The sequence below is a fragment of the Bos taurus genome, chromosome 29 (assembly GCF_002263795.3).
Source record: "Bos taurus isolate L1 Dominette 01449 registration number 42190680 breed Hereford chromosome 29, ARS-UCD2.0, whole genome shotgun sequence".
Classification (NCBI taxonomy): Eukaryota; Metazoa; Chordata; class Mammalia; order Artiodactyla; family Bovidae; genus Bos; species Bos taurus.
The window spans coordinates 42,967,631-43,021,898 of record NC_037356.1 but is presented as its reverse complement, the minus strand read 5'-3'; the positions used below and the strand labels follow the sequence as shown (position 1 = coordinate 43,021,898).

Below are 54,268 nucleotides of genomic sequence, written 5' to 3'. Positions count from 1 at the left end.
AAAAGTCAAAGTCAAGTCGCTCAGTCGTGTCCAACTCTTAGCAACCCCATGGACTGCAGCCCACTAGGCTCCTCCATCCATGGGATTTTCCAGGCAAGAGTACTGGAGTGGGGTGCCATTGCCTTCTCCGTGTACATAGCTATCTTGCTATTATTTCTAATTTGTACCCAACTCACAAATTCCAATACCTATCAACCCCTTGTTCAAATTAATACCTTTAATAGGAAGGTGTAAATGTACATGGTTTTCCAGGAAAAAATTATGAAAAGTATTTGGTGCATCACATGTGCTCACTCACTGGTAGACAGTCCTAATCCGGGCAATGAAATCACGTGTGAGCTCTCCAAAGGCTGGACATGGGGAAGGGTGGGTCAGAAACATCCGTGGATTTGCTCCCTCCAGGCTCAACTAGCTCCACGATACTACCTCTCAACCTTGCCAGGGGCTTGGAGTTTCTGAACTATCAAATTAGAATGAAACGATGGAAAACGCCAGGGATTCATAGGGTGTCAAAACTTCTTTTTGGCCACACTGCGTCATTTGCAGGATCTTAGACCCCTGACTAGGAGTCAAACCCGTGCCCCCTGCAGTGGAAATGCAGAGCCTTAACCACTGGGCCCCCAGAGAAGTCCTAAAACTTATTCTTTACGTCCTGACACCAATTCTCTGACAACTCGATGTTCCATAGTTCAGTTCAGACATGAACTACCCTGAGTTGGTGAAGATCCCACAGGTTAAGGGGTTCAACTACAAGACCTGGGCCTCCAGGCTACCCACACCTCTGACCAGCTTTGCTACAAATTTGGTAGTTCCCACAGCCCACTTCAGGTTCAATAAGTTGCTAGAATGACATAAAGAACTCCGGAAAGTGCAGTATATGGCTGCTGCGTTATTTTAAAGGCCACATTTAAATGAAGAGCGAGATGCATTGGGCAGCAAGGTCTGGACGAGTCCTGAGGTCAGGAGCCTCACCCTGGTGCATGCAATCGGTGCATCACCCTCCTGTTACATTGGTATGTTCACCAACCTGGAAGTTCTCCAAACTTCGTTGTTTAGTTTTTATTAAGGCTTTATTACATAGGTGTGATTGAATGAACACTGGTCATATGATTGAGTGCAATCTCCAGCCTCTCTCCCCCACCCAGAGGTGGAGGGTAAGGCTGAAACTTGGTTGGTTTTTCTGGTGACCAGCCACCATCCTGAAGCTCACTCAGGGACCTCAGAGCTGCCAGTGAGTCTCCCTGTTAGCATAAATCCGGTGACCAGTCCAAAGGCCCTCATTATGAATAATGAAAGACACTCCCAGCACTCAGGAAATCCCAAGGGTTTCTGAAGCTCTTTACCAGAATCTGGGGACAAAGACCAGATAGATGTGTTGCTGTTTTCATTATACTTCACCCTGGCTTAAAATCAGGAGGCATCTGTGTATAATTCTTGACCCCACAGCTCAGGAGATAGTCCATTAAAACCAACCACGTCCCCTGATCTCATTCAATCAGTGCAGTGCCCTGTACAGTAGCATTAATGTCCATATGCTACAGACAAAGAAGCTGAGATGCATAGACATTAAATGACTTCCCTAGTTGCCAGCTGGCGGGTGGCTGGCCTGGCTCTGTAGGACTCCAAGTTGCCTCAAAACTGGGAAGTCTGTTCCATGGTCCTCAGCCAGAAAGCGGCATGGCCAACATTCTAATCCTGTTCTGCCAAATAGGAGTCTTGGACCAACAGACTACACTGGTAAGTTGTGTGACATTGGGGTAGTGACTTAACCTCACTGTGCCTGGATTTCTCATCTATAAGTAACAGATAATACCCATCTCTGAAGGTGGTTGTGAAGATGAAATTAGCTACTGCAAGGGCTAAAAGAAGTCAGAACAGATCAGGGAGTAGCCAACGTCCAAACTCTTTTAACTATTCATCTGTCCTTAGAACACTTAAAAAAATTGATCATACACTTGACCAAAAGGAAATTGTATTTTTTAATTAAAGATTAGAGATTTTAAGACCATATTCTGAAGAATCTAAATAAATATAAATTAGTAAAAGGACAACCAAAATATTTTAACTTGGTAATTTTTTAAAAAACACAAAAATCCTAAAGGAAATGACTAGAAAGCAGTGACAGTCACTACCCCATGAGAGTCACAGCTGTAGCCTTTACCATTACTAGTACGGTAATATCATCATTAACAGTAATAGTACATTTTTATTTGTGCGTTAGCCTCTCTCCTTTGCTAGACCATGATTTTCTGGAAGCAGGGGCTGAATTTCATTCAGGGTCATATCTGTCAATCTGTTTTACATCTAGTAGTTGCTCAAACAGCGAATGATTCTTTTCTCCCCTCCTCCCTAGAATCTGTTGTACTTACTGATAATGTTTCCTTATTTTTCAGATGATTTAAATGTTTTTATTTTTCCTTTTATGTCCACAATATTAACTTCATTTTTATTAGTTACACTTGCTTAGTATAAAAAGTTAAAGATAATACATAGAAATAGGAGAAAAAGTAAAAATTACCTGCTGCTGCTGCCAAGTTGCTTCAGTCGTGTCCGACTCTCTGCGACCCCATAGACGGCAGCCCACCAGGCTCCCCCGTTCCTGGGATTCTCCAGGCAAGAATACTGGAGTGGGTTGCATTTCCTTCTCCAATGCATGAAAGTGAAAAGTAAAAGTGAAGTCGCTCAGTCATGTCTGACTCTTAGCGACCCCATGGACTGCTCCAGCCATGGGATTTTTTCCAGGCGAGAGGACTGGAGTCAGGTGCCATTGCCCTCTCCAAAAATTACCCACTACAGTGGAAATTTGGTGATTGTTCTGTCAATGCATTTTTTTTTGTCTCCCAGCATGGCTTATGAGATTTTAGTTCCCTGACCAGTGATCAAACTCGGGCCCCTGGCAGTGAAAGCAGCAAGTCCTAACCACTGGGCCACAGGGAACTTCCTCAATGCATTTCTTTATACAGTTGTATAATGTTATGTAAATGTCCTTGGACTGCAAGATCAAACTCGTCAATCCTAAAGGAAATCAGTCCTGAATATTCATTGGAAGGACTGATGCTGAAGCTGAAGCTCCGATACTTTGGTCACCTGATGTGAAAAACTGAGTAAAAGACCCTGATGCAGGGAAAGATTGAAGGCAGGAGGAGAAGGGGACAACAAGAGAATGAGATAGTTGGATGGCATCACCAGCTTGGACATGAGCTTCAGCAAGCTCTGGGAGTTGGGGATGGCCAGGCAAGACTGGCGTGTTGCTTGGGGTCACAGTCAGACACGGCTAAGTGACTGAACTGAAATGGGATCACATCATACATTTTTTTAAAATATGAAAAATATTTTAAAAACATGCTGGGTTCTTAAAATGTATTGGATAACTTCCAAGCACCTATTTCCCTCTTCAACGTCTTCACTGATGACTTGTGTATCCTCCGTGGCTTTCTCCATACTCATATAATCATACGCATACACACGTATGGACTTTGTTTTACAAAAACAAGATCATGTAATAGCTATTTCTCTGCTTCTTTTCTTATTCAACAATATAGCACAGAAGTCCCTCCAGGTCAGTAGGTATGGATTATCTCCTTTTCAAGGCTGCCTACTAATCCAAGTTATGGATAATCTACTTCATTTAACCAATCACATATTGATGGTAGTTTTCTGTTTCTAGGTTTCTGCAGTTACAAACAAGACCGCAGTAAACGCAATAGAAGACTTTGAACACATTGCATTATGTAATCACATGCCTTGTTTAGGGGCAGATTCCCAGGAGTGGGATTACCACATTGAACATGTTTTTTATTTTTCCCTGAAAGGGGTACAAAAAGTTTTTTAAGCCACACCATGCAGGATTTTAGTTCCCCAACCAGTGCCCCCATGCGTTGGGAGTGCAGTCTTACCCACTGGACCACCAAAGAAGTCTTGAGAGGTACAATTTTAATAGATAATAGAATGCTTTTCAAAAAACAATTCAAAGTAGTAACTTAGCTTTTTTTTTTTTTTTTCCCCTGATTGTTGAAGATGTCTCATATCACCTTTGCATTCATGCTTAGGAGGTTGGTACTTTTCATGTTTTTTTTGGCTATTTGGATTTGCTCTTCTCAGACTTGTCTATTCAGTCTTTGCTTCTTTTCTGTTTTCTTTTAAAATTACTTTTTAAGACTTCTTTGCATATTACAGATATTAGCCCTTTATCATATGTATGGCAAGTATACTTTCCTAATGTATTATTGTCTGTTGACTTTTATCATAGGTTCCTTTGGTAATTAACTTTGTTTCCTGTCTTCATAAAGTCTCTACCCCTAGATGACTCCGACAATCTCCTAAATTGTATCTGTTTTATTGTTTAAATTTAGGACTCTATATACCATTTACTAGCTAAATCTTTTCCTTACTGAATTGAAATACTTTTTTGGTTAGACTCTATCTTGTACTAATCCGTCTTTCCTACAGCAATACCATATTGTTTCATTAGTGTGTCTTTTGTATTGTATTATTTGGAAAGGCAAGCTCCTCAACCTAGTTTACAAATTTCTCCACTATTTTCAGTTATTTTATGACTTAAAAAATGATATAATAAATCCCAACTTCGCTGGGATTCTAATGAAAACGCACGGTATATGCAAACTAATTTTTGATAACTTCATATTGCTTTCCACCTAAGATATGTGTACCTCCATTGGCTCGGACACCGTTTTTAATCCTTCAATAATACTATTTTATAGATCTTCTTCCTCCCTCTTTTTGTTTTTTTCAAAAACAGGAAGTCCCCTTTACCTGTGTTGTCGACGGATCCGGTTTACCGGTCCGCGCCAGCCCCTCCCCCACCCCTCGGTTCCGGGTTACCATGGGACTCGAGGACTGACGTCACCAAGGGCTTCCGCGTCGGACCCGAGGGTCGACGGGGAAGCCAGGGACAGAGACATGGCTTTGCCCCATCTATGCATGCGCGCTCCTGTTCCGCTCCTCCCCGACCCCAATTCTTGTTCCGCCAATGCTTTTCCGCCGCGACCTCTAGCTTAAACCCAGCGAAATTACTCCCCGGGGAAAGGGAGCAAGGGTGGTGGGGGGGAAACAGAGACAGCCAATCCCAGGACATTACGACGCAACGGAGATTGATTGACTCCACCAGCTCAGCCAATGGGAGAGCTCTTGGCCCCATAAGTCACAGAGTTTGCCCCACCCTATCCCTCCTTTCTGGACTCCGAGCTCCGTTCGCGCAGTAACAAATGAAGTGCGCGCTGCGACACCTCCCAGCTCTTCAGGCTCGGCCGCCATTTCCTCGCCAGGCCTAACGGTCCGGCCAATCCCAGCGCGCATCGAGAAAGGCTAAGGCTCCACCAATCGGAGGCCGCCGATTCCGACCCTTTGCCTCCGCTCGGCCCAATCCAGGCCCCGGCCCCGTCGCCCCCGGTCCGCCCCCGCGGCGCGCTCTCTCCTCCCTCTTTGTGCGTCTCGCGCCGCCGCCGCCCGCCGCGTGAGAGGACGGGTTCCGCGCGCTCCGCGGCAGCGCAGTCGGGTCCCCTCCCCCCAGAAGATTCGCGAAGAAGAAGCCGCCGCCGAAAAGGAGCCGCCGGTGCCGGTCCCTGGGGGCGCCATGGCGACCGGAGCGAACGCTACGCCGCTGGGTAAGCTGGGCCCCCCAGGCCTCCCTCCCCTCCCTGGCCCCAAAGGGGGCTTCGAGCCGGGACCACCGACTGCCCCCGGGCCTGGGCCGCTGCCGCCCCCGCCCGTGGGCTCGGTGGGGGCCCTGACCGCGGCCTTCCCCTTTGCGGCGCTACCGCCGCCGCCGCCGCCGCCGCCCCCCCCGCCTCCCCAGCAGCCGCCGCCGCCACCGCCCCCCTCCTCGGGCTCCTCGTACTCGCCGCCACAGCCGCCCCCTCCGCCGCTCTACCAGCGCGTGTCGCCACCACAGCCACCGCCACCCCAGCCGCCGCGTCAGGACCAGCAGCCGGGCCCGGCCGGCGGCGGAGGAGGTGAGTCGGGCCGAGAGAGCGCGCGAGGCGCTGCGCGGATGGGCCCGGCCGGCTGAGGGCCGCGCGGCGGCGGCGACGGCGGCTGCACGCGGCGGGTGCGCGCGCGCGCGCACGGGGAGGCCCGGGCGGCGAAGCCACGGGGCGCGCGGCCTGGTTCTCGGGCCTCGAGTGCGCACGCGCCTCAGGGGTGGGGGCCCGGCGGGAGGAAGTTTGTTGCGCGCAGGCGCAGTTTGGCGGCCGGGCTTTGTGCCCAACCTAAAAGCCGGCATTGGGGAGACCCCTTGTTGCTCTCCGCCCCTGGTGTTCAGGAGGAGTGTGGAGAGGGGATCGAGTGGGTGGTTGGGATGCCTCATGTGCAAGTCTGGAGGGCGGGAAAGGGTCAACTGATGACGTGGAGCGTCCTCTTCCTGGTTGTAGTAGAGTCCTAAAGGAAGAAAGTACCAAGAGAAGCTCCTTAAAACTTCTTTAATAAGACAAGGCTTTCACTTAAGAACCAAAATGGATGAAAGTCTTCAGAGGGTGTTTGGGTCCGATTTTTTGTGGCCCTTTTGGGGGAAGGAGTTTTCCGTTCGTTTCCTCATTTCATTGTATCTACCTAAGAAGTATGACACGCCTCCTCTTGAGGCTTTTCCTCTGGGTCTGGCCCCTCAGAAGGCACCTTTTTGTATCAAACGGCAGAAATTTCTGCTTGTGTACTGGGGAAGAAAGATTTGGCTCCTGTTGTATAGCTTGTTCTTTATTGAACTTAACGATACATTTTTTAGACCCTAAGTGTCCAACTGGCCAGGAAAATGATGACCTTAGCCAAACCTCTGAGGAGAAAAGTGATGTTGCTGGAAAATCTGGGTTTTTCAGTTGATAACCATAGGTTTAGTTGCGGTTTGTCTCAGGTGACTGTTGGGGAGGTGGGAGGAGCCAGAAGTTACCAATATTGCTTTATAGCCTTGAATATTCAGTCTGCTCTTACGTCCTGGGGCTGTTAAGAGGTTTATGGACAACCATGAGGTATATTATTATCTCAATACTTTGATTTCACTACTTGAAACTTTATGCACTGAGATTTCTTGTTTACATATTTCACAGCATTTCTGTGGACAAAAATTATAAATGTGCAATGTTAATTTTTCAGACCCAGGTCCCCTCCTAGTGGCCATGTCTTTTGACTTCCGAGGTTTGTCTTCCATTCTTTGCTGTTTCTTTTTAGGTCAAGTTCTCAGTTTAACAGTCTACTGAGGTTGTGTGTAGTATCATAAGTATCCAGAACTGCCTGTTGGTAGTTCTGCTGGTTTATGTTTGCATCTGATGAATCTTATCTCTTTTAGACTTCCCCAGTAAGAAGCGGAAGAGGAGCCGCTGGAACCAAGACACAATGGAACAGAAGACGGTGATTCCAGGAATGCCTACAGTCATCCCCCCTGGACTTACTCGGGAACAAGAAAGAGCTTATATAGGTAAATACACGTTCTGCACTCAAATGCATTTTCAGATTGTTACTGAACATTTTATTTGTTGAAAGTTTGGGACTTTACAGTTTTCTCTTTGAGAGGAGCTATGGTCAGATGACTTTGATATAATCCATCAGTTTTTGCTCTGTGAGTCCTGCATTTGTAGCTCCTTGTTTTGGTCTGTTGGTAACAGCAGTGTTCTCCATGAGTGCCAGAAGGGTAGAGGGGCCCGCTTAGGAATGAGAATAGTTCCCAGCCCAGCACCCCACCCCACCCTTTTCAGCTGCTGTTCATTACCAGTTGATGAGGTGAGTGTTACATGCCTCTCTGGACTTGGCCCCAGTGGAGAACACTGCAGGTATTGTAAACCAAGTACCTTTTTCACAGCCTGGCCTTTCACCATAATTTCATATTCCTCCTTTCCCTAAAATGTGGTCTTTTATTTTTTTATAGGTACTTTCTGAAAGGGGAAAAAACTCTCAGTTTAATCAAAAAATGGTTCTGAAAGTGTGTTTACCCCCCTTTTACCATTTTGTTGAATTTAACCTTTGCTTCAGCATCTTTTCTGGTTTGGTCTTTGGAGAGCTGTCTTAAAATGAGGGCTCTTGTGTTTACTCCTAAGGAACTCTGCAGGGAAAGGGGTACTGCTTGGATCTGGAATAATGAGGTGGTTAGGATAAAAGATCTTAACTGTTGGGAAATTTTGAGAATTACGAATGTCCACAGTAGAAATGAAACTAACTTCAAAATTACCTTTTTTAAAAAAAAAAAGGTTTTTAATGCAAGTTTTACATTTATTTATGTACCTGTACAGCTGTCTCAAAAAAGTTTACTTGATACACATTTCCTACTAACCAAATAAACATTGGAGTAAATTAGGGCAGAAGCCTCGTAAACCCATGAGGTTGTGTCCTTCACGAGTAAAAAACCTCTAGGCCATTGTTCTTGAGGGTCTTCATCTCTTTTCTAGACTGCTGAGAATTTTGAGGTGTTGAAATTGTCTTGTCTCATTTTTACAATACTAATAATTCTTCTTTCCCTACTGTTGAGTCTACTCCCACCCATCCTTTTATGTCTTATATTTGACTAGTCTGGGTCTTGATAACCTTATGAAAATGTCCCTAGTGGAGTGATAGCCCAAGAACACAAGCAGATGCAGAAAATGGGAAAAACAGATTCATTCTTTACATTTCCAACTCTCTTCCTTTGGAGGAAGTTACTGCTTGGGTCCTAAGCGCGTTTAAAGGTGTAATCAAAGCCTGGGCTAGTGTAGGTCTCTTCTCCAAGGAAGATGGCAACCTTTAGATTCAGGTGCCGGTGGTCTCAATCAGCCCACATCCCTGCTGTCCAGTTACAAGAACTGCCTGCCTCCACGAAGGTGACTTTCACCTTGAGCAGTTGAGCTTAACGCTTGGCTGCCAAGTCAGAACTTTTGTAGCATAAAACAACTTGGGGGCCCACATGTGTCTTCGTGTTCTTTTATCTCTCTTACACAGGATGTCCCCAATATCCTCTTTTGATATTAATGTAGATTTTCATTTTTTCCGAGTTGGAGTGGATGTGGTGTTGGGGTATAGCCCTGTGGGGTGTGTTTAAAATTAGAAGGGTGTCTGGGGTTAGACATGTGTTAATTCTTGGAGTCGCCTCAACTTGAACCCAACCCATTAAGACTTGCCCTTGTTAGAGATACCTGCTTAGGACACTTAGATGCTACAAAGGTAAGAAACAGGTGATCATTCAGCATGCGAAGAAAGTGATCTGGCTTCACACTTCCCATTATCTTGAGAAAATCAACTGGGTAATACTTCCCTGGAGTCACTAAACTTTTGTGAAACCATCATCCTTTTCATATACAGCCTCATTTGGTCATTTGTCAAGGTCTGAGGGCCCCACATAACTCTCCTTGACCCACACGTTCATTCTCTGCACCCCTACTGTTATTCCCATGTAAGGAGTGAGTCTAAACTTCTTGCCTTGTTACTGGTGTATTAAGGTATACTGATTGTCATAACATTTGAATGAAAACAACAGGTATTGGGAGATCCTTACTAGTACGGATCTGGTTTTACAGAAAGAATATGCACAAACTTAAATATGAGACTGTTGAATTGGTTATTAAATGTTTTGTTTAAGGAATTTTAATCCTGGTATCAATGAAAATGATCTTTGCTTAACTGGTGTTTTTCCTTGTCCCATGTTAATTGAATCTCATTTTGGGTTATGTTTAAGTTTTGATGAAGGAAAAATAAAATCTAAGAGTCTAGCACTCAAGAGTGTAATTTGGTGGGAACAGGGTATTGGTGATAACATACATGGTTTAGTTCTGGGTGCCAATTGTATAGCAAGCCTTGGTGGAGAGGAAGAGGTAAAACGCCTCCTAATAATTGTTTTGATGTTAGCCTTAGTGAACAGTCTATACTGCTAACCCCTCTTCCAACAAACTGTTTGCTTCCTTAAGTGATAACCATTTTGAAGTGAAAGATACTTAGAGATGTAAGTGGACTCCTGCCAGTAGATGGTTGGGGGTTTTTGCCTCAATGTGTTCACTGATCACGTCCCTTTCAAAGTCTCCGAGTTCTTCATGCTTGTTGTTGAGATTTGAGATGTTTTTTGGTAACATTGTCTTTTTTCCATCCTTTTTTTTCTTTCCTAACCTGGTTTCTTCCAGTGCAACTGCAGATAGAAGACCTGACTCGTAAACTGCGCACAGGAGACCTGGGCATCCCCCCTAACCCTGAGGACAGGTTGGGAAACAGTTTTAACCAGCTGACAGTAACGCTTTTACCTTTTTCTCAATACGTTTTACTGGTGGCAACATGTTGTGTCAGTTCAATAAAATCCTAGTAAGAAGACTGGTACTGTGACCATTCTGGGAACTAGAGTGTAAATTAGCAGTTAAATGGTCAGTCATCAGTTAGCAGAATGGAATGAAATTTAATTACTAGCAGAATCAAAAGTTACAGGAAAACGGACAACTGGTTTTCAATTGAAAAGTATGTAGATTTTAACCTGATTTACCCACTAGTAGGGACAGTGAGGTGGCCCATTAACCAGCAATTTCAGTACCTCCTTTGGCTGAAAGCCCAGGTGTAGCGTGTCCTCACAGGTACTACACATTGTAGGGAATAAGAATATTTTTGAGCATCACTGAATTTGAGCAGGCCAGAAACTCTGTCTGGTCAGCTTATGCTGCAGTCTCCTGCTCATGGTTTTGAAATAGACAAGATTCTAACCAACTTCCTTCATCACTGCCAGTTAATTTTCAGCCTTGGCCATTGCCTGGGGTGTTGGGAGGGGCCAGAATATTTTCACCTGTTTTGGGAAGGCAAGCAACCAACCAATTACTTTTTTTTTTTTTAAAGGGAGTGTGGTCCTCAAACAGCTGTGGTCATGTCATTTCAGTTTGTAATTTCTCACCTCTAAAAAATAAAAAGTCTACAAAGTTTGAGGGAAATGAACTTTTTTTTAACAGGAATTTTATTGGCAGGCCAATATTTGAACAGCTAAAATCTGGTCCATTTAATAGAAAGGCAATGTGCCTCCTCCGTGAAGTGTCTCTTAGTGCATGCAGCATAGTTGAAAACACTTTGCTTTAAAAAGTAGTGTTTTTGGCTTGCTACCCATTTTAATAACTTGTTAAATCAGGAAGATGATGTAATGGTTTTAGAAGCCACTCATTTAAATAAGCACCTTTCTGGTGTCCTGTGTTAAGAAGCAAAGTAACATATATTGATGCTTTTCATTTGAGTTAATTAAATTTTTTTTATTTTTTCACCTGTAAATTTTGGTTGGAGGGTTGTTATGTTTTATATTTTGATTTTTTTTTTTTAGATTTGCTTTATAGATTATAGACCACAACTGTTTAGTGCCTTTTTGGCCTTTTTTCCTGTAATAACATGTCCACAGGTTACCAGGCAGTTCCTTAAAAAGTTGAATTTTTAACAAACCTTCGTTTCCTGGAGAATTTGGATTAGAAATTAGATGACCTCTAATACTATTCTTACTCAAAGTGAAGAAGTTGGGCCAGTCTGACCTCTAGAATATTGGTTTTTGCCTTTCACTTCCACAATTTGGAAAGAGGTTACACTGTTGTGGGGCCTTTAAATGACCAATTTGGTACTGGTAAAGCTTCTTTTGGTGATTAGCCAGAAGTGCTTAATTCTAGACAGCTATGAATGAGGTGGGAATTAGAAATGTCAAGCATGTTAGAAATAAAATCAGAGGAGAGTTTTTTTTTCCTCCCTTGAATTCAGTTTGAAAGAGGCCCTAATTAATGCCTGATGGTTTTGCTTTGAAAGAGCCCAGGTTGGAGGGAAATGCATGAGTTTCTCACTTAAGGTTATTTCTTAAGAAGGTGTATTCTCAGTATGAAGCCACTTTATGCCATTTTGATGTTGCTTAAGTTGCACAGTTAAAAATGTTTTAAAATCTTGTGTAGATTTAAATGTATAAGATGGTAGTCTAATGAGCTGGGGTATGTTTGTCTTTGTTCACTATTACTGGATTGTGCTAACAGTTTATACAGATGCTAGAAACGGAGGTGTCATTTAGCCGTCATTAGTCATGAACAAACCTGACCTTTTATTCCATCGTGTGTGTAACGTGGTATGACATGGTTCCCTTTAGGCTGAAGACAGTGGGAGCAGCCGAGTTCAGTCCTTGCTCTCCAACTAGGCAAGGTTCTCTCAACTAAACAAAGGGTATAGGAATCTTGACTACTTTCAGGATGTTTTTAAAATAACCTGATCCACATGGTCTCTTCCCTTCTTGCAGCTGCTACTAAATTTTCATTCAGAATATCAAGCTATGGTCCTTTTTGTAATCTTAACTCAGAATTCTAGGAGTGTAACTTCTCTTTTTTTTTTTATTACCGCAAAATCCAGCTGTGGTAAACTGATCATTTTATCATTGCTATTTTTTACTTGTAGCAACAGCATTTTACTCCTTTAAAAAAAAAGAGAAAATCTGCTTTCTGGACTTGTAAACTCTGGTGGAGAATCATAGGTTTTCCCCTTGCTGTTTGCAGGTTCAGACCCTAGACAAATACATGACCAAATCTGCATTTGCAGCCTCTCAGAGAAGCTGCTTTAGCAATTTAACGGTTTTCTCTACCCAGACTCCCTAACCTCGAACAGCCAGAAAACAGGTTGACTCCTGGGCCTTGGACACTGCCAGCCAGGCCATTGAAGGAAAAGCAGAGACGAAGCCTTGAACCATCTCTCTCCATTGTGGGGGCCAAGTAGCTGCAGTAGCCTTGAGTCCCAGTTGTATTGGGTTAAAGAGCTCATACTTACTACATGGTAGGGGTACAGCCTCTCTTCCAGTTAGGGCATGAGCTCTGCAAGAGTCATTTAACATTTTACCTAAACTTGGGGTTTCCGTGGTTCATAAAGTTGTAATATGGTTTTTTTTTTTTTCCAACAAAAGAAAATTCATATTTGGCAAGAAGACTCCAGAGGATGAGACAGTCCTTGCCATTTACAGTCTAGAGATTTTCCCTTAGAAGAACAGACTTTTTTTCCTCTCATCACTTTTAGAACAAAACCACTTTTTTCCTTTCTCACACACACCCCAGTCCCCCTGATGCTAAGCCAGTTTCTACCTCCCTATTCCACACGATTTTGAATAGCACACGTTATGGTCGGTTCCTCCGAAGAGTGTTGTGTTAGGGTCTTGAGAGGCAGAGGGGCTGGGGAAGACTTATTTTAGCCCGTGTGGGAATGAGAGTAAAGTGAAGGCAGAGGGGTGACGGTGGTCTGTTTCCCACAGGTCCCCTTCCCCTGAGCCCATCTACAATAGTGAGGGGAAGAGGCTTAACACTCGCGAGTTCCGCACCCGCAAGAAACTGGAGGAGGAACGGCATAATCTCATCACGGAAATGGTTGCCCTCAACCCCGATTTCAAGCCTCCTGCAGATTACAAGTAAGCCAGGGGACTGGGTGGTCCGGGATAAAGACCCCAGCGAATTAGGTGTGGTCTGCTAGAGCATTGTAGATACTAACCTCTCACTCCTTACCCTGTCATCTATAACAAAACGTGGTATAGAAGGTTAGTTCTAGAAGAGCTGTTGAGGTCACCTCAGAAGTGTGCAGAGTCTATGAGTCTTTTCTTTCTTAGACCTCCAGCAACACGTGTGAGCGATAAAGTAATGATCCCACAAGATGAGTATCCGGAAATCAATTTTGTGGGGCTGCTGATTGGGCCAAGGTGAGTACCTGCTGTTCTGTGGAATACAGAATTCCCAAGGATCTGGGAGGAGCTCCCTGGGTGGCTTGGTGTTAAAGAATCTGCCTGCTGATGTAACAAACATGGTTCAATCCCCGGGTTGGGAAGATCCCCTGAAGGAGGAAACAGCAATGCACTCCAGTGTTCTTGCTTGGAAAATCCCATGGATAGAGGAGCCTGGTGGGCTACAGTCCATGGGGGTCACAAAAGAGTCAGACGCAACTTAGTAACTGAGCACTCATGCAAAGACCTGGGAGATGAGTCTGTCTTGTACTTTCTGGGTACCATCTTCCTGCTTTTGGTAGGATGTTCACTTTGGCTGAGTGAGTGCCTTTTGGTGAGAAAATTTTCCGTTTCACCGCAGAGAAGTCAAATCTTGAGGATTGCTGTGACCTTAACTTAAAGATCGTGGAGCTGTTGGTGGGAAAATCTCAGTCTATACACTCATGGTTTCTTATCACTGCCCAGTGAGCCACTCTGAATTTCCATGTTGGGTATTAAAGCCATCTTTTCTGCCTCTGATAGAGGGAACACCTTGAAGAACATAGAGAAGGAGTGTAATGCCAAGATCATGATCCGGGGGAAAGGTTCTGTGAAAGAAGGGAAAGTTGGGCGCAAAGATGGCCAGATGCTGCCAGGAGAAGATGAGCCGCTTCACGCCCTGGTCACTGCCAATACCATGGAGAATGTGAAGAAAGCAGTAGAACAGGTGAGGAGTCAGGAAGGAATCCTCCAACCAGAAATCTAGGTGGCAGTCCCAGGACTTACATAACTGTGCCCGTTGCGTCTCCACCAGATAAGAAACATTCTGAAGCAGGGTATCGAGACCCCTGAGGACCAGAATGACCTACGGAAGATGCAACTTCGAGAGTTGGCTCGCTTGAATGGGACCCTTCGGGAAGATGATAACAGGTACGTATGTGATTGGTTTCGAGGGACAGGCACAAAAACCAGAACCTACGGAAGAAGGGTGATGGGCCACAGCCATTGAGGTGACCTTTTTCTTTCAACAGGATCTTAAGACCCTGGCAGAGCTCTGAGACCCGCAGCATTACCAATACCACAGTCTGTACCAAGTGTGGCGGGGCTGGCCACATTGCTTCTGATTGCAAGTTCCAAAGGTGAGGGCTTCCTGGTAGCTTCTGGTGTATAGGACAGCTCGTGTTAATCTGCAGACCCAAGAGCTTCCTTTCAGTGAGTTTGGTCTGTTAACAGTGTGATGCAAAGCCCAGAATGATTAGAAACAGTCGATGGTGAACATCCCTACTTTATTATCTTGAGCCCAGGGAACCTGAAAACTTCCCTTCTGGGTATAGGTATTTTCATGTGGCTCATTGCTAACTGCTGTTGGTTGCTTATGGTTGGTGTTGCAAGACAGCTTGTAGTTTTGACCAGTTGCAATCCAGCATTTGATAGCAATGTTCTTCTACTTCAAGTGATGAATATAAAAAGCCTTGTTAAGGAAGTTTTGGCAGCTCCTCTGGTCTTGCATAGATTTTCCTTCCCTCATACCTGCAATGTGGAAATTGATGAAACTTACTGTTTTGGGAAAACCTGAACTTCTCCTGGCTTCCTTTCACCTCTGTTCTTGCCCAGGGGTCTCTGCTGTGGCAGAGGTCCATGTGCTTTTCCCAGATGCAGAGCTGGGCACAGAGCTGACGAGCTGATGGGACTGTTTCAAGGAAGGGGTTAGAAAGGGTGACTGAATTCCTCTAAACTTCCTTTGTGTAAATTCTTCAAAGTAAAGGTTTCCATTTTAATGAGTCTTCCCCACCCCTTTTCTCTTTGTGTCTCTACCCCACCTTTAGGCCTGGTGACCCCCAGTCAGCTCAGGATAAAGCACGGATGGATAAAGAATACTTGTCCCTTATGGCTGAACTGGGGGAGGCACCTGTGCCCGCATCTGTGGGCTCCACCTCTGGGCCTGCCACCACACCACTGGCCAGTGCACCTCGGCCTGCTGCTCCTGCCAACAACCCACCTCCGCCGGTGAGTTTCGGGAGGGGGTTTTCACAACCTGGCCCCCTCTTCTCTTCCCAAGAGATGGGAGTACGTGGCCAGGTGCTTGGGGTAGGACAGGTGGACATGGCCGGCAACATTGTTCTTTCGGGCCATCAGGAATGTTTGGGGACCTCTCAGTTTGGGAAGGTCTTGGCCTTTTGTGTCCTGGTCCTGTGGCACAGCCGAAAGAACAGTGTTGCCGCCAGAGGGAGCAGGCAGGGACACTGACGGGAATGCTCTCACGTAGTCTCTCATGTCCACTACCCAGAGCCGCCCACCCTGGATGAACTCCGGCCCGTCAGAGAGTCGGCCCTACCATGGCATGCATGGAGGTGGCCCCGGTGGGCCCGGAGGTGGCCCCCACAGCTTCCCACACCCGCTGCCCAGCCTCACAGGTGGACATGGTGGACATCCCATGCAGCACAACCCTAATGGACCTCCACCCCCCTGGATGCAGCCGCCACCACCACCGATGAACCAGGGCCCCCACCCACCTGGGCACCACGGCCCTCCTCCAATGGGTAAGTAAGTGTCAGACCAGAAACCTTGGGGCTTTGGGGTAAGCAGGGCTTTACATGGCTGGGAGCAGGTCTCAGAGGGGTTGAGTGTCGGTGCTGAGTCTCTTGCTGAGGCTTGGTCTCCAGGTCAGGAGGAAGTCTCCCTTATGGTTCAGGAAGGGATTTCTACGTGGGGTATACACGTGGGGCCTGCCTCGTAGAGACGGCATTCAGAACAGCTCTTGTAAGTGGCCATCACTGCCACTTGACTGAGCTATTGTGGGGGTGTATCTTCCCTGGTCAGTTCCAATGTCCTGCTAAGTCCCTGCTCTTTCCTTCCATCAAGATCAGTACCTGGGAAGTACGCCTGTGGGCTCTGGGGTCTATCGCCTGCATCAAGGAAAAGGTAACAGCCTGGTTGGTGCTTCCTGAGGGGTGCTGCCTGCCTAGGCTGGGGAGGCAGTGGGAGCCCTGTGGCGAACCCGCCGCCTCTCCTGAGGCTTCATTCTCTCCGCCTTTCTGCAGGTATGATGCCGCCGCCACCTATGGGCATGATGCCACCGCCGCCGCCGCCTCCCAGTGGGCAGCCTCCGCCCCCTCCCTCTGGTCCTCTTCCCCCATGGCAACAGCAGCAGCAGCAGCCTCCGCCACCCCCTCCGCCCAGCAGCAGTATGGCTTCCAGTACCCCCTTGCCATGGCAGCAAAGTGAGTGGAATATTTTGGGCTGGTGGGGGTGGGTGGGATTGGGGGGGTGGGGCTGAGAGGAATGAGAGACCCTCACAGCTCAGACAGGCAGGCAGACACCTTGGGATGAGACTCTGGTCTCTGCTGTGGGGTAAAAAGAAAGGGCCTTGTGGCCCCTGGGGGTCTGGGGGAGGAGAGCTGATGTCTGGCGAGGCTGTGTCTGGAGAGAGGTTTGTGGGGGCTGGAGGGGAGCCCACCATCGTAGGCTGGGAGCCGCTGGCTGGCCCACGCCTGCGCCTTAGGCCCGGGGTTGGGGGGGTGCATGCATGCTCTGGAGAGGGATGTGACTGGGGCCTGAGAGACTGCAGGGATGGGACCGGGAGTAGCTGTGGCCTTGAGGTTGAATGTGCCGTTCGGTGGTGGCGGCGGATGGGCGGAGGGATGTCAGAGCCGGTTCTTGTGTCTGGTACCTTCCCCTCGGCCCTTCCAGGGGCACTGGTGACAAAAGGGCTTACTCCGCTAAGCCCAGAGACCTTGAGGCTGACCCCAGGGTAGTCCTGCCCGCCCCTCCACCCCCATTGCCAGGACCACCCCGCCCGCCCGCCCCCCACCACCGTACCGCATGCCAAGCAAGGAGCAGGCATCCCTTGCCTCCCCATCCCAAGGCAGCAGCCGCAGAGAGCCGCGGTGTGCCCCCGCGCGTGTGACCTTGGGCTTCTTTACCACCCCAGATACGACGACTACCACCACGAGCGCTGGCACAGGGTCCATCCCGCCATGGCAACAGCAGCAGGCGGCTGCCGCAGCTTCTCCAGGAGCCCCTCAGATGCAAGGCAACCCCACTATGGTGCCCCTGCCCCCAGGGGTCCAGCCGCCTCTGCCGCCCGGGGCCCCTCCCCCTCCGCCGCCTCCGCCGCCTGGTTCCGCCGGCATGATGTATGCCCCGCCCCCTCCTCCTCCGCCTCCCATGGACCCTTCTAACTTTGTCACCATGATGGGCATGGGGGTGGCGGGCATGCCACCCTTTGGGATGCCTCCAGCTCCCCCACCGCCTCCACCACAGAACTAGACTTGGTTTTTTAAGAAAATATATATTATATATAGAGAGAATTGGTCTCGTTTAAACACACGCCGAACCTCACCATATGGAGCCAGACATTGGGACGCACGCATGTGATTGTGTGCACGCATGTGTGTGTGTGCACGCACCGGGCTGGGCCAAGCGACTGAGGACTCGCTTGGGAATGGGCAGGTGGTAATGGGGTGCCAGCTTGGGCTCTCCTGGCGCCCCGTAGCATCGAGTGTCTTCTTTGTCTTCTTTCTCTCCTCACCCAAATCCCTTTGCCTCTCCCCAAACTGGGCCGCCAGGATCCCTCCCCGCGGCGGCGATGGCCCGAGCCATGAGAGTGAGGACTTTCCGCGCCCATTGGTGACCCTTCCAGGCAGACAGCCTCAGCAGCGCCCCTGGTGGACAGGATGGTTCGGCAAAGCAGCCTGAATTATTTTTATGGACGGAATCGGAACACGCTGGCTCCATATTGTGAAATTTTTATTAATTTTTTCTTTTTTCTTTGTTACTTCCTTATCTCTTCCTTTCTTCAGACTCCGTCCAAGGAGATGCTCTCCCCGGTCTTCTGCTGCAATTAGATTCCTTTCCCTTTTCTCATTCCTGGTTCTTTAAGGAGAGAGGAACAAGTGGTTTTTAGGCAAACAATTTGGGCCATCAGTATGGCGGGGCGGGGTGGGGTGGGTGTTTTCTTTGGTTCCAAGATTTTCAAACTGCCATATTTTTTTTCAAGCTGAGATACTTTTTCCCCTTAATTTTAAGTGTAGGGTTTTGTCTCTGCCACTCTCGTAGGGTAGTGGGTTAGTCCCCAGGTTGAGGGTCCATAACCAAACTGGCACCCCTGCCCGTGGTAGGTGGAGCCATGTAAGCTGCCTGGGGCTTGTCTGCAACCTTCAGAGCCCTTTCAGCGCTCCCTGAGCTGCCTCAGATTCCGTTTGTTCCTCTCCTTCCTGGAAAGGCTAGCTTTTACAATTTATTTTAATCCCAAACGTCTGAATGTTCTGCAGTGTTGAGGGGTTTGAGCCCCTTGTTTTCTTTGTTCTGCTTCCTTTCCTCCTCCCCTCTTCATGGAGTGATTATGTTGACAATAATGTATGATGCGCGTTCTCTTCACTGGTTTATCAGCAGACGTTTCTCTGGGCTTTTTGGTGTATGATTCAACACTGCGTTAAAGGGGGGTGTTCCATTGAATAAAAGAGCAGTGTGGTTTTCTGGGTCTGTTGTTTTTCTTTCTCTTAACACTTGTGCCACTGTCGGTGCCACCACCAGTTACGGAAGCTGTGTTCAGCACCTGGCCTCACTGCCCCTTGCCCAGGGGAGCCTCTCGAACCTTCATTAAGGAAGTCCGCCCCCCACCCCTTGGTTCCCGTTCTCCCTCCCTGTGCAGGTCTGCTGGGGAAGCTGGTGTGTGGGCGGCCCCACCTTCTGCTAGTTTACTGATTACTGGCTGAAGACCAGGTTCCCCCTTCCTGGTCTCTGTCCTTTTGAAGGCCTTTCCCTGGGGCTTGGACCCCCACATTCGATGAGCTCCAGTTGTGATTCGTGCCTGGAAGCTGCCACCTGACTGAGGCCCTGGGCCTGGGGAGGCCTCAGCACGAAAGGTCAAGCCAACTAATCCTGCCTGTCAGGCTCCAAGCTGCTAAAATTAAAACCGCCAAGTGGCCTTTTCTTTCTCTGCTGGTGACTTGCAGCCTGCCACCATGGCAGGCTTTGGGGAGAGGTGGGGGCAGGGGAAGGGGCCCCACCTTGTGCCTTGTAAGCACTTCACAGAGGGTCCCAGGCTGTTTTGTTCCCTTGTGTCTGGGCTAATGGACAGGCCCGATGTGGCACCAGGAAAACCCAGCTCAGGACTTCTGGGGTCATGAGTGAGGTCCTTGATCAGCCGCTTCTGCTGCTTTGCTGCAGTTCTCGGAGGGAGCTGCATGGGGCCAATGCTTCCCATCACCTTCCCTTTGGGCAGGCGGAGGGACAGCAAGCTCTGCAGCCCACAGCACTGGGCCAGTGGGGACAATGCTGGCCTGGGCTCTTCTGCAGCTTAGAGCTGGGGCTAGCCCTGCTGTTTATCCTGAGCAGGCCCTTGGTGTCTGAGCCCTGTCCAGCTTGCCTGGGCTGCTTTGCTGTAGGCCTGCAGGGGTTAATGGAGCCTCAGAAGCCAGACCTATTCACTGGGTCTCCTCAAGCAGGCCCTAAAGGTCCCTTGACTGAAAGAGGAGAGATCTTTCCTCTTTGTGCTTAGCTGACAGAATGGGGGCAGGGCCTGGGGCCTGGCAACCCTCTTTGACCTTGGCTTCACCTCACTGCTTCCCCCACAAGCTCGGTTTCCCTGGTGGGCTCATTGGGCGGTTAATTGGCTCTTTGAAGCTCTGGAAGAGGCAAAGTGGCGCTATGTGGGTTTTAGAAATAAAATCAATAAATGACTTAACCATAGCCCAGCTATCTCCTCTGTCTCTCTCCCCCGGGGCCAGCTCCATTCCTTTGCTCGCTCCCTCTCTGCTCCCTGCTGTCAGCTTTTGTTAAGGTTTTGGTGAGTAACAAAGTGGCTGACTTGGGCATCAGTCTCGGCCCTTTCTCCAAGGCAGCAAGCACCTGCCTTTGTGGTGGAAGCAGAGGGGTGAAGAGGGCTTTCCCAGCCACCTTGGACCCCTGGGGGAGGGCAGAGCCCTCTACTTGACCCTGTTCCTGTTCTGCTGCAGCAGCAGTGTCTTCCCTGCCCGCTTAGAGCCAGGTTGGTGGAAGGAATGTCCGTTGGGAAAGGTCACTGTTAGGGCTCTGTTACTGAGACCCCGCCAAGTGCTCTGGAGAAACCCAAGATTGGTCCCAGGAAGGAGACAGGATTTCTGGTTGGAAATCTAGTAGGCCATAAACAACCTCTGAGTTAGTTAATGTATCTGTTTAGAAACCATTGGACATAAACAACAGTGTTGGTTCAGGGTTCTTTAAATCTCTAAAGGGAACTTTGCTAGTCCAGTGGCTTGAAACTGTGTGCCCAATGAAGGGGTCAGGGAAATAAGATCTGGCATACTGCAGCTGGAAATCCTGCGTGCACCCCCTGCAACTAAAGCTCTTGTGTGCAGCAACTAAGACCCGGCACAGGCCAAATAAGTAAATTAAGTATTAAGTCTTCCCTGGGGGCTCAGTGGTGAAAGAATCTGTCTGCCAATGCAGGAGACAGGTTTCATCCCTGATCTGGAAAGATCCCACAACTAAGGAGCAACTAAGCGTGTGTGCCCCAACTACTGGGTGAGCACTCGAGCCTGGGAGCCCAGGCTACTGAAGTCCAAGCCCCCGAGAGCCCGCACTCCACAACAAAAGAAGCCACCTCAGTGAGAAGCCTGCACATGGCAGGTAGAGGGTAGCTCCTGCTTGCTGCAACTGGAGAAAAGCCTGCACAGCAACGAAGACCAAGCGCAGCCTAAATAAATAAGCAAAATTATATATAATATGTATGAATGTGAGAGTTGGACCATAAAGAAAGCTGAGTACCAAAGAATTGATGCTTTTGAACTGCTGTGTTGGAGAAGACTTGAAAGTCCCTCAGACTGACTGCAAGGAGATCAAACCAGTCAATCCTAAAGGAAATCAGTCCTGAATATTCATTGGAAGGATTGATGCTAAAGCTGGAAGCTCCAATACTTTGGCCACCTGATGCGAAGAAACTTGACTCATTGGAAAAGACCCCGATGCTGGGAAAGATTGAAGGCAGGAGGAGAAGGGGACGACAGAGATGAGATGGTTGGATGGCCTCACTGACTTGATGGACATGAGTAAGCTCCAGGAGTTGGTGATGGAAGCCTGGCGTGCTGCAGTCCATGGGATCGCAAAGAGTCGGACACGACTGAGCGACTGAACTGATACATAAACCTATACAACACAACACCAATGGGGAGTGAAATGGGGGGACTTGGGGAAGCCAGTAGGTCAGTTTCAGTCTTTGAATTTCCATCATGCTGGGCTGGGGGATGTGAAATAAAGAAGGGTCTCCTGGGGTGGCATTACCCTGGAAAAGACTGGAAAGTTCAGTGGGTGCCATAGACACAACAAAGGCCAAAAGAGCCCAGGAGAAAGGTAGCTGGAGAAACCAACTCAAAGTATCACATTTGTTTCGCACCAGAAACAGGTTGTGTCCCAGTTCAGCCAGTTCCTTGAGAGCAGGGGCAGGATGATCACCCAGTTGATGAGCAGGGGGAGGGGTGTGGATTGAGTTGACTTGGGGAGCAGAATAAGATAGGAATGTGCTCTGTTGGGAGCAGGTTCTTAGCAGCAGGAAAATTAGGGGTCAGTGCAAAGAAGGTTTGCGTGGCAAAGGATGCGGCCACCGTTGGGGCATGAGGTGACAACACGGGCAACTGGTGCCAAAATGCCTCTGAGCTCTCTTTGGCATTCCACAAGGAAGGCAGGCCAGGCGGCCCGAGATGCTGGAGATGCTGGCCGAGCTTGGCGCTTGGTGGGGGGGGGGGGGGGGTGAACCTCCCCTGAGGCACAGCCCAGGAGGAAAGGCTGAGGATGGGAACTGTTACACACCGAGAGCCACCAGGCATTCTTTTGAAATGCAAGGTGTAGAATACTTTTAAAATGCAAAAGAGAAAGTTTTCTCTGTTCGTGGGAACTTGGGGTAGCTGTGTTCTGGCATCCTCTTCCTGGTCTTTTTTTCTTTGAAGCACACTCTAGGGAAGACCCGCCCAGATGCTGTCTGGGAGCAGGGGCAGAGCAGGGCTTGGCTTTCGGAAGACTAGGAGTTGGCCTCCACACTAAGCTGGTATTTCCAGGGCTGGATCTGTTGGGGCTCAGAAAGTTCTCAGAAACAGCTGGGCCGTCCTTGAAACAGACTCTGTAGCATCCTGCAGCTGGCCAGCCCTCTGATGTGCTTCCTTGGCCCTCAGACCAGAAGACCCAGGCTCCTCTTCCCCAGGTCCACCACTCTAGGAGGCCCAGCCTCCTTTGAAATAGCACCAGGCCCTGGGCTCCTTTTGCTCAAAGAACAAAGCAGGGGACTTCTCTGGTGGTCCAGTGGCTACAACTCTGCACTCCCAGTGCAGGGGCAGGTGCCACCCCTGGCCAGAGAACTGGATCCCACAGGCCGCAACTAAGACTTGGCGCAGCCAAAAAACAGGAACAAAGCAGAATCTATGACCAACCTGCTGCTGCTAAGTCACTTCAGTCGTGTCCGACTCTGCGACCCCATAGACGACAGCCCACCAGGCTCCTCCGTCCTTGGGATTTTCCAGGCAAGAGTACTGAAGTGGGTTGCCATTGCCTTCTCCGTGTGACCAACCTAAACAGCATATTAAAAAGCAGAGACATTACTTTGCCAACAAAGGTTCATCTAGCCAAAGCTATGGTTTTTCCAGTAGTCATGTATGGATGTGAGAGTTGAGCTATAAAGAAAGCTGAGCGCCGAAGAATTGTTGCTTTTTAACTGTGCTGTTGGAGAAGATTCTTGAGAGTCCCTTGGACTGCAAGGAGATCAAACCAGTCCATCCTAAAGGAACTTTAGGAACCGCGTGGCCCTAGGCGGGAGAAATGAATGGGAGGAGGCCTTCACTCACCTGCGGCACGGGGAGACTTGATACCATTGTGTATGTGTGTGTGTCTGTCTGTGTGTCTTGTGCCTGAGTCTGTGTGTGTCCGTGTGTGTGTGTGTGTGTCTGTGTGTGTATGGACTGCTTCAGTTCTACCCCTCTGGGCCACAGGACTACAGTTCCCAGGGGCCCCTACTCCAGGCTGGTGGCCCCTAGCCAAAGCTGGCCTGTAATCTGACCATCCCTCTTGAAAGGTCACTTCAGAGCTCCTTGAGGGACAGCAACAGGGGGAGCTCAGAGTGGCTGGACTTCGGTGGGGGATGGGGTGGGGGCAGTGGCCCTGCCTCAGGCGACCTCTCCCATACCACCTCTCCTGGAACCGAGAGTCCCGGTCCCCCTTTTCTCAGATGCCCAGTGTCCTCCGCTAGCTTCACCTTTTCTGTGCAGGGCACCCTGATGCTCTGCGCTGGTGGCCTTCAGCCACAACATATGTCCTCCCCACCAAAGGGCAGGGCCACCATAGAAGCTTGACTGGAGAGCATCCCGCCCGTGGTGTGTAGCCTGTTGTGTGAAAGTCAACTGAAGCCAAGCTTCTCTGCTGCAGGCTTGGCCTCCTGACACCTGTCCTCCTCGACAGCCTCCTTGGCTTCTCCAAGGAGCCCTGATTGAGGGCCCACATTCAGACCCCATCCTTCATCCATAACCCGAATTCAGGGCAGCCTCAGCCAAAGTCACAGCCCAGCCGCTCCAGTCAAATTTCCAGCCTCTCAAGGCAGCACTCTGCCTGCAGCATCCTGACTGCGACCCTGCACAAGGCAGGCGCCGGGGCAGAAGACAGCAGACCCTAGTGCCAGTGCGCGAGGCCTGGAGGAAGTGGGTCAGTGCAGGGCTGCGAAGGAGCCAGGCTGGCCCTGGCCCTGCCCTGCCCCTCCTCTCCTCCGCTCACCCCAAAATAGCTCCCTGAGGAGCCGGGCCAAGACCCTCCCATTGAGGGAAGGGGTGGGGCAAGCTGCCCGGAGCCAGGCTTTAAAGCACCAGCCGGCTGGGGATCTCCACTCCTGGGCTGGAGGCACCGCTCAGGCCACCCGTCTGCACAGTCAGTCCAGCCCACCCTCCCGCAGCCATGTCCCGGCCCCTGACAGACCAGGAGAAGAGAAAGCAGATCAGCGTGCGTGGCCTGGCCGGTGTGGAGAATGTGACTGAGCTGAAGAAGAACTTCAACCGGCACCTACACTTCACCCTTGTGAAGGACCGCAATGTGGCCACCCCGCGAGACTACTACTTCGCGCTGGCCTACACGGTGCGAGACCACCTCGTGGGCCGCTGGATCCGCACGCAGCAGCACTACTACGAGAAGGACCCCAAGGTGCTGCTTGGGGCACCCCGGGTGGGCAGTGGGCTGGGGGGCCCTGCCCTGGGGGCTGGGAGATCTGGACCGAATGACGGGCCCTTCCTGGGGTCAGGACTTTCTGCAGCAAAAGAAAGGGTGCCTCCGGGTTCCTGAGGTTGGACGATCCAGGGGTGCCAGGTGCAATGGGTGCTGGGACCACCCAGGGGAGAAACCTGGAGTTGGGGGCAGGTCAGGGGCCTCGAGTCAGGCAGGCTGGTTGCAAAGGCTCAGCGCTCAGTCAGAGAATGGAGAGGCTGCTGGGGGTGGGCAGGAAGACCCCGCGGCCTGGGTTGGATCCTGAGTAGAAGGACATTCTACCGAACGCGTGTGTGGTGTGCTGGTGTGCCAGGTGGGGCGCAGCTGGGGTGGTGAGATCAAGTGTCTGTTGGGGTCACTGGTAAATGTCAGCAACCTGACACTGCTGGGCAGGGGGTGGGGGAGGGGCGGGGAGGGGACCCAGGAAACCAGGAGCCCGAGCACCATCAGCATCCTGGATACCGGAGTCTCTCCGCCCCCCTTCTTGGGACTGAGGCTTGAGGGCCAAGGGGAGCTGGGCACTGTGAGGAAGGGAGATGGCCGACTCTAGCCCTGAGTCATTGTGTGACCTTGAGCCAATGACTTCTCTCTCTGGGCCTGGCCTCCCCTTTTCAGGAGCTCTTGGTGGTGCTTCCCTGTGTCCTGACTTCCTGATGGGCTCTTGGCAGGCATGTGTGTGAAGGAAGGGGTTCCCACCTCTCCTAAGCACCTCAGCCCCCTGAGGTGGCTATGGCCCCATTTTTCAGATGAAGAAACTGAGGCTCAGAGAAGAAAAGTGATTTGTCCAAAGTCAGAAGAAATGCTGAGACCAGTATCTTACCTTCTGGGTCCCAAAGCCTGAGAAGGCAGGAAAACTGGAGGCAGGGCTGGAACCCACTGGAGCCTAGGAGTGGGGCAGCAGGTGTGAGAGGTGCAGGCCCAGCTGGGCCTGGCTGAATGTCAGGGGGCCGCCTTGACCCTCCCTCCCCTCCCCCACCCCCATCTGTTTCTCCGGACAGAGGATCTACTACCTGTCTCTGGAATTCTACATCGGCCGGACGCTGCAGAACACCATGGTGAACCTGGCGTTGGAGAATGCCTGTGACGAGGCCACCTATCAGGTGTGCAGGGGTGGGCACGCCTTCAGGATGGGGGACTGACCTGCTGGCCCTTGGCCCTGATTTCTCTTATACCCTCCCACCTCTAGCTGGGCCTAGACATGGAGGAGCTGGAGGAAATCGAGGAGGATGCAGGGCTGGGCAACGGGGGCCTGGGCCGGCTGGCGGGTAAGTGAGCGGGGTGCCAGGGGACTGGGCAGAAGTGTTCCTTTATGTTGGGTCTCTGATATCCACCTCCCTGCACACCCCTAGCCTGCTTTCTGGACTCAATGGCAACACTGGGCCTGGCTGCCTATGGCTATGGGATCCGCTATGAGTTTGGGATTTTTAACCAGAAGATCTCTGGGGGTTGGCAGGTGAGTGACTTTGGGCCCTGACCTTGTGGTTATGATGAAGATGGCTATTTGTTCATTCATCTGCACATAGATCCAGAAGCAGCCCCAGCAGCCTGGGTGGAGAGCATCTTTGCCCTTTCCCCCAGCCCCTAGCCAGCTGTCAGCTCCTGGGACAGGAGGTCCACAGCTGTAGAATGTCTCAGACTCTTATACACACACAGAGCCCCATTGGATCTTCCACCAGACTAGGGGCCCACCTACTGCAGAGCCGGTCATTCACACCCTCCCTGTACAGGGCATACCAGGGCTGCGGGCTCCTGCTATGCCCACCATCTGCTGTGGTGTGAGCCTGGCTCTGACTCTGCCTTCCTTTCTCCCCTGACCTGCCTGCGGTTCAGATGGAGGAAGCTGATGACTGGCTTCGCTACGGCAACCCCTGGGAGAAGGCCCGTCCTGAGTTCACGCTGCCGGTGCACTTCTATGGCCGAGTGGAACACACCAGCCAGGGGGCCAAGTGGGTGGACACACAGGTGAGGGGGAAGCCAGGGAGCAGGGGAAGATCTAGTGAGGCGGAGGGGAGGAGGAGTGGAGGTTCTGGAGGAAACAGAGAGAAGCAAAGGAAGAGCCTGGAAGCTACTGGGCCGAGTGCTATTTTATATCGGAGGCCACTGAGCTCAGAGGAGTTAAGTGACTTACTTGAGGTCACACAGCTGGAACCCAGAGAGGCTGGAGACAGGGTTACGGGGGAGCCAGACCACATGAAGAGCTGGGAGGAGGAGAGACACTGCCCTGCTCTACCACTGCTCCTCACTGCCCAAAATAATCACAGAGTCTCGGCTCCCCTGCATATTTGATCTGGGGGCTTGATGGGAAATAAACCAACAGCCCAAAAGGGGGATAGGAGAGAAAACTAAAGCCTGGGAAGGGCAACTGACATGTTCAAGGTCACAGAGCAGGTTGGTGGGAGCCTACCGCTAAACCAGGTGTCCAAACCCCAGCTCCGCCACCAGTCCTTTTGCTGTGGCTGCAGCTCACCGGCCTCCAGATGGCTGCACAGCAACCTCGAGGCTTTCAGAACCCAGAGTTTGTTCCGCTGTCATCCACGCTAAGGTCTGGCAGGGCTCTGGCTGCCCTCCTAGCTGTATGCTCTTGGGCCAGTCCCTTCCCTCTCTGAGCTGCAGCATTTGCTCTGCTCCAGTCAGAGGCTACTTAATGCTGGGGAAGGAGGTGTGGGTGCACCCCTTTCTCCGTGGTAGCTGGCAGTTATTTGCAGCAATTATTGATGTTTGTGGGCTTTGGTGGCTTAGCAGTAAAGACTGCTTGCAATGCAGGAGAATGGGTTTGATCCCTGCATTGGGAAGATCCCCTGGAGGATGGTATGGCAACCCACTCCAGTATTCTTGCCTGGACAGAGCATGGACAGAGGAGCCTGGCAGGATACAGTCCATAGGGTCACAAAAAGTTGGACATAAATGAGCAACTTAGCATTCAGCGTGCATGCACATTGATGTTTGCTAATTGTGGGAGGTGGGGCCAGCATTAGTCACTGCTAATTAGCCCTGTGGTTAACCTTTGGATGGACTTGACCTCTATGACCCCCTCAGCCAGGCCCCATGATCTCCCAGTCCTTCCAGGAGTCCAGAATGTTCTCTAGATTATGCCTAGGCCAGGTGGCCAGCGCATCTCCACCATGGCAGAGTGGCCACCAACAGAGGCCCACCTTGGTCTCAGCTCATCCCTGCCTCCTCCTGGAATCCTCACAACAGCCCAGCAAGGGGGGCCGGTGGGGGTGTGGGGAGGCACCGGGATGTCCTCTTTTTTTGGCCGAGGCCCAGAGAGGTTGGTGGGGTTGCTTGTGGTCCGGAGTTGGCTGGCGGAGTGCAGGGACAAAGCATGGAGCTCCAGCTCTCAGGGCCTCTGAGACGCAGCAGAGGCCCGCCTCTGAACAGCAGGTGGGGTGTCCCGCAGGTGGTGCTGGCCATGCCCTACGACACACCCGTGCCTGGCTACCGCAACAACGTGGTCAACACCATGCGCCTGTGGTCTGCCAAAGCCCCCAACGACTTCAACCTCAAGGACTGTGAGTTCCGCCCGAGTCAGCAGCCCCTCCCGCTGCGGAGCCCCTCGGCCCAAGCCTGACCCCGTTCCCGCTTTTGTTCTTTAGTCAATGTCGGTGGCTACATCCAGGCCGTGCTGGACCGCAACCTGGCTGAGAACATCTCACGGGTCCTGTACCCCAACGACAACGTATGTTACCCTCTGGGCTGGGGACAGGAAGCCAGTGTGCGTGGGAGAGGGCAGGAGGGGGAGTGACACCTGCTGGTGCCCTGCTCACACCCAGGGCATCTTGCTGGCCCCTGAGTGTCCTGTGCTTCCCCCCAGTTCTTTAAGTGTGAGGATGCTTGGATCTGGGGGTGGGGGGTGGCTCTTTGGAGGAGCTCTTCCCTGGAGACACCCACAATACTCCTGGTCCTTGTAGCCCTCCCTCCTGACCCAACTGCATTGCTGCTTCTTGGTGGGAGAAAGACTCTTGGGTCCCTGAGGTGGAGCAGTTCAGGTCTCAGGAATCTCGGGAGGGGTGGCAGTCTCTCCTGGCCACGCCCACAGCAGCGTTAGACCACGCCCACCACCTTGACTCCGCCCCATCTCGCACTGTCCCCAGTTCTTTGAGGGGAAGGAGCTGCGGCTGAAGCAGGAGTACTTCGTAGTGGCTGCCACGCTCCAGGACATCATCCGCCGCTTCAAGTCCTCCAAGTTTGGCTGCCTCGACCCCGTGCGCACCAACTTCGATGCCTTCCCAGATAAGGTACCAGGCCCCAGGGAGGGTCGGTCTCTATACCTCCGGTGAGTGGTGCCTTCCCTCGCACCTCCAGCCTGAGCTTGCAACGCCCATTTAATAGATGAAGAAGTGGAGGCTGGGGGTGGGTGTGAGGGGTATCTGCTTGAGGATCCTCAATATAATCCGCTCTCCTCTTCCTCCTGCTCCACAATTACCCCCTTGAGGGCCTCCACCTAGAACCACAAGGGGCCCTGGGCAGGGGGTGCTCTGAAGGGGCAAAAGACAGTGACTGTAGCCTTGGGCCCAGATTGACTCCAACCGTCCTCCACACCCCTCCTCTCTAGGTGGCCATCCAGCTCAATGACACCCACCCCTCCTTGGCCATCCCTGAGCTGATGAGGATTCTGGTGGACCAGGAGCGCCTGGAGTGGGAAAAGGTGGGCTTCGGGGCCCCTCCCCCACTCCTGCCTCACCCTCTCCATCTCAGGGTTCCCTTCCCACTCTGGGGAGGGGATAGATGTGGGTGGATCCCCCACTGAACAGACAGGGGTGTGAGACCCAGAGGCGGGTGTCCTAGAACCTGGCCTGGCGGTGGCAGGGCTGGGGCTCTTGGCTGCACAGTGTGTGTGGAGAGCCATCCGGCTTAAGCCCCGGGGGTCCTGCCTCCCCACCCCACCTGTCAGGCATGGGAAGTGACTGTGAAGACTTGTGCCTACACCAACCACACGGTGCTGCCCGAGGCCCTGGAGCGCTGGCCTGTGCACCTCATAGAGACCCTGCTGCCGCGGCACCTCCAGATCATCTATGAAATCAACCAGCGCTTCCTTAACGTGAGTGGAGAAGGCCTGGGGTGGAGGGTGGGGACGTGGAGGGCCTGGGGAAGGCTATGGGCGAAGATCTGGGGGTAGGGGCTGGGAACCTGTGTTCTGGGTCCTCGTCCTAGCTCTGGTCTCTCCCGGCACAGCGGGTGGCAGCCGCGTTCCCAGGGGATGTAGACCGACTGCGGCGCATGTCGCTGGTGGAGGAGGGCGCGGTGAAGCGCATCAATATGGCACACCTGTGCATCGCCGGGTCTCATGCCGTCAATGGCGTGGCTCGCATCCACTCGGAGATCCTCAAGAAGACCATGTGAGACCCGCTCCCCAGACTCCGCCCCTCCTGCTGGGCCCCGCCCACTGCCTGGTACTGGGCACTCAGAGCCGCCCTCTGCTGGCTCCTTCCACAGGTAGCACGGCTCTTACGAGGGTCAAAGGCTTGCTATCCAGTCCAGTCCCGTTCTGGGGTGTCCCCTCTTACACACAGCACCCCCCTCCCCTTCACCTCCAGGACCCTTTCATCAAGAAATCAGAGTAGGGACCCCAGGGAGAAGACCCTCATTCCACAGGGGTGATTGATGATCTTCTGACCCTATCCTGTAGCTTCAAGGACTTCTACGAGCTGGAGCCTCATAAGTTCCAGAATAAGACCAATGGGATCACCCCTCGGCGCTGGTTGGTGATGTGTAACCCTGGGCTGGCAGAGATCATTGCTGAGGTGAGAAGTCGTGGATGGCCAGTAGCGGTCAGCACAGTCACTGCAAGGCGCAGCCAGGTGCAGCTGTGTGTGTGTTTCCCTGGAGGGCCCCCCGCTGAGGGCTGAAATCCATTCTGCACTGCGTTCCCCAGCCTTGCATGTGTCTGGAGGAGGGGAACCACCTTTTATGTGAGCTAATGGAGGCCCTGGCTGTGAAGGTCAACCCGAGGAAGTTCACAGCCTGATGGAGGGTTATCAGCAGGTCACATCTTAAGTACGACCAGAAAGGAGCAGAGATTGCAGGCCCTCGAAGTCACTGCCTGTGAGAGGAAAAGGCCAGGACGAGGGCCTGTGGGGGTCAGATGGGCGTCAGCCATCCGAGCTCAAGGTCAGGAAGGGAGGAGAGAAGTGCGTACGTGCCCTGCCCCCTAGCTGGGAGGCTGCAGGAGAAGGCGCTGTTGGCAGTGGACTCTGCTTATTTGACCTGGAAAAGGACCCCTTTGTGAAGGAGGACAGGGGAGGGCCAGGGGCCTAACTGAGCGCCATCTCCCTACAGCGCATCGGAGAGGAATACATCGCAGACCTGGATCAGCTGCGCAAACTGCTGTCCTATGTGGATGATGAATCCTTTATCCGGGATGTGGCCAAAGTGAAGCAGGTGAGGAGCAGTGCTGCAAACTGGGACAGACACCTGTGCTGGGGCCAGAGTGGAGAGTGCTGGAAGGGCCGGACGTCCGTGTCAGGAATGGCCCATGGAGCTCATCTCTGCTGCAACTTCAGGCCATTGGTAGAAGTTGCCTGGAATCAGTCCATGGTGGGAAGGCATCATCTGACCTCACTGAAAGAGTGCTGACGTTGCTTAGCAATGTCTGCCCTGATGCAGGAGTGGATGAAGGTGGCAAGGTGGCCTTCTATCCTCACCTTCCTGGGAAGGAAATGAGAATGTAGGATTTCCTGAGGCTGAGGCCTATTGGTGAGCTCTTCTCCCTCTCCTGCCTTCAGGAAAACAAGTTAAAGTTTTCTGCATACCTGGAGAAGGAATACAAAGTCCACATCAACCCCAACTCACTCTTCGATATCCAGGTGAAGCGGATTCACGAATATAAACGCCAGCTCCTCAACTGCCTCCATGTCATCACGCTGTACAACCGTGAGTGGCAGGCTTCCCTCTGGCTCCTGTTCCTGCCTCTGTGTACCTCCCAGCATACTGCATACTTCTCCATCAACATCTCCTTTGTACTCAGGGAAACTCTTGGGACATGGAATTATCCCCACTTCACAGATGGGCAAACCAAGGCTCAGAGAGGGGGGACATGACAGATATGAGGTCACCAAGCCAGCCCAAGTCAGGCCTGTTATTGCCCAGCCCAGTCCTGGCTGACTGGATGCCATCAGGTGCTACAGCCCAGAGGGAAAACCTGGCCCATTCACTGGATCCCTCTGTTTCTCCATAGGTATCAAGAAGGAACCCAATAAGTTTTTTGTGCCTCGGACTGTGATGATTGGAGGGAAGGTGAGAGGCTGAGCCCGGATCATGGCTGTGGTCCTTTGATATCCAGGTTGAGGTCAGCTTGGTTGGGTTGCAGGATGGGGGTAGGAGGCCAGGCTGTGGAGCTGACCCCAAAGTGTGCCCCCACAGGCTGCCCCTGGGTACCATATGGCCAAGATGATCATCAAACTCATCACAGCCATTGGGGATGTGGTCAACCACGACCCGGTGGTGGGAGACCGCCTTCGTGTGATCTTCCTGGAGAACTACCGAGTCTCGCTGGCCGAGAAAGGTAGGGTGCCTCCAGTGGGGACCCTAGGGAAGCTCTGATGAGTTCAGTCCCTGGAAGAGATATTAATCTCCTCTTCCTGGGGTACTGGTACTTTAAAGAAGAATCTGGAGAGGACAATACTCAAATCATGAGGATGTTCCCTTAGTGGTGGAATGTCACGCAAGATGGGATGAAATTACAGGGGAGAGGGGCCTCAGTAGTGCCCTTCAAATCACACAGTGGAGCTGGGGGGTGGAAGGAGTCCAGGTTAGATCCCAGATGTTCAAGAATCAACAAGAGGTGGAGAGGGGTCAGTGAGAAGGAGACAGTTGGTGAAGACTGGAGGGCTGGAGGAAGGGGACTCTGAATCTGGCCAGGCCTGGGACCAGACTAACTTCAGAGCCTCTAGCTGACATGCGGGCTCTTCCTGGAGCTGAGTGTGTCCCCTGCTGCCACCCCGCAGTGATCCCGGCTGCTGACCTCTCCGAGCAGATCTCTACTGCGGGCACTGAAGCCTCAGGCACTGGCAACATGAAGTTCATGCTCAACGGGGCTCTGACCATTGGCACCATGGACGGGGCCAACGTGGAGATGGCGGAAGAGGCGGGAGAGGAGAACTTCTTCATCTTTGGCATGCGGGTGGAGGACGTGGAAAGGCTTGACCAGAAAGGGTAAGGGCTGCAGAGTTCTTAGTCCATGGGCAGGAAGCCCCAAGGTGGGACTGCTGGAGGGTAAAGCTGGGAGCAAGAGGCACCACTGGAAAGGCTGGTCCAGGATGCGCAAGGTCATTTTTTAAAATTTATTTGGCTGCCTTGGGTCTTAGTTGCAGCGTGTGGGATCTTGGTTGCATCATGTCATGTGGGATCTTTTGTTGTAGTGCACAAACTCTCTAGACTCTCTAGTTGTGTTTCAAGGGCTTGGTTGCTCAGAGGCTTGTGAGATCTTAATTCCCCAACCAGGGATCAAACCCATGTCCCCGCCATTGCAGGGTGGATTCTTAACCTCTGGACCACCAGGGAAGTCCCTGCACAAGGTCTTACTTATGGCCATCAGAAGTCTAGAAAACTTTTGAGGTAGCATAACAAATAAGTTGAATGAAATGAGCAGAGACAGAAGTAACACAGAGCTGAAGGAAAAGGAAGAGAAAATAATATCAACTCAAAGAAATAATATCATTTCTGGAATTGGGAGTAAAATGAAATTCTCAGCTCCCTGGCAGCCATGGCAAAAAGGGAAACATGAGTATGGTAGTTAAGTTATACCTGGGTTTGTGGTCAGAAATGCAGATCTTCAGAGACAATCTTCCTGGCATTACATTTTTAACATTTTATTTTAAAATTTGATTATTTTCTTAGCATAGAAGCAGTCCATGCTCTTTAATTGGAAAAATACAAAGCTACAGAGAAGAAAACTGTCTTTCATAATCTCATCCCCCAGATTTAAAGCCACAGTTCTCTTTTTCTTCACGTATTTATATGTGTGTGTATATATATGTAGTTTTTTAAAATTTTAATTAATTTTTTGGCTGCACTGTGCTTCATGTGGGATCTTAGTTCCCTGACCAGGGGTAGAACCAGTGTCCCCTGCATTGGGAGCATGGAGTCAACCACTGTGTCACCAGGGAAGTCCCTGTGTAGTTTTTAAAAGTTGGAAATAATATATATACAATATTGAATCCTGTTATCTTAACATTGCTGAAGCATTTTCTATGTCATTAAATAGTCTTTCAAATATTTTAAATGTTTGTATAGCATTCCATCCTATGGAAATGCCATACTTATTTAACTAATTCCATATAGTTGGACGTGAAGGTTGATTTTCCTCGTTTGTTAGTATAAATGTCCCTTTGATGACCAATCTTTTACACTGATGTCCACATCTCTAATTATTTCCTAAAGATAATTATTATGCTTGCTATGTGCTAAGTCGCTTCAGTCACATCCGACTCTTTGTGACCTTATAGACTGTAGCCTGCCAGGTTCCTCTCTAAGGAATGCTCTAGGCAAGAATACTGGAGTGAGTTGCCATGCCCTTCTCTAGGGGATCTTCCCGACTCAAAGATCAAACCCTTGTCTCCTTTGTCTCCCTCGTTGCACACAGATTCTTAACTGCTGAGTCACTGGGGAAGCCCAAGATAATTATTAGAAGGGGATATTTCTGAGTCAAAAAAGTATGCATTCTTAAAGCCCCTCATACACATTGTCAAATCATTTCCAAGAAAGTTGGTACCAGTTTACACTCAGCTTACAAGAGCAGGCACTAAATATTGAGAGGAATTTCTCCTGTGGGGCTTGACTAGAAATTCAGACTTGGTCCTTTGGATAGGAGGGAAATGTGAAATGTTTTGAGTGAAGTACAACATGTTCAGAACTAGACTCCAAACAGACACCTTTGGCTGCAGGATGGAGGCTTGACTGGAGGGAGGAATGTCCAGTTGGAGGACCGGTGTGGGGCTGGCACCAGATGGCAGGGGGAGTCCCCTACAGCAGGCCAGTGCTGGGGATGGGGGTTAGGGACACTGTTGAGGAGGAGGCCATGGTTTCTGGTTGGAAGAGGGGAAGGAAGGAGATGAAACTGATCTGGAGAGATTTGAACCTGGGTGGCTCGGGAAGTGATTGTGTTACCCCAGGAAGTCATTGGGTAGGAAGTAGTTCCTACCCTAGGGGAGGAAAATTGGTGCCAGGACAGTGATGAACATGGCTGGAGAGTTTGAGTTTAAGGATGTTTCTCAGGATGTACCTGTTGGCTCCTCCTGGAGCCTGAAAGTGAGGCCAAGGATGGACTTAGGATGGTGGGGAAGAAAAGCCATTTATGGAGGAAACAGACCTGTTGGGTGACAGTGATGGTGTGTGGGAAGAAGAGTGGAAGGACTTCCGGAGCAAGTGCAGCAGCTGTAGAGAGGACAGTAGCAGGCTGGACCTGAGTTTTCACCCTGGGGCTTGGACCTTTCTGGATATTTGCTGGAGGAGGAGCCAGGAACCCCTTTCCAGGGTGCTGACTATGGCTCTTCCCCCACAGGTACAATGCCCAGGAGTATTATGACCGGATTCCTGAGCTTCGGCACGTCATTGACCAGCTGAGCAGTGGCTTCTTCTCCCCCAAACAGCCTGACCTATTCAAGGACATTGTCAACATGCTCATGCACCATGACCGGTGAGCTGGCGGGCCAGGGACCCGCGTACGTGGGGTTGCAGGGCTGAATAGGGCTCAGGAGCAGTGGAGAGGCTGGACATGGCTTCAGGGCAGTTGCGGCCACATTCCTTTGGAAGCAGCATCACTGTCTAGGTCCTCAGGAATCCAATAGGACAGGATGGGCTTGGCCCTCAACCCCAGGAGACTTTCCCACTTCTCCATTCCCCTCCAGGTTTAAAGTCTTTGCGGATTATGAAGAGTACGTTAAATGCCAGGAAAGAGTCAGTGCCTTGTACAAGGTGAGGGGTCCTGGGCCAGGGGTTGGCAGGGCTTTGGCGGCCCTGGTTAGAATGAGGTGGAAGGTGGGGATCCCACTCGCAGAGCAAACCCAGAGCTTCCTTGTGGCCTCTAGAACCCGAGAGAGTGGACGCGGATGGTGATCCGGAACATAGCTACATCTGGCAAGTTCTCCAGTGACCGCACCATTGCCCAGTACGCCAGGGAGATCTGGGGCGTGGAGCCGACCCGCCAGCGCATGCCGGCCCCGGATGAGAAGATCTGAGCCTCTAGACCAGACCCAAACCTGCCCCTGAGTCTGTCTGCAGTCCCTTGGGCCAGCTCCAGCTCCTCGTCCAGAGGGTGGGGTACTGGAGTTAGATCTCTAACCCTCTCCTTGGAACCCCCATTTCCCATCATCCTCAAGCTCCCAGTGTTCAGTGTGACGAAGGACACTGCTCCCACACTGTCCTCGGGCTCCCCAGGCCCTCCCGTCTATGGATTTGACCAACCGCACCCACTCCCCAATAAATTGATTCTCCTGGGGAGCCTCCTTACTCCCCTCTCTGCTGGGAAATATTTTTAGCTCTGGGCGGCACAGCAGCTGCGCAATCACAGTGCCTTCGCCCCAGCCGCGGCAGGTGCATCCCCTCAAAAGGGGGGCGGCTTGTGGGGGTGGGGCCCGGGACTCTCCTGCCCGCTTCCAGGCGTCACCCTGCGCGCCTCTCCTCCCAGTGCTGTGTCCATACTAGGTCAGCGGCCCGCAAGGCTGGCCGGGGGCGTGGCGTCCGTCCGGGTGGGGCCCACCCGGGACGGGAGCAGGGCCTTAAGCTGAGGCCTCCGGCACCGCTGAAGGAAGATCCACGCTGTCGGGGGCAGGGCTCAAGAGGGGGAGGAGTCCCCGGGTGGTTGGCGCCTTCTTGACTCCGCCCTTAGCCCCGCCCCACTGCGGCGTTTAAGGGTCTCTAAGCAGGTGGCTACGCTAGGTCCAAAGCTAGGGGAGTGTTCAGGCGGGGGCCATCCAGGCTGCGCCGACGTTGCCCCTCCTCACTTGGGGTCCCGAAAGGGCCTGCTTCTAGGTCCCGTATTACCAAGATTGAGTTGTGGGGGAGGTCCCGCCTCCCCAGCCCGGTAGCAGGGAGGGGCAAGCCTCAGAGATTTGTTAGGGGCCCGTGGTTTCACAGCGGGTGTGTTTGAACCTGAACGGCCGGAAATGGTTACCAACTCCCTTCGGCCCGGCTTGTGGGGACCCCAACCGCTTGCGGCTACCCCTCCCATGTGCTTCTCTGGAGCCAGGCCTCCGGGCTCCAGTTTTCTAGCTGCAAGAACCCACCGTCGCTTGCAGCCGCCCCTTTTCATCCGGCCCCATGGGGAGCCAGGCTTCCGGAGCCCCAGTCCCTCCGGTGCGAACGGGAGCTCCCCCCAACATCCCCAGACCCCGAGGCCCCTTCTCCCGATCGCCGCGTTTTCATTCTTCCCCACAAACCCCTCTCTCTCAAATGCTCCCACCTTGTCCTAGCCCCTCCCCCAGGCTATCACAACGACCCGCTACGCCCACGCCCCCATCTCTGCCAGGTCCCCCGCTGCCCGCAGGAAGACGCCCGGCCCCGGGCCGGGTGAGCCCCGTGGGAACGGTTTGTCTCGAAAACAGGAACCCGGGCCGGGGTCTGGGCGGGGCGCCCCTTCCCCACCGCAGTCCGCTTCCTGCCCCTCCCGGCTTCCTCTGCCCGACACCAGGCAGGGCGGGGGACAGGGGGTGTCTGGGGTGGGGAGCGAGGACCCTTGGTTTAGTTTCCCCCTCCGCGTCCCGCGCGGCCTGACCTCCGCTCTCCCACCCTTGGCGCGGCTCATGGCGCAGCCCCCCAACACCCGCCCGCGGCCCTGGCCTCCCAGGCGGCGCGGCAGGGGAGGGGTTAAGCTGCCGCAGGGGCCGCCGCGTGCGGGGCGAGAGGGAGCCCCCGATGGGGGAGGCGCCGCCGGCGGTGCGGAGCCCGGTGCAGGGGCGGGGAGGAGAGGGGAGGGGGCGGCCGCGGCGCGGGGGCGGGGCGGCGGGGAGCCGGGCAGCGGCGCGGAGAGCGGGCGGGAGCCGCAGCCGCAGCGAGGTCGGCGGGCGGGAGCGCACGGAGGTGGCGCCTGCCGGGCCGGGTGCGGGCTCCTTGCCGCGGGGTCCCAAGTGTGAGTGAGCGAGCGCGGGCGGGGCGCGGGGCAGAGGACGCCCGGCCCCTACGGGCCCCCGAGGACAGCGCAGAAGGGCTGGGGACGGCGGGTGGGTTGGTCGGTGGGGAGTCTGTAGTCCGGGTCGGGGGTGGGAGGGACCTACCGAGAGATCCAAAGCCCCCTGGACAACCGCGGGAGGGGGCGGTGTCCGCGGCGCACCCGGGTCTTCCTAGCCACGTCTCAGCGGGACCGTCCTCGGCGAACCCCCCATTTGACAGATGAGAAAACCGAGGCTCCGAGAGGCCGAGTAACTCTCAAGGTCACATAGGGAGGAAGCGGCCGAGCTGGGCGGGATGCCTCTGGGTGGCTCCTAGGAAAAGTCTACCAGAGAACTCCATAGAGAAGCCCCCTCGCTCCTCACCCCCTGCCCGGGGGAGTATTGTATGGGCGGGGGACCTTGTGTGGGGCAAGGCTTTGCCAGTGTCCTGGGGCGAGGGCTGTCAGGTCGTTGGGGCCGCAGGGCCAGCCCTGGATCGCAGATGAAGGGGGCGGGGGTTGGAGTGGGCGTGTGTGCGCACCCACCGGGCGTGTGCATGTGTGGGAGAGTGTACATGCGTGTAGGTGCACTGTCTTGAGTGTGCGCACACGTGTGCGGATGTCAGCGCTGCCGTGGCCTCGGAACTCCAGGCTGGTCTGGTCTAGTGAGCTGCACGGCCGGAAGCCAGCCCCTTCAACGGGTTTGCTTTCTGGGGTAGAGGACTACGGGTATGTGTGCCCGCGGGTTCCTTCGTTCAGGTGTGCGGGGGTGTGGGGTGCCATTGGGTGAGTGAGAGAGAGGATGGGAGGTAATTGCCTGAGGCCCGGCTCTTTGGGAACCTCAGGCATTCTTGCACCCCGATGTGGGTCCTGGCCTGGGGTGTGGAGTGAGTGTGTCTGCGCCTGGGTGCGTAAATCCCCGCCAGTGACTGGAGTTGCTGGTGGAGTCCAACAGGGGCACTCCACCCTCCACGGCGTTAGCGCCCCCTTCTGGGCACCCCACTCTGCCCGAGTGTGGACGGCCTGTGTGTGCCCCCAGTTCGACTGTGCAGTACGGGCGGTCTGCGTCAGAGGCTGGGGATGAAGAGGGCCTGCGAAACGGCTGAGCCGGGACTCTTGGGGCCTTCACGGAGGAGGTGGCTCGGGAGCGCGCGGTTCCCAGGCCCAGGCTTCCCGCTTACGTCTCCGGGCCGCAGGGGCTCCCCCCTCCGCCCCTCTTCCCCCACCCCCACTCCCCGCTCCCAGGAATGTTCCTCTCCACCCCAGCCCGCCTCCCCGAGGGCAGGCCCCTGGGGGCTGCCGCAGCCCCGCCTCCTCTTCCCGGGAGCCCAGGAGGGGGCGACGCGGGCAGGACGCCTGGGTTCCTCCCCCCTTCTCATCCCAGGGAGAAATTCCTCTGAGGTCCCCTCAGGCTCTGGGTTCCCAAAATAACCCTGCGGGGGAAGGGAGGCTGTGGAGGGAGGGAAGCGGGAGGGGGCGCAGAACTGAGCTGCGGGGTGCTGCAGGTGCCTCTGGGGAGAGGACGTGAGGAGAAGAGAGGGCCTACAGAGAGGGCGACTGGGACACCGACCATCCCCGGGGAGTCCCTCGGCCCTCCCGTGGCTCCCAGGGTGGGCCGGAAGCTTCTTGGCCAGTTCATTTCCCAACTGGTGGGTTGCACCATCCCGGGCCAGACCGTTTAACCCCGGGGCGTGGCCGCGGGGGGAACGACTCCGCCCCTGCCCAGCAGGGGGCGTGCCCGCCCCTCCCCGTTTTTACCCTCCGGGCCGCTCCGCCAGCCTGCGCCTCCGCCGACTCCGGTTCTGCCTCTCACTCTCGGGACAGGGGTCCGGTCCGAGCCCCGTTGGAGGATCCCGGAGCGCAGCTCGGCCGAGCCTACCCGCGCCGGCGGCCATGGCGGGCACCCTGGACCTGGACAAGGGCTGCACGGTGGAGGAGCTGCTCCGTGGTTGCATCGAAGCCTTTGGTGAGTGGCACGGGAGGACACACCCAGCCTGAGCCGGGACCCCTGCCTCCCTGGGCAGATGTCGGCCCTGGACCCACCCAGCCTGCATCCTGCAGCCTCTTTAGCGAAAATCTCCCTTTCATCGCAGGGCGGAGAGGTCCACATGCTGCAGAAAGAGAAAATGTTTCCCATCCCTAGTATGCCGGCTTTGAAGGGAGGGATGGCGGGGTCCCCGGACTCTAACACTTAAGGAGAATTATCTGTCTCCCCGGGGGATCCGGAGGAACTCGCTATCTCGGCCTGGGAGCTGTTTCCGGCTGATGTGGTGGGGTGGTGAAGGGGTGCCCCTTCCCTAAGCACTCAGGAAATGACCTCTGGATTCTTGACCCCGGGGAACCCAGGCTCCTTCCGCCCCAACTGGTTCCCCTCCGGACTCAGGCCCGGCTCAGACTGCTCCTATCCTCCGGTTCCTCGGATCCTGCCTTTATCCCCCTTCCACCCCACTTTTTCTTTATAATCCGCCTCCTGGTTTCGGAGCCCTGGGAAATCAGGAGGCGGCCGGGAGCCACATCCAGCAGGCTGCAGGGTAGGGACCTGTAGGGACCACAGCCTCGAGACGAAGTGTCAACCCGCTTCTCTTTGGCCCCTCGGAGTTAGATGATTCCGGGAAGGTGCGGGACCCGCAGCTGGTGCGCATGTTCCTTATGATGCACCCCTGGTACATCCCTTCCTCTCAGCTGGCGGCCAAACTGCTCCACATATATCCTTCGCCGACTTCTCCAAGGGCCCTGCAGTCCGAGTCTGTAAGCGAGCCCCGCTGCCCAGCCCGGGTAGAGGATGGGCCTCGCTGCTAGACCTGGGCCGCCCCCACATCATAGGATTCAGGATGGGCCCAGGCTTCTGCTGGGCCCAAAGCCACGCCCCTCCCCTCCCCTTAGAACTAAGGCCCCGCCCCCTCTCCCTAACCTCCGCCTTGCTGTCTCTTCCCCACAGCCTAGGACCGGTCCCTACTCCCAGCCCAGGTCCCGCCTCTTGCTTCTCTTCCAGAACCCAGGTCCTGCTCCTAGCCTGACCCCTATTCTACCCAGGTGCCCCCACAAGGCTCACAGCTCACCTCTGCCTTCGGCCCCTTTCCAGATCTTGGGCCCTGCCCCACACCAGACACCATTCCGCAGATTTCTTCTAGAACTAGGCCCTGCCCTCCGCCTCCCTGTGGAGCTTGGGTCCCATCCCCTGCCTCCTTTTCTAGAGTAAGCCTCCATCCTTGTTTTCCTTAACTCTCCTTCACCTACCAACAATCCCGGAAGGACAACTCCAGCTCACTGCAGGTGAAAACATGCCACCTGGTCAGGTGAGTCTTCCTCTTGGGGCTCTGGCCCCTCCTCTGCTCCCTTCCCTTAGGCTTCTGACTGGCCTGAAGGAGTAGAAATAGCATGTTCTGGGAGCTGATCATGTGGGTTTGAACCGGGCTCTGTCCATGGTGGGTGTGCTGCCGCAGGCTTACCCCTTCCTGGCTCTGCCCGGTCCCTGTTTTCTGATCTGCCCAATGAGGGTGGGGAAGGAAAGAGCTGGGTGAGGGGGATCACAGTCTGAGGCCCTCTCCCCCTCTTTGGGGGAACGACCATCCTGGGGTGGGGGGAGGGCTGCCCCGGGTAACTCTGAACCTCTACCAGGTACTGGATCTCAGCATTCCCAGCGGAGTTTGACTTGAATCCTGAGCTTGCTGAGCAGATCAAGGAGCTGAAGGCTCTGCTAGATCAAGAAGGGAATCGCCGGCACAGCAGCCTCATCGACATTGAGAACGTGTGCGTGGGGTGGGGGTGCTCGCAGGGCTGGGAGGGACGCTCAGCATCCCGCACCATTTGCTCTTAATAAACATTCATTGAATGCAGTGGTGTGAGGGTCATGTTACTCTTGCTGGACAACTTCCTGTGGCTCCCCCGTCTTCTTCAGAATGCCTCAGCTGGGGATTAAGGCCTTTCACAGTCTCAGGCCAGTTTGGCATTCCCGCTGCATCTTCCACAGCCCCCTGCCCCCACCAAGCGCCTCCTCCTGCAGCCCCCAGGGTTCCCTCACCCTTCCACAGCCCCTGCATCCATTCCCACCATTGCACTTTGTTCATGTCCCCTGGCAGCCTTCTCCATGTTATCAAGACAAGTGTGGAGTGTCTGTGGGCTCTTCTAGGGCCGAATTTGTTGTTGCCGCCTCTGTCCTTTGGTGACACTTTGGGCAGACCCCTGGCACGAAGACCCCCGCACTCACGCCACGCTGTGCTGTGTTCGTCTGTGTCTGTCTCCCCTAGTAGACTGTGAGCTCCTCTCGGGCAGGAGCTGTGTCTTGCTCATCTCTGTAACCCCAGCGCCTGGCACAGTTCCTGGCACAGAGTTAGGTCTTCCATAAATCTGTGTGGAGGGCATGACGCCAGGGGAAGATGGCAGGAGATTTTTGATAGGACAGGGGACATCAGTGTCCTGCCCAGTGTCTCGCAGCGAACTTGAGTGGCATTAGTATGGGGCAACGAGGGCTAGGGCATCTCTGGCAAAGGACTCACTGCCCCTGTCCTGCCCCCCAGCCCCACCTACAAGTGGAAGCGGCAGGTGACCCAGCGGAACCCCGTGGAACAGAAGAAGCGCAAGATGTCCCTGCTGTTTGACCACCTGGAGCCCTTGGAGCTGGCGGCACATCTCACCTACTTGGAATATCGCTCCTTCTGCAAGATCCTGGTGCGGGGGCTTTCAGTCAAGAGTCGGGTGTGGGCTGGGGAGGGGGTGCCAGGAAGGATGGGGTCACAGGGCGGGATCTAGGACTACAGGGTAACTACCAAAGGGCAGCTGGAGGGGGAGGAACAGCCATTGGTGAGCGGCAGGGGGCGGGGCACTGGGTGCTGAAGGCCCTGCGCCCCCAGTTCCAGGACTATCACAGTTTTGTGACTCACGGCTGCACGGTGGACAATCCCGTCCTGGAGCGATTCATCTCCCTCTTCAACAGTGTCTCACAGTGGGTGCAGCTGATGATTCTCAGCAAGCCCACAGCCCCGCAGCGGGCGGGGGTCATCACACACTTCGTCCACGTGGCAGAGGTGCCCGCCCCTCCCCCGCCCCCAACTCCCCCAATCACCCCCGTAGGGCCGAGTCCCTCCTTTCCCCTAACCCACTGCTAGATCTTTCCCAGAAAAGCTGGGCCAAATTCTGGGCCCACTCAGTGACTCACTGCCTCCTCTCTCCCCATTTGTCCCCCAGGAACTCCTGCACCTGCAGAATTTCAACACGCTGATGGCAGTGGTTGGGGGCCTGAGCCACAGCTCCATCTCCCGCCTCAAGGAGACCCACAGCCACGTGAGCCCGGAGACCATCAAGGTGCCTGAGACCCTGGGGTCAGGGGAACAGCCTTCCCAGGGCTGGCCTCGTGAGAACTCCCAGCCCAGCTGGGGACTGGTCACTCCCTCTTCATCTGATTAATGAGGAAACTGAGACTGGGGGTTCAGCCCTTTCCCAGGCTGCACAATGAAAGCTGGCAGAGAGAGGAGGCTCACAGATGTGCTAAACTTCAAAGCTCATGCTTTTCTCTTCTCCTGCTTATTTTATTTTACTGGCCATGCTGTGAAGCATGTGGGATCTTACTTCCCTGACCAAGGATTGATCCTGTGCCCCCTGAAGTGGAAGCCCAGAGTCTTAATCACTGGACCACTTGGGAAGTTCCTATTTTATTGTAAAAAAAAAAACCAACAAAAAACATATCTGGTGCCATACATATAGACAAGTCTAGAAAACATGTGTATAGATCCCTCTCCAGGGGATCTTCCCGACCCAGGGATCAAAGCTGAGCCACAAGGGAAGACCAAGAATACTGAAGTGGGTAGCCTATCCCTTCGCCAGGGGATCTTCCCCAACCAGGGTCTTCTGCATTGTAGGCATTTTCTTTACCAACTAAGCTATCAGGGAAGCCTTCACAGTTTAAAAAAAACTAGAAAGAAGATAGGTCAAGAAGTAGAACATTGCCAGCCTCTGAAGCTCCCAGCTCTTAGAGCATAACTCCCTCCTCATCAGAGGTAACCAATGTCATGACCTTCCTAAGGATGATGACCTCCTTTTCTTTAAAAAAATATTTACTTATTTATTTTGACAACACAGCACAGCCTGTGGGATCTTAGTTCCCCAACTTGTGCTCCCTGCAGTGGAAGGGCAAAGGCAAAACCACTAGGCCACCGGGGAATCCCCGACTTTCCTTTTCTTGATGGCTTTACCACCTGTGTATGCATCTCAAAGCCACGTGGGTATTTTGTTGTCTGTTTTTGAGCTTCTTATAAATGAAATCGTGTTGTGTATGTTATTTCTTCCTTCTTTCATACATTCTGCTTTGCGCAGCAATTGTTCATTCGTCTCCATTGCTGTATAATATTTTTGTCCACTCGGTTTGTGTATCTCCTCTACTGTTGAACATTTGAGGTCGTTCCAGTTTGGGCTGTTAGGAATGACACCACTAAGTACATTCTTGGAAATCTTTGTCCTGCACTGCTCTGCCTCCGTGAGCCTCAGTTTCCTCTATTAAATGTTGATAATCTGTGCCCAGGACTGCTGGAGAGGTGTGTTATTTGGTAGTGGGTGCCCCTTTGGACTCATGACCTATGAATTCTGATTGCCAGGGGCTAAGGGAGTCAGCCTTGGGGGACAGGAGGGAGGCTTTTGACCTTTCACCCATCCCTGACTCTGCTCAGGCTCTCCCACGTGTCCAGGGCTGGGCAGGGAAAGGAGAGTTGAGCCTGTGATATGCCATGTGGACGTGGTGTGTGTGTGTGTGTGTGTGTGTGTGTGTGACTCTCTGCCCTTTGCCCCCCAGCTCTGGGAAGGTCTGACAGAGCTGGTGACGGCCACCGGCAACTATGGCAACTACCGGCGCCGGCTGGCGGCCTGCGTGGGTTTCCGCTTCCCCATCCTGGGTGTTCACCTCAAGGACCTGGTGGCCCTGCAGCTGGCGCTGCCGGATTGGCTGGACCCCGCCCGGACCCGACTCAATGGGGCCAAGATGAAGCAGCTCTTCAGTATCCTGGAGGAGCTGGCCATGGTGACCAGCCTCCGGCCCCCGGTGCAAGCCAACCCTGACCTGCTGAGCCTGCTGATGGTGAGGGGCCGGGCCCCTGGTCCCACGGGCTTGGCCTTGGGCTCTCACTTCTGGTCGCGGAGCCAAGACCCAGCCTGGGCCCCTGGGTTGGGGTGACCTCGGAGCGGGGTTCCAAGCTCTGGATGGGGTTGTGGACCCCTGAGGCTGGCATGAGGGCTTGAGGCTGGGCCTGAGCCCTGGGTTGAGTTCCTAGCAGTGGGTTACGTTCAATGTTTGGGATTAAACTCTGGGTTCCGGGTAGAGGGGTGGCTTTTATTTTGTTTTTACTTTTCGGCTGCCCCACACACCTTGCGAGATCTTAGTTCCCTGCCTAGGGATTGAACCCGCACTTTCAGCAGAGAAAGTGGAGTCTTAACCACTGGACCACCAGGGAATTCCCCAGGGGTGGCTCTTAAACAAGCTCCCCTGAGCTCTGAAGTTCTAGGCTTGGTCTTGGACTTGAGCTCTGGGGTAGGAGTTGGGTTCTAGTCCACATCTGGACTGGGTTCTAATCATTGGGCCGGAGCTCAGGTTTGACGGTTTGGTGTGAAGTCTTAACCTGTTTCTAGACTCTGAGCTGGACTGGGGAATTGAAAGCTGAGCTGGAATCTGGTTGCTGGGTTGGGTGCTGTGTTGGGAGGGGGGATTTCAGAGCTCTCAGCTGGGTTGTGACTTGAATTCCTGGCTAAGATCTTAGCAGCGCGTTGTCTTCAAGGTCTGGGGCCAAGCTCTGGGTTCTGGGCTGTGTGCTGGGCTGGCGTGTGGTTGCTGGGGTGTGTTCTAAGCTGGCCTTGGTCCTCAGTCTAGCTTCTGGGCCAGGCTCAGGGCTGGGCTGTGACCCTCAGGTAGACCTGGAGGTCTGGGTTCTGGGCGTTGGGCTCCTGAGAGCAGCACAGGCCAGTGGGTGTGATAAGACTGCTGTGTCCCAGGTGTCTTTGAATTAGTCTTTTTTTTCCCTCAGGTGTCTTTGGATCAATATCAGACAGAGGATGAGCTCTACCAGCTGTCCCTGCAGCGGGAACCGCGTTCTAAGTCCTCGGTGAGGGCGGGAGCTACTGCATACCCACTTAGCCCATCCTCTTCCTCACCTCGGCCCTCCCAGGCTTAGAGGCTACCTCACCCATCCTGCTTGTCGGGCAGGCTTCCTTGTGCCCAGAGCTTACCCCCTGTCTCCTCCACTGGGCCCTGGGCTCCCACACCTCTGGCCCTCACTCAGCCTTGACCATTTCCACAGCCAACCAGCCCCACCACCTGCACACCGCCTCCCCGGCCCCCGGTGCTGGAGGAGTGGACCTCGGCTGCCAAACCCAAGCTGGATCAGGCGATCATGGTGGAGCACATTGAGAAGATGGTGGAGGTGAGACTCCAGCACCACCAGCTCTGGAGCCTGTGGGACAGACGGGGGGGACACGTCCATAGTGGTCAGCCAAGGCTCGTTTGACCAGGGCACTGCCCTGGGAGCCACCACCAGTGCCGGGCTCAGGGGCCAATGCTCGGTTGACAGAAGGCACGGGGTGCAGCTGATGGGCGGGCTTGGGACGGGGGTATGGAGAAGGGAGGTGGTGGGGAGGAAAGACAGCTGCCCGCTTCTTAGATGCCCAGGCTTCCTAACTCGGACTGGGAGTGTGGGCAGGATGGGCCAAGGCCCCTTTAACCCTCCCCGCCCCCCGACATGTCCCTCTGTGTACTTCAGTCTGTGTTCCGGAACTTTGACGTCGATGGGGACGGCCACATCTCACAGGAGGAGTTCCAGATCATCCGTGGGAATTTTCCTTATCTCAGCGCCTTTGGGGACCTCGACCAGAACCAGTGAGAGGCCTGGGGGCAGGGGCAGAGGGAAGGCAGGTTCATTTCCCCTTGGGTTTTAGCTTCCTCCTGAGAAGGATGAGGCCATTGAACCAGATGATCTTGGCAGGGGAAGCCACCCATGTGGGGAGGGGCTCTTTTTTTCTGGGAGGCTGCCAGCTGCGGAGGCTCAGGGTTACCTTGCTCATTCAGAACAATGAGCCGGAGGGTGGGGGGCATCTTCACCTGAATCTTGCAAAGACTGTGGCTTCCTGGGGACTCTTGCTACATAAATGCCACTTTATTTGTGGAGCTCACAGCCGAGAAAAAGTGTGGCAAGCTGAACTCCTGGGTAGCATGTCTTAATGAATAGATAAGAAAGGCCTGTAACTCGCAGCACCACTTGCTTATCACCAACTCACATGCCGACAATTTGGACAAACAGCTGGTTCTCTGAAGTAGGTTATACGTGTCCCCCTGAAACCATGTTCGCACCCCTGTTTTGCTGAGCAGACAAAATTCCAATCAAAATTTATAGTCCATCCCAAGTTGACTTTTTAATGTTATCCAGATTTCAAAAAACTGTGCCTTTTTTTGTATTATAAAAATCCATGGTTAAAAAAAATCCAGGTAGTAAAATAGATTTATAGTGAATGAAGTGTGTAAGGTAAGAAGCGAAAATTCCCTTCCTCCTTTCCCACTTAAGAGGTTGTCAGTAGTAACTATGTTAGCAACATTACTGGTGTGGCAATGCCTGTATCTCTCCAATCTTCCATGCATGGGTGCAAACTGATAAGATAATTTGTTTGTGTCTGTTTCACAGGCAAGAGGGATTATGGTATAAATCTAGTTCTAGCATTATAGTTAGTTTCTCCTCTCAGAATTGAGAACAATAGTTGAAGACAGGTTTCTAAGTTGAAAACAAATCACCTCCCTGGGTGGGGTGGATTTTTTTCCAGGCCACACTTTTTAGGGTGGGTGAAGCCCTTGCAGGGGCTTCCCTGGTGACTCAGAATCTGCCTGCAATGCGGGAGACCTGGGTTCTATCCCTGGGTTGGGAAGATCCCCTGGAGGAGGGCATGGCAACTTACTCCAGTATTCTTCCCTGGAGAAGCCCCATGGATAGAGGAGCCTGGTGGGCTATAGTCCCTGGGGTCACAAGAGTCAGACATGACTGAGCGACTAAGCACAGCACAGCCCTTGGAGACATTCAAGGCTCCAGCTTCATGCAGGCATCTCAGCCTTAACTCCCCACCTCCTGCAGATCCCAGGCAGGTATCAAAACCCAGCACCTGGCTCCTGGGGCAGCTGTACCATCAGGTCTCAACTCACTGCCTCAATTTGAAGATCTCTGTTTCTGCAACTTGGGAGTTTCCATTTCTTGCAAACTCACCTGTGCATTTAAAACAATTTTGGATATAGTTAAACCAGCATCTAGGTTTTTGTGGCAGTAGGGTTCTCAGGGTTTGTTTGTTTGTTTTTGTGTTTAAATCACTGTCTTGACAGAATCGCACGCTTCGTGTTTTTCTTTTTTACTTTTGTTTTCCACTTAAACCCTCATCATGGACATCTTTCCAGGCCAATTTAGGCAGAACTACCTCATTCTTTAGAACAGCTGCAGAGTATTACACTGGGTGGCGGGGCCATCATCTGCCTCCCCATTCTCCTGCTGATGGACATGTAGACTGTTCCCAGTTTTTCGCTATTAATATCCACTATGCTGCTGTGAACATTGTACTGATGCACTCGGGCCACTATTTCTGTAGGAGAAATTCCTAGAAGTGGGATAATTGGATCAAAAGATATGCACATTCTAAATTAGGAGAGAGACTGCCAAAGTGACCTCAGGCAAGGTTGTGCCAGCTTGCACCCCCATCAGCAGTGAACAAGAGCCCATTTCTCAACTTCCTTGCCAACAGTGGATGCTATAATAAGCTTTATAATTTTGCCAGTCTAATTGGCAAATGGTGTCTTGGTTATATTTGCATTTCTTTAATATTAGTGGGGGTAGGATACCTTCCTATGTTTATCGGCCACTTCTATTTCTTCTGTTAATTGCCTGTTCGTGTTCTTTGTCCATTATTCCACTGGGTTTGTGAGTCTTGCTCATTGATTTCTCTGTTAATGGATATTAACCCTTGGTGTTGAATATGTTTGCAAAATATTTTTTCGCAGTCTGTCATTTATGTTGTCCTTTTCCATATAAAATTTTTTAAAAATGTGTGCTCAATATGTCAGTCTTTTCCTTTATGGCTTCTCGGGTTTGTGTTATGTGTAGAAGGGCTATTATCCCCTCCAGATGACAAAATTCTTCTCTTAGGGCTGTTTAGGTACTTTGAGAATTTTATTTTTTTACATTGATTGTCTTCAATTTAGTGGGAATTTAGTTTTCACGCACAGTATGAGATAGGAGCCTAAGTTTATATTTTTGAGATGGTCGTTTGTCCCAATGTGCCACTAATTTGAAGGACCACCTGGACCACCCAAATACTAATAGGCAGGAGTTTCTGATAAAGGCCCCCTTTGATGGAAATACCTCCCAATGGCCTGGCACCTGTTAGCTATTAGCACCTATTAGTCAATGCTTCGTGTGCCTATCTCATTCAACTCTTACTCAAACCCCTCTGAGATGCAGGACCTATCATCGTCCCCATTTATTGAAGAGGAAATCGAGGCACGGGGAAGAAGTCACACAGAGAAATAGAGCCCAAATTAGAACTGAGTTCTAGCTCCAGAGCACAGTGCTGACTCTTTCCCTAAAATACCTGAATAGATGAAAAGAGGGTTCTGTGGGAAGCCCCAGATTACCTGTCTGGCAGGATTCCGCAGGAGTGAGACAGGTGCAGCTTTTCCCAATCTTACCTGGTCCCCAAACTCATCAGAGAGCTCCTGACTCTCAGGAATCCCAACCGGTGTTCCATAGAGCTCACTTTGGGAAACAGAAGCTGATAAGCCCACGGAAAAGTGCAGAGCAATTTTAGTTTACACACCAGCTCTGTGAAGTGAGTAGGCAGGAATTATGACCCCCATTTTTCCCAGGAGGAAACCCAGGGCAAGTGACTAGCCCAAGACCACACAGCTAGTTAGAAGCTGCTACTACATCTGCCGGACTCCAAGTCTGGTGCTCTTTCTGTTTCACGCACGGAAGGTCAAAAGTCAGGAGTCCCGTGATGACCTTTAATTTGGTAGGGCTTTTCCCAGTAGGCTGGGTTAAGCTGGTGGTGGGTGGTCCCAGTGAAGCCCCCCGGAGCTGAGGCCCTCCCCCGACTTCCCCTGGACAGGGACGGCTGCATCAGCAAGGAGGAGATGGTCTCCTACTTTCTGCGCTCCAGCTCTATGCTGGGCGGCCGCATGGGCTTCGTACACAACTTCCACGAGAGCAACTCCTTGCGCCCGGTCGCCTGCCGCCACTGCAAGGCCCTGGTGAGCCCCCGCCCAAGCCACGCGGCAACAGCACCGGCCAGGTTCCATCCCCGCCCCGCCTTCCCTTCTGGCCCCGCCCTCCCTTCTGGCCCCGCCCCCTGCCGGAGCCTTCTTAATCCAGGCGAACCTTAATTTCACCTGCCTCTCCTCTTGCCGGTCTGAACCAAACTCTGAGGGGCCTAAGGCTCCAGAAAGGGTCAGTTCCAGTCCCTGTCCATAGAAAGGAAGAGTCATGCCCTCTAAACCGCTCCCCCCTACCACGCCCCCCTCCTCTATTTCAGATCCTGGGCATCTACAAACAGGGTCTCAAATGCCGAGGTGAGATGGAGTTGCAGGGCTGCTGGGCTGTTTTGGGGGAAAGAGTTACTATCTGGATGGACAGTCTTATTCTGGCGGGGCAATTGTCAAGGAGTAAATAAAGTACCTTAGGGCCAGAGAGGCATGCTGATTGACGTGAAAGGGGGTAGCCTTTAACTTGGTTTGATTGGGACTTCCCTGGTGGTCCACGGGTTAAGACTCTGCCTCCACTGCAGGGGGCGCATGTTCCATCTCTAATCAGGGAAGTAAGATCTCACGTCTCTTGCAGCGTGGCCAAAAAACAAAAAAACCCAGGGTTTTTATTTTGGTGAGGCAGCTGCCCAGAAATGGGGAGCTTTGGAGAGGGCGCAGACTGGCAAGGAGGATGAAGAAAGCGTTTGGAAAGGAAGCTCTTGTTTTGGTGGGGCAGCTGCTTAGGAGCAAAGGGACCCAGGGAGAAGTGCAGGCCTGCAGAGTGGGATGAGGAGTGGTCTGACCAGTGGATCTGGCTGGGCTGCCCATCTGCCTCCCCAGCCTGTGGTGTGAACTGCCACAAGCAGTGCAAGGATCGCCTGTCAGTTGAGTGCCGGCGCCGGGCCCAGAGTATGAGTCTGGAGGGGTCTGCACCCTCTCCCTCGCCCACACATACCCACCATCGCGCCTTCAGCTTCTCCCTGCCCCGCCCTGGCAGACGAGGCTCCCGGCCTCCAGGTAAGAGGGGTCCCTTTCTGGACTGGCCTGTGGAGGGAGGGAGAGAGGGAGGCAGGCCAATGGCGGCAAAGTACGGAAACTTTTCCAGGGTGGAAACCATTCCAGAGTTTGTAATTGTCTTATTTGGGGGAGGTGATAGAGGAGGGCTGGACAGATAAGGGTGCAAGGAGGTAACCAGGGAGCCCTCAATACTTTGAGGCTGATGAGGGCAGAAACTCATGAATAAAAACAGTAAAAGCGAAACAGACTTCAAGATTCCATTTGCACTCTTATTTTGTTAGGGGGATTGACAATGGGCTTGGAGAAGGAATTTTTTAAACCATTTGCCTGTATTTCCCTTTTTGGCTGTTTTGGAGGCTATTCTGAGAACAGTCCATTGCCCTCAAATCTCCCAGCAGCTCTCTTGGAGTCATTGGTGGTTATAGGTCAGTTTTCTGAATGACGGTTCCTCAAATGACTATTTTGCTGAGAACACTGAACAAACCATGTTAAACTGGGGTGTAAGGTAGTTGACCACAACCGTTAAAATTGGCATGAGTCTTCAAAAATAGAGGCAGGCACAGGGCATAAGTTCCCCAAAATAGAAAAGATAAAACCATTTGCTTCAAGCCTTCCAGCCGTGCTGGGGTCTAAAATGTGAGACACACACAAAATTGATGTTTAAGCAAACTGCACCGATAAATCTGTGGCTGCGAAAAAGCTGTGGCAAACTGAAAACTTAGAAAAAGAGCCTCAAAAGTTGGCGTTGTTTAGTCATTCAGTGAATTGATTTCTGGTGGATGGTTCTGCTTCTGGGATGGGGCAGGGTGCCTTCGATGAGGGGGGAAGGGCTGCTCAGGGCACAGGGGCCCAGGAGTTGGTCCTGCAACCACTCTCCCTGCAGAGATCCGAGAGGAGGAGGTTCAGACGGTGGAGGACGGCGTGTTTGACATCCACTTGTAATTGATGGTAAGCCCCCCTGTAGCCTGCCCAGAGCCTCCCCACTCAGGGCTGGGGCAATGTGCGGGGGAAGAGGGGGTGGGTGCTCTGTCCAAATGACCCAGGCTAGGCAGACTCCAACATTTTTGGGGGGCGAGGAGGCTCTTACTTACAACCTCTGCTTTTCTCTTCCCAGCTGTGACTGGATCAAGCACTCATGCCTGCCTTGGAGAAAAGACTCGGACCAGAGCAGGGAGCCTGGGGTGCCGAGGCAGCAGGCTGGGGCTGGGGGGAGGGGCATGAGGGTAGCATGTGGCTGAGGGCAGGGCCAGGACTGGTGTCCCTAAGATTGTACAGACTCTTGTGAATATTTGTACTTTCCAGATGGAATAAAAAGGCCCGTGTAATTAACCTGGACCGTCAGCGCCTAGAATCCTCATGGTGGGTAGGGGCCTGTAAATCACAGGGACTAGAACTGTGGCGTCTAAAACCCTGTAGTCAGAGAATCTTGGGAGATCTGGAATCTCATGTGCTAGAATCTTGGGGGGACTAAAATTCTGGGGGATAGAGGCTTAGAACCAAAAAACCTCAGAACAGGGAGTTTGGGGAGGGTCTAGAATCTCGAGGAGTCCAGAATCTTGGGGGGCTAAGACTTGAAAGTAGAATTGCTGAGCCTGGTGGTCATGTAGAGCCATAGCCTTCAATCTGAAGCTGAAAGTCCCTTGCTTGACAGGTGGCATTGCTTGAATACTTCCAGCAACGGGGAGCTCACTACAGAGAATCACGAGAGGGACAGGGCCGCCCCGAGTGCTGTCTGTGAGGGAAGGGGACAGGTGGGGCTGCACTCCTTGGGCTTGCACCCTCCTGGCCTGGTGCTGCCAGCCGGAAGGACAGTGACTTCCAGAGGAAATGCATATTGATCCTGCTCTCAGCCTCTGGCTGCCTCTCCTAACCCAGCTCTTCCCTCCCAAGTCTGCAGCATGATGGAGGTTTGGGGGGGTTACTGCTGCCTGAGGAAGGCTAAGGCCACTTCGAAGGCTGGTCTGGGTGAGAAGGCAGGGCTGGGGGGTCTTCCAAAGGTCCTGAAGCTGGGTCAGGCTGTCCCTGGGGTCAGGAGACTCTAGACAGCCATCTGAGAGTGGGGGCTACCTCCCCCAGCCCCCTCCCCCGAGCTGAGGCTTGTCCTACAGCAACTGCAGGGTGTCCTGGGGGTGGAGGCACCTAGCTACCACAGGCAATATCTGAAGACATGCCAATGGCCTCAGCCCCCTCCCTCAAAGTTCCTTGATCCCAAGCCCATCTTTGCCTTTGAGACCCCACACCCCTGGCCTGTTCCTCACCTGGGGTACCTCCTCCTCCCACTGTTACTTCTTAGCTGCAGCTCGGCCACCTGTTGGGTACTCCCCGCCACACCCCACACTGCCCCTCCTTCTGTCCTCAGCCCCCTCCCGCCCTTCCCCCTCTCGAGGCTGTAATATCCGTTTCACGATTTGGGGGCTGAGTTGCTATAACAACAGACGGCGATTGTGCTGTGAAGAGCAGCTCGCTCCCTGCGCAGCCTCCTGCGCTGCCTCCATCCTGCAGCCTGGTCGGCGCCCCTCCCTGCTGCCCCCCAACCCCAGCCATCCTCTGCCCGGTGTGTGTGTGTGTACGCATATGGGTGTTCAGGTCGGCTCCGGCAGGGAGAGTGTGACATGCGACTGCCTTTTCATGGTTGTCCATGTGAATTTGGCGGAGGAGCTTCCCATTGTGTGCATGTGTGTGCACGGGCACGCACGCTGTGTTTGCTGCATTCCCCTCCACCGCGTGTCCTCACTGGACTGCGTGTGGGAGAAGGGCCACATTGGGTGGGTGCCTACTGCGGGGAGGTGTCTGGATGCAGTGGGCCCCAACTACATCCAGCAGTCTGAACCTCGGACCTGGGTGGGGAGAGACATCATTGTAGCTGGGGGAGGGGCAGGGAGGCACAGCAGCTGCCAGGTGACCTTTCCTGCCCTTGGTGGGGAAGGGTGGCCCAGGGAGCCAAGGGGGGTGTGTGTGACCACACAGAGTGTGTAAGTGCTCACTCTTACATCTCCCCCAGCCCCTTCACACACCCATCCATAAGGGTTTGAGAGAGAGTCTTTGTGAGTCACTACACCTGTTTGCCCATCTATGCTCTGGAGTCTGTGTG

At 53.1% G+C, this 54,268-nt stretch overlaps 3 protein-coding genes across 20 annotated transcripts; all 3 read left to right on the top strand.

The window, feature by feature from the left end:
* Window positions 1–5,217: 5,217 nt before the first annotated feature.
* SF1 (splicing factor 1) lies at window positions 5,218–19,102 on the top strand. Of its 11 annotated transcripts, none has more exons than XM_005227166.5 (14): window positions 5,218–5,624; window positions 7,295–7,423; window positions 10,086–10,161; window positions 13,187–13,339; window positions 13,535–13,624; window positions 14,168–14,351; window positions 14,439–14,554; window positions 14,656–14,763; window positions 15,451–15,631; window positions 15,891–16,164; window positions 16,487–16,546; window positions 16,666–16,845; window positions 17,556–17,760; window positions 18,193–19,102. In XM_005227166.5, exons 1-14 carry the CDS (start codon window positions 5,594–5,596, stop codon window positions 18,320–18,322), a joined length of 1,917 nt encoding a protein of 638 aa, XP_005227223.1. In that variant the 5' UTR covers window positions 5,218–5,593; the 3' UTR covers window positions 18,323–19,102. The 11 variants fall into 11 exon arrangements, with proteins under 11 accessions (XP_005227223.1, XP_024843042.1, XP_024843041.1 ...); XM_024987274.2 differs by adding an exon at window positions 5,894–5,972 and having other exon boundaries at window positions 17,556–19,102; XM_024987273.2 differs by adding an exon at window positions 5,819–5,972 and having other exon boundaries at window positions 17,556–19,102.
* A 5,392-nt stretch (window positions 19,103–24,494) lies between these two features.
* On the top strand, window positions 24,495–36,295 carry PYGM (glycogen phosphorylase, muscle associated). Its single transcript, NM_175786.2, is given in 20 exon segments — window positions 24,495–24,775; window positions 25,834–25,935; window positions 26,022–26,100; window positions 26,185–26,288; window positions 26,666–26,797; window positions 28,236–28,347; window positions 28,432–28,514; window positions 28,930–29,073; window positions 29,391–29,483; window positions 29,730–29,876; window positions 30,011–30,174; window positions 30,465–30,579; window positions 31,115–31,216; window positions 31,561–31,708; window positions 32,013–32,071; window positions 32,198–32,339; window positions 32,782–32,989; window positions 35,337–35,471; window positions 35,683–35,749; window positions 35,863–36,295. Coding segments are annotated over 20 exon segments (2,529 nt in total). The 5' UTR covers window positions 24,495–24,532; the 3' UTR covers window positions 36,013–36,295.
* A 1,519-nt stretch (window positions 36,296–37,814) lies between these two features.
* On the top strand, window positions 37,815–52,506 carry RASGRP2 (RAS guanyl releasing protein 2). Of its 8 annotated transcripts, XM_015461265.3 has the most exons (18): window positions 37,815–38,648; window positions 39,425–39,568; window positions 39,744–39,885; window positions 40,518–40,624; window positions 41,153–41,215; window positions 41,538–41,669; window positions 42,437–42,587; window positions 42,770–42,943; window positions 43,104–43,220; window positions 44,701–44,982; window positions 45,923–46,000; window positions 46,196–46,318; window positions 46,655–46,770; window positions 50,028–50,169; window positions 50,451–50,487; window positions 51,001–51,177; window positions 52,061–52,125; window positions 52,292–52,506. In XM_015461265.3, exons 1-17 carry the CDS (start codon window positions 38,539–38,541, stop codon window positions 52,117–52,119), a joined length of 2,154 nt encoding a protein of 717 aa, XP_015316751.2. In that variant the 5' UTR covers window positions 37,815–38,538; the 3' UTR covers window positions 52,120–52,125; window positions 52,292–52,506. The 8 variants fall into 8 exon arrangements, with proteins under 8 accessions (XP_015316751.2, XP_010819377.2, XP_059738835.1 ...); XM_010821075.4 differs by lacking the exon at window positions 39,425–39,568 and having other exon boundaries at window positions 37,815–37,901; window positions 40,522–40,624; XM_059882852.1 differs by lacking the exon at window positions 39,425–39,568 and having other exon boundaries at window positions 37,815–37,901.
* Window positions 52,507–54,268: the final 1,762 nt, after the last annotated feature.

What these genes read in the sequence shown, in the direction of transcription:
- SF1 (XM_059882995.1), top strand. Translation starts at nt 5,594, where the DNA reads ATGGCGACCGGAGCGAACGCTACGCCGCTGGGTAAGCTGGGCCCCCCA. An exon ending in CCCGGCCGGCGGCGGAGGAG is followed by an intron (nt 5,973 to 7,294) that starts GTGAGTCGGGCC and finishes TATCTCTTTTAG; the next exon opens with ACTTCCCCAGTAAGAAGCGG. An exon ending in CTTCGGGAAGATGATAACAG is followed by an intron (nt 14,555 to 14,655) that starts GTACGTATGTGA and finishes TTCTTTCAACAG; the next exon opens with GATCTTAAGACCCTGGCAGA.
- RASGRP2 (XM_015461265.3), top strand. Translation starts at nt 38,539, where the DNA reads ATGTCAGCGCTGCCGTGGCCTCGGAACTCCAGGCTGGTCTGGTCTAGT. An exon ending in CTCATCGACATTGAGAACGT is followed by an intron (nt 41,670 to 42,436) that starts GTGCGTGGGGTG and finishes CCTGCCCCCCAG; the next exon opens with CCCCACCTACAAGTGGAAGC. An exon ending in AACCGCGTTCTAAGTCCTCG is followed by an intron (nt 46,001 to 46,195) that starts GTGAGGGCGGGA and finishes CCATTTCCACAG; the next exon opens with CCAACCAGCCCCACCACCTG.